Source organism: Ammospiza nelsoni, chromosome 7 (assembly GCF_027579445.1).
Source record: "Ammospiza nelsoni isolate bAmmNel1 chromosome 7, bAmmNel1.pri, whole genome shotgun sequence".
Lineage (NCBI taxonomy): Eukaryota > Metazoa > Chordata > Aves > Passeriformes > Passerellidae > Ammospiza > Ammospiza nelsoni.
In genome coordinates this window covers 8,073,552-8,145,640 of record NC_080639.1, presented here as the reverse complement: position 1 = coordinate 8,145,640, position 72,089 = coordinate 8,073,552, and the positions used below count along the sequence as shown (strand labels likewise).

Below are 72,089 nucleotides of genomic sequence, written 5' to 3'. Positions count from 1 at the left end.
GTAATGAAACTCTGAGGATCTGATTTTTTCCAAACATGAACATTAGCATAGACTTGTTAACATGCTGTTTTCAGGTTTATAGTAAAATATCAGTTGGGAAAATGCAGCCCCTGAGCTTAGAAAATGCTCAGGTATAAAATAAAAATACTCTATCTAGTGGTCAGCTATGTCATTTAAAACAGCTTTGTTCTATTGATGTCTGAAATTCTCTGTACAATTTAAATTTTGGGGGTGGTGAACAAATGCTGGCATTTTAAAACCTGTTTTACTGTGCCTCATCTTTTTGAATGTTAAATAAATCTTGCACAAGTGAAATAGCAGAGGCAGTGATAAGTTTTGACAACTGCTTAAGAAATAAGGGAACATCACAGTTTTGGTAACAGATGTGTGTCTTGTGTATATTGTGCTGCCAACATGGGAGATAATTTCATTTATTTTATTCAGGAGTTAATTTGAACCTGAAGGCAGAGGCCATGGAGATGGCAGGTGAGGATGAGTCTTTGAGGAAGGCTGAAATTAAAGAGTTGTCAGACCTGGCCTTTTTTTTCAGCAGATGCTGATGATTCTTCTGTGTTTATGACAAGTACTGGGCATCAGTGCTGTTTCTTGCAGTCTTTCATTCATGCATCCATAATAAGCCAAATAAATCTGCATGGGATTTTTTGGAAGTTGGGCAAGAATTCAGTAAAAAGTAAAGAAAGTCTTGGAAATGTGTTTTGTCAAAAATGTCTTGCAAATGTCTGGTTTAGCATCTCTGGGGAAACTGTGTCAGGTTAGAAAAATAGATATGTATGTTATTCAGAAACTGCTCCAAAATCAGGAGTGTAATGAAGGTAGACATCTCCAGTCAGTGTGGGCTACCAACATTTTGACACGTTCAGGTTCTATTTCTCTACAAAAAGCAATCAATGACTGCACCTGTTTGCTGTGTTGGGGTAGATTTACTGCAGATTTGTGCTACAGCATATGTTCAGTCTGGTAGCCATTTCCCTCTGATGGTTTGCAGTGTCTGTATTTATAAAATGCTGTTATTTTTCTGTTAAATACAGCAATTAGGGGACTTGTATTAGATGGCTGGAGAGACTGTGAGTGTGAACTGAGAATCAGGTAATACAGGATTTTTCCCTAGGTTCTTTTTTTATTGGCCTTTTGTATGTCTGGAGACAAATCACTCATTTCTGTGTCCCAGCTCTTTCATCTGTTAAAATGAAGCTAATGGTGGTGATTTCCTACATTAAACACTTTCATACCACTAATCCAAGCTGCCACTTAAGAGTTAAGTGTTACTTATTACTAAATTCCCCACTTCTACAGTGATCCCTGTGCAGAATTTAAGCCTTGAGCTCATGCTTCACTGACTTCCCAAATTGAAATAGACTGAAGCATATGTTTAACATCTGTCTTTAATTGGGGACCTATAGATGGAGAAGAAGCCACAAGCATTTCAAGGTCTCTGAGTTCTAAATTTGCTTCTTCCCAGTGCACAGCAAAACTCCTGGTTGCCCTTCCTCAGGGGAATATTACAAAGCCCAACTTTTCCAAGAGGAGCTGTGTTCACTGTCTGAAAGCTTTATTAGCAAAACCAGTTTGTGAATTTATTTAAATAGATTCAGTTATCTTGCTAGATTCCTTACTATGAAATAGGAAGACAGTCCTGGGCTGTTTATTCAATATATGTTTTTTGGTTTTTGGATTTTATTTTTTGAGATTGCATTCAAATTTTTCCCCTCAGTAATTCTATTTGTTAATTATTTCTTGGTTTTCAGCTACTGGTTGAGTTGATACTGGTTTGGCATGGAGGTCTTATTATATACATGGTAGTGGCAACAATTGGCTCTGGTCAGTCTCCTCTTATACTGTAACATTTCATACCAGATAATCACCTCCAGCATCAAATATAAAGTCCTGAATTACTCTGTTTATTATTACTGCAGTCTAAGATCCCATACAAGATTGCTTTTGCCCAGCTTAATTTACAAGGGATAATTTTAGCAGCTGCCATGACCAAAAAGCAGAAGTAGCAGAAAAATCAGTGTAACTTTATACACCTCTTCACAAAGCAGGAGAAAATATCCTTTATTCTTATGGAAGCAATCATTGTGGTTCTGATACAGAAAGCATTCTGTAACACATATTCAATGTTCCATAGGCTGTTGTGGTCTGTGAATTAAATATCTGTAAAAATTGTGCCCTTTTGGAAAGGACAAAGGAAGTCATATTAAATAAAATGCCAGAGCATTGATATTCCCTAGGCTCTAATGTATATTGAGGGATATTTTTTTGATTGTTTAAAGAGTATTCTGCCCTTCTAGCAGTGAAACTTTTAATGATCCATATCTGAATGGTTCTGCCAGATAGACAGAGGCCAAATCCTTCTGGCTGGGATTGACACTTTGATCCTGGGACAGCTGCATGTGCTTGGAAGAGACTCTGCCACTCACTATGAGCATGCACTAAACAGAGTTTGCAGGAGCCACTTGAACATGAGAGAGGAAAGTGATTTTCAGAGCTGTTTTGTCTCTCTTTACAGCCAAATTTATACATGTAATTAATTTCTTTGCTCCAGGTGCATTTTTTAAAGATTATTTTGAAAACTTTAACACATTTTAGTCATGGTCAGTGCTTTTAGTGATTTGGTGTTGGTACTAGGATATGTCCCACTATAGGCATCAAAATGAAGATGAAATACCTGCATAATGGGTCTTGAGCCAGATTTGCAATAGAAGGCTAAAAATCATCTGTAATTTGAATCCAAATTCAGCTAAATCTGTGGAGATTAGGAAGTGACTGGCATCTCTGCTTTGAGGAATGACTGACATGCTTCCTTTGTTTAGCAGCTTTTATAAAAGGAATTTACTGCTGCTTTTTAGTATTTTGAAAGCACTAATCTAATTGTTAAGTGGATAGAAATGTACAGCCCATCAGGCTGCTTACTTAGTAAATGAATTTTTTGCAGGGTTGCCATAAAGAAACGCAGTAAAATAAAGCTTGCTGAAATTGCTGCAATGAACAAAGAGATTAAATGCATTATCTTCAATGTGACAGCTACATTTTGTTCTCTGGGGAGTGTTTTGAAGCATTTATTCTCTGCCAGAAAAAAAGAAAAAAAAAAAACAAAAAAACCAACAACAAACCACCAAACCTTTTGGTGTGACACATTGAAGTTTCACATAAGAAATAATAGTGTAAAATTAGTAGACCTCACCATGAATAATTCAAGATTCCTAATTTTATCTGAAGCTTGTCTTTACAAATTAAGTTAATGGTAAACTTAATGGTAAATACTGATTTGAATGAAATAATAAACTTTTTTCTTCATGAAAAATTTAAATACTGAGACCAATTAGAGAAATTAGATGAGAGAGGACTAAAATTCCTAAACTAATAATTTTATTCATACTTCTAGCCAAACCATCCTGTAATTGACCCACATGGCTAATAGAAAGAGCAGAATGTAGTTTGAAAGCAGAAAAGAGTATCTGGTGACATGAAGCTGTCCCTGTGCCATGTGATTACTGAAACCACTCAATGGCCAGGCCTGGGCTGAAGCCAGGCTTTGTGCAGTCAAGCACAAGTTATGTTCTACAGGAAACTGAACTTTTAAAGTGCTGCTGCCACAGGAAATCTGATGAACAGTGAACAAAGGCAGATAATGAGGGTTCTCCAGGATGCCTTGTGTAGGCTGAGCTAGAACAGAGGCCAGACAGAGTTAAAGAATAAAGTAGGGATTTATTAAAAGGCCTCAATGGATCCACCTTGGGCATCACAAGAGCTCAGCCAGGGCTGCACCCAAGATGAACCAAAATGGTCACAAAATGAACAACTGGTCACGGGGTCTCTCACTTATATAAGTTCTGCTCCATTTGCATATTGGAGTTAATTGTCCAATTTCAGCTTTAGGTTATGCAGTCCCATCCTGCTTGTTTTTCTCTCTTCAGTCCATGCTGTTTGTGCTCTTGGGCCTGAGTCTTGGATCATTTGTCCTTGGTCCCCAGCTAGAGAAGGAATTGTTTTGTCTCCCTACTCTGTGAAGAGAGCTCACCATGCCCTAATATGGAGCTCAGAACTAAAGCAGCACTGAATCTGAAAAATATAAAAGCTAAAACCTAAGACATCATCTAAGAAAGACCAGCAACTCCTTTAAAATTCCTAAAGGCCTGTTTCTGGGCCCCTGTTTGGGAGAAATAAGTGCCTTTAAACATTTCAAGGAACTCCAGCTAGTTTTAGCCCCAGAACAAAGCAAATCCAAGTATGGACCACTCGGAGGGTGCTTATTTTGTTTAAATAATAGCCATTTTCTAGTTTATAACATACCACTATTTCATGTGTGAAGAAACAAAAAAGTAATCTAAAAGTGCAAAAATGTATTTTTCACTGAGAAAAGTTTTTGTAGTGGCTGCCTTCTCTTGCACCTTTTAGGAACTTTTTCAGGACATGCCCCTGTTGGCATCCAGGAACCTGCTGAGTAAAAGCTTGTCTTGCAGAAGGAAGGCCACAGGCAGCAAGCCCAGAGTCTCAGATGTGAGAAATTGAAGCTTTATGCTTGCTAATATAGCTGCTACCTCACTAGAAGACATGAAAAATTCTATTCAGAACACTAAAATAACCTCACTAAAGCCTTTTGCACAATTTCAGAAGCGTGTGAGGCCGTGGAGGCTTCTGTTTCATGCGAGGTCATTATTTTTATTCCATGTTCACCCTTTTTTCTTTTCTTTTCTGGGAGGAATACGCTATCTGCCTGGTTCTCTGATCTGAGTTAATTTAGTCAGCAGAGTTAAGCACAGAGCTGGGCTCCCAGGGAGGTGAAAGACATCACTTGACTGTCTCTGTCCCAAGCTGAGACTGGTATTTATTATGCTGGTAAGCACAAGGTGCATGTAGAATATTTCCATGCCCTTTGCTACTGATATCCCTCTCTCTAGGAAGGTGATGTGCAAGGCCCAAATATCTGCTTGTAGAGGATATAGTTCATGTCACATTTTAATCAAACATAGGCAATTTTTAATAAGGAAATAATCCACTGGACAGATCAGAGGATCACGACTGCCTTTAAGCCTGTTTTTAAATATGTAGAAGAAAAGTCTTAATTATTGGTGTTCATAAATATATATATACACACACAGTCATGGAAATGCACATACACAAATATGCAGATCTAACTGTGATGAATTAAAACTTAATACTAAAAGGAGAGAGAAATGCCAGTAAATACACTGTTACACTGTCTCTAAGTAGTCTGCATAGCAAACGTGAAAATAATTGAGGCCTGAGAAACCTGCTGGCAAGTAGCTGAATTATCTTTGGGATCCTCTATATTCTGAGCATGTATCTGTAGCTTTGTTTTTTATTTTCTGTGAGCCCTGTGCATTTTAGTGCCCAGAACAGCAGTAAATTGAGTGTCTGACAGCTCTTGAAATGCATGTTCTGCTGCTTTCACTTGAATACGCTCTGAAATCAATGAAAGAAAATGTACCATTTTTATACATGTTTAATATCTCTCTACAAGAGAAGGTCAAATGAAGTGGAACATTTCATTATCAGTGATCTGGTGTTTGTGGTAGCAGATGAGACCTGTGTGGATCAGGTGAGGCTGAGATGCTCTGGCAGTGGGTTGGAAGGTTTGTGCTTGCCGAGGGCACACAGAGCTGCCATATAAATAACACCAATAAATTAACCTGTGCACTTCACTTGCTGCTTGTAGATCCAATATGCTCCACTTAATTACTTTATGTTGAATTAGAAGTTTTAGTTTGAGGCAGCCTAAGTGTTACAGCCCTGTTTTGTGGGAAGTACATCACTACACACACAATGTGCTCTTAAGGCATCTTCCTCTGGATGGCAATAACATCTAAAACATCTGCTTCTTAATACAACACTGGTCAAAAATGCATCAAGTAATCTGAAATACAGACTATGCATGGAATTTAATTGACTTCAGCAGTATAAAAAATAGTGAAGCTAGCTAAAAGCTACTCTACAGTATTATACACAGGTTTTAGAGAGGAATGAAGCTTGTGCAACATATTTAATAATCTTTGTTTTACTCTTCCTGCAAGAAGAAAAGAAACTGCCACTAGCTTCACTTAGCAGCAAGGTCCCTGAATACATTGGTGATATAAAAAGGGAAAAGACAGGAATGTGTTTCACTTTACTGGATTATTTAGGACAAGCAGGTCTCATAAACAAAATTAACAGTTATTGGCAAAACACAGTGGATGTTACAAACTTTCTTGTCCTTTTCAGGTACTGAGTATCTCAGGGGAGAGAACTAAATCTAAACTTTGAGATACTTAGAGCTTCTGAAAGGAAACTATTTTCATTGCCAGTAACTACCACTTCTTTGGGTTTTAATCTGGATTTCAGACAGCTTGAATACCTTCAACTGTGGTTTCAGGGTTTGGATTCAAAGTCTATCAGAAAAAGCTTAAGATTCCTGCTAAGGAAACTGTGTTGAGCTGCAGTTTTTTCCTGGCTTGCTGATGTTGAGATCAGACCTTTCCTTAGATCTAACAAACCCTGTAGTTTAACAGATCAGGGACTGGAGAGATAGAAACTTTACCAACCGATTAAATTTTGCATATGGGAAGTTACAGTGCATTCCCTGGATAAACCAAGAGAAATAGTAATATTTTTTGCCCTATTTATAAGAGAGCCACATCCTCTTAGGAGGGGAAAGGCAGTTTCTCTGACAGACCCACTCAGCCAAAGTACTTGTTAAGATAAATTTCTTTTGTCTTCAGTGACTCCTGTGGAGACCTGAGGCCCCTTTTCTTCCCACACCAAGAAACCATTTTATGGTGCTGAATAGATGTCACATACAATCTAGGAGTAAATAGCCAAAAATCTACAAATCTTTGATGGAATCTTACAATTTGTAGCAAATATAATCTGAGTGGCGTATACTGCAAAAGGAATTATTTGATATTTGGTGTGAGGAGTGAATGGTGGGATCCACTTTGTTCTGCTGATACAAGGCCAGGACCTGTCTGTTACCTGAATGGTGCTGAGTGCTGCAGAGAGTGGAAAAGCTGCCAGGTTTAGCTAATAGACTATTTTTGTTTAACTGCTTTTTTCTGCCAGACTAATTCAGTACATACCAGCAGAAAGGTTTGCCTACTTCTCTTTCACCCCAACAGTGCTCATGGTGGTTGCTTGGAGCCCTGATTTAAGAAAGTGTTTGATCACAAGAGAGAGTTCTATTTAAACCAGCAGTGACCAATTTGTGTGTGTTTTCTGTCCCCTTTTTCCCTTTCTTAGACATCAGGTACCTATGTGTCACTACACAGGTCCCAAATTTTCCATCCAAATCCTGTTTTCCAGACTTGGTTTAGATATCATAGAAAAAGTTCAAGGTGTAGGACACACTGGGAAGCCTGCCATGGAGGTGTTGTTTTGCAGTTCAAAGATCAGTCTTTGATTTCATTTTGGGCAAGAAGAGGGATTTCAAATAAGTAAGGAAGTAAATATTCTCTGTGGAACTTCATGTCTGAGCTGAATTCTACTTTTAAAATAGCACAGAATGTGGACTGCCGTCCAGCTGATGCAAAGTTCTTTAAACTTCCACTCCTTCATATGGCTTTATTTCAAGTGCTCAAATAGCCTAGAGAAGATCCTCTGTATCTCTACACATAATGTACCTGTGGGGTTTGTGTGGGTGGATTTGATGCCTTTTTCAACCTTTCCCACACTTCCAAGAAAATATTAGTATGGGAGGTAATATAAAAGTGGATCTTCATTGAAGACCTCCAGGGACAGTTATGGAAAATGTCCACAAAAGCCTAACCCCCACAGGAGAGCATACAGTGTTATAAGGTTGGTAAATTAGCATAATTTACAAAAAAGCACCAATATGGAGCAAAAGTGGCAATGCAATACCCCCTTAATCCAAGCCTTGCCCCCTCAGATGGGTCTGTACTTTGTTGATGGAAATGTGCCTGAAGAGCTGGTTTTTGACCTTGTGTAGATTTTCATGTTTCTCCCGGCTGATTTATGTCCGGAGATATCTCAGGGATGCCACTTGTAAGTTTTCTGTGCTGTCTAGGTGGCCTGGAAAGGCCCAGGGATGGCCTTGAAGAGCCCGGCGCTTCAAAGGACGAGGAGAGACTTCTGATCTTGTCTCGGTCTCGGTGTTTATTAATTGTTTATCTAAAAGATTTTCTTTCAGCCCGACAGAGGTCTGCACAGCAGCCAGCCATGGGCACACTCCGCAAACCCCCGGGGCGGTCACTTATCTTTATACCCTAAGTTACGTGTACAATATTTATAATTTTTCCCCAATACCTTCTACCCTTATTAACCGGTGCACTTCTAGTAATAACCAATCCCAAAGTGCCACCATCACCACAGAAGATGGAGGCCAAGAAGAAGAAGAAGAAGGACAGGACACGCCCCAATTCCTCCATCTTACTTCTTTAGACCCCCCTGTACCAAAATCCTAAACCCTGTGTTTTACACTCTAACTAACTTATCCCTTCACCATTTACCCCAGTGAAATCCTCCCAGTCCTCATACAGGCATCGTCTCCTGTGTCGGATCAAAGTCCAGCCACCAGACACTTCTGGCAGCATTCCAGGACTCCCGAGCCCCCCAAGGGTGGTCTCGGCCTCTCTGCACCTCCATCCTGAGGTGCTGAGATCCCACAGCCTTGGTTTCTAATAACCAAGATAGGAAAGGGGCTCTAGAATGTGTTTTGTCTTTCTGTCTAGGTAAAGTGCATGGAAAAGAACTGGGAAAATGAGACGGAATACAACTATAGTCTACAGGGCTCCAAATATATGTGTGAAGAATACAGAGAATACATAAAAGAAAAAAAAAGACAAAAATCAAGCCAGTATCAAGCCTCCTTCCTTCAGTGTTGGTCCCTTGCATCCTCTGGCTTTGCTTCACAGGGTTTTGTCTCTGCTTGTGGTTGTGAGTGGGAGTATCAGGACTTCCCATAAACCTTGAAAATGCTGTTGGCTTTTAAACAAATCCAAGCCAAGGAACAGAAAATGTTATTACAGGAAGTGAAAGCATTTGGTCATCCCACTGGGATATGACACTAAACTGCTGCTGCAGTACTTAGGAAAAAAATTGAGTGTTGTGGCTCAATTGTTTTCATATTTTGTGTCTGAGTTTAAGGTTGCTGAAGATTGGAAGCTATTAAATTGTTTTCCCTAGTATTATATATTTTGTTAAAAGGATTTTATATTCTAAACCACTAGTTTTGTAGCAGTGGGTATTCATAGGTGGTTTTTACTGGTAGGTGATTTTCAGAAGATACCAATTTGAGTTATTATTATTGAGAAGATACCAAATTGAGTTATTATTATACCTCAAATGGCTTAGAATTTAGGATCTTCCAAGTATGATCCTGGAATTTTTTTTTCCCCCCAAGCCCCTGACCCTCACATTAGGACGAATAAGGCCTCATTTGAAACAAATTACTTTTAAAACCAAAGCTCTTTTCAGCCCCAGGAGATGTACATGATTAGAGAGTTACTAAGCACTTTAACGCAATCACTCAGGCTGTAAGAAAGAAATATATTAATGGAAGAAGATCAGCAACAATCAATAATTTGCTGGAAGACCTCAGAGAGGGAAAAGAAGCCCCTCTGGCTTTTAATTTTGGAATCAGCATTAAGATGTGCTGACTACTCATGATCCTCCTGAGATTTGCCTTTCACTATTAATAGCACAGAGGATGATATTGTTTCTAAAAGGTACATATGGTAAGGACGGAAGGAAAATGGCAGAGATTTAACTCTTGAAATGATTTGAAAGAGCCTCTGAACTGATGTTTTAAGTTCAGTTTCATAAATGAGACTGGTTAAGGTAAGGAGAACATGAGGCACATAGCTGCTTCTTTTGTGGCCATGGGCTTTGAGTGAAAAAACCAAAATAATGTGATGTTGGCTCCTCCCAATGCAATTATCTGTGTGATGTAATAATTATGTGTATCACAGAGTGTAATTCAGAGCTCTTTGAGAGTGCTTTTCAATACTTCCAAAGCATTGGAGATGATGTAGTAATAGAGAATTTGACCTGAATTTTTTCCATTTGGGATTTTTTTCCCATTTTCCCATTCCCCTTCCAGTGCAACATGAGGGTCTGTCCCATTTGTGCTGTGGTGCAGGGGATCTGTTCATGCACATACACCAAATTTTTCTGTGCAGACAAGAAATCACAAAAAACCATGTTTTAAAGGTGTCAATCAGCTGTATTTGGCCCCAGAAAACCATTCTGGAACAAAGAGCTTACAGAACCACTGCACTAAGTTCCTTCTTCCTAGTTTTAATATTTTATGTTTATACATGCATAGTGGATGCCTATGTGATAGGCAATAATTTAGTGTGTTACAATGCTGCGGTTGAAAAAATCCTCAAGTTTTACAGATAAAGAAGTGAGAAACAGAAATATTAAGGATTATTGAAATGGTTTGAAGTCTAAAATGTCAGAATTACTGAGTGTCATTTCAATATTTTAGTTGCATTATCCTTTCTATACGTGGGAAGTTCTATATTTCCCTTTTCTGGAAATCCTCTTCTAACACACTAAAAAAGAGTCACAGGCTCTTCATGATGCCAGAAGGAACAACAGTAAAACTGGGGGAGTTTGGTGTAATCTCCCTTTATTATTAATTTGTTTAAATATACAACCTGACCAAGTTTTATCTTCTTTGTAGTCCTTCTTTTGGATATGACTGTATGTTGCTTATTCCCATGGAGGGCATTCCTTGTTGGTGTGTCTGTATTGGAGTAAGAACTTCCCTGAGTGTAAAGAGATCTTTATTTTAATTTTTTGTTATCTCTGACCTGTTCCTTAGCTTTTAGCTGACTTGGCAGGATCTCTCTGTTCCTCTGGTGGGAAAAATGATTGCCAACCAAGTGGCAACTGAGGTATGCAGAACTCATCTAAATGTATTAAAATGCATAGGAGATCGTGCAAAATGAGTGCAAAATGTGTGTTCAGGATGATTTGGCTCAATGAGACAAAGCAGTCAGTTGTGACATGGAAAAAGGCTTCCCCCAGTTTGGTGTCTCTTTTCTGAATGTCCAAGAAGGATTTAGGTAAAAAGAACAGGTATTCAGCTGGCCTTTGGTTTGGAAAATTGTATAAAACTCACAATTTACTGATATTTGCTGCACAACCTCTGCCTAAATTAATAGATTAGAATAACATGTTGAAAAATCCCAAATCTAAGCAGACATTGTTTTGGCAATGCTCAAACCCTTCAAGGCAGTAGCTGAGTGGGCTGGAACTGCAGGATTGCAGAGCTCCAGGTCCTGTGAATACACTTGTATAACTCTGGAGCAAACACAAGTCTGTTGTTAGTATAAACAGAGATCCATTGATGAATGCCTTCAGTATCCCCTTTGGGCTAAGCCTACTTCCTCTAAGGCTTGAATAACAAACTTCCCCTGCATTCAACCCATGTTCTCAACTATGGCCTCAAATTTATTAATTTATTGAGGTATTTAGGTTTATTTTTAGAAAACAGAACATAACCAGTGTTGCATTCTTTGAGTCCTGCTGTTATTTTCTCTTTTAGAGGAATACTCAGTTCTATTTTTGACTTTGTCTAGGGCCCCCTGTGCTCCAGCTGTGGTTTTTTAACACCCAATACCACTTTGCATTACATTTGCTTACAAATCAGTGCATGTGCTGCTGCCCTACATTAAACCTAATGACCCTCTGTGTAACCAGAGAAAATCAAATCACTATGAGGACATCAAAGAAGCGCAAATTCCACTGGCTTGAGTATAATAAATTGAAACAGATGTGTCACAGAGGTTACTGAGTCGAGGTTGAACCGACTGAGCAAAAACCTGGGAGCTCCATAGTGAGCCTTGCAGCAATTTGATTCCTTAAGAAGTAGAAAGAAATCAATAGAAATTTACTCATCCATTTTCACAAAGGCCCTACTTCATTTTGGTTTTGACCTTCCTGGCCAAGTTCCTGTCACTGCTAGGTGGCATTTGTCTCAAAAAATAAATAAGAGTTGTTCTTGGCCTTCCATCTACAAAAGCTTGATGTGATTTTCATTCTGCTGTTCAGACAAACAGTCCACTTTCTAATTTAACGGATGCTTTAGCAGAAATGTTTTAGATATAATACAGTTAAAAGGCATTTATTTTCTTTTTTTTCCCATTGTGTGCATACATGTTCCCTCTCTTCCTCTAGTTTTTACAACATACCCACATAAAACCCTTTGTGCATTGCAATAAGAGACAAGACATCGTGGTCTCAGGATCTTACAAGTTCTAGCACTGCATTTGTTTTGGCTGGCAAGCATATGCCACAGTGCTCTTTGCGTGTTAACAAGGCAGAGAAGTGCTAATTAGAAAAAAATCCCTCTCTGCAGAGTGTGAGGGCCCTTTTGGCAGCAGCAGGAGTGGAGATCAGCTGAGCTGTGGTGCAAACTTAATGGTTCTTTCATAGCCTTTTGTGTGCTGGGGTGTTGGACCTAGAGAAGAGTGAGGAGCAAGTGGATGTGCTGTTGCACTCTGATTTCCAGCCCAGCTCTCCCCACTCCAAATCCAGGGCTGGTTTTTGTTGCTTTAAAATAGGATGTTCTTTATACAAAAAGATGTGTAATGGGGAGGTTACAGAATTTGCAACCATCTAAATACAGGCTCATTTTTAATGGATTTTTCTGGAGGTAATGAGGCCACCTTGAAAACTGCTGGATCTCCTTTCCTCCCTGGGGCTGAGAACACCAGCTTGTGAGTTGGCAGCCTGGTTCAGCCTCAGCAGCTCAGCACACCAGAGCTGAACTTTCCTGAATTCACACTCTCTTCTCCTAATCTTATAATTTACACCATCAAGTCTGGAATAATTTCTAGAAAATCCCTAAGAATTCAGCAATTAAAAGTGGGCTTTTCAGCTTCCATGCTCTTCTTAACCAGAGCTTTTATTTGCTTGCTATGATGTTTACAGTGTAAACATTGAAGCCTTTGTGTGTGCAAAGAAGGAGCTTTGAGCACAAACACCATAAACCAGCCAGGCAAATAGCACTTCAAGCCAGAGTAAAGGGTGAATTTCATGCTGCTGTTGCAATTATGTGCTTTCCAGGCTTCAGTACCTGAGGTAAATTTTCCATTCCAAATCCTGTTTTCAACCTCTCTGAAGAATGGCATTGCCCATTCCAGGAGAAGATGGTAGATTTAGGGACCAAGGAGAGGGTTTGGCCCCTTTGTTGATTTGGTTCTGTTTTGATTAGTTTTTCTTCCTCATTTAATGAAAAAGTAGGGAGGAATATTTTATCACTTTTTTACTGGGTTTTTTTGGGGGTGAAATTTGTACATTTTGAGATTAAGCTGTGACCTTCTGAACTTTATCTAGAATCTAAATGCAAAATCTAGAATTTAAAATGCATACTTTTTATTTCCTTTTGGAAAAAAACCCACCTAGATTTAATCTAAAATAGCTCAGGCTGATAATTCCACAATTGTTTTATGTGCTCAGGCTATGATCTTGTAATTCACTACCTGGAGTATTTGGTCAAAACCTTGTTTTTCTGAAATAAGAATGCCTGATTTTAAGTCTTAAAAAAGTGAAAATTTAAGATTAAGCTGCAAATATTTAATATGTGAAAAGTTAAATGGTGGCAAAAACTGAAAAACATGGATGTGGGGCTTTCCTGTGCAGTGTAGCTTCGCAGATCTGGAACTGTTGCTTTATGTTGTACTCTGACAGTATTATGCAAAATGCTTGCCAGTGCTTTGCTTTGTATGTTGGTAAATCTTAATTAATACTGAGATAGAAAATTCACAGAGCTCTTCTGAAATCTGTGATTTATTAACAGAGGCTGATGCTCATTCAGGCCTTTCGATGGTCTGTGTTTTGTGCTTCTCCCCAGCAGCAGCACATCAGTTTCTGGTGAAAAGTAACCGTCAGCAATAAATTAATCATCATCTTTATTTATGCATTTATTTATTAGGACAAAACAAACCAAACTGTGAGGCTGGAGGAGGAATTTATTGTATTGCATGAATTGTGCAGCGCCTCTTGAACATTACATTGTGCACAAGTTTCATGGGGTTGTGTTTAAGCTCTTGTGGTGACATGTCAAAGTGTCTTGACACTGGGGAGGTTACTGAACCACAATGGATTTTTGTCATTCCCTTTCTTTTAAGAAGCATTAAAAAGCTCTTGCTCCACTTAAATACCAGGCAAAGTGACCTCAACCTGAGGAGAGCTTTTGGAAAATGTAAAAAATGTGGCCCTGAAGTGGCTCTTCCACATGCAAAAGGAAATTGTTGATCAGTTGTGGTGTTTGAAAAATGATTGTATTTTATATAAGACAAAATTCGGTATCCATGGCAATCTTTCTAGAAAAAATAGATATTTTTTGATGGAGAAGCATAAAAATTGTTTTGATAGAATTTTAGTCTCTGAATTTTAAGCTGCTGTTTATGCTCATGCTGTGCTGTTTTTAGGTAATTTCACTTGGATGGTTTTTGTGCTGCAGACAAGTAACAAAACCTTTGAACTGCAGAGAGGAATATGAAGGGCTTGAAACAGGTACCAAATGAAATCTCCTAAAAATTTACTGAGAGTAGCAAATCCTGGTACCAGAGATCTGCAAACACTGGATTATTTCAGTAAGACTTTTCTTACAAATCAAAGTGGCCCTTATGAAAATTCATAAACAATGTGGGTTTGGGTGTTTATTTTGAAGCTGTACAATTGAAAATATCTATGGGGAGAAAAATAGTTTTAAAAAGGAAAAAAATAAACTCTATCTTTTGCTTTGTTTTCTTAATGCTTTGCAAATTTTAACAAAGTTAACCAGAAATAAAATTTTTGCCATGAAAATGAAGGTGAAACATTTTCTTTTTGTTCTACAATCAAGATGGAACAGATGTAGTTTTCCCTCAAAACTTTTCTAATGGATTTTTGAAAAAAGCATCTTACACTGACATAATCTGAGAGAAATTGCTAAATTTAATGTATGTACATACCTGCATCAAGAGATGGCATTTCTTACAAACTGGAATACAAATTCTAATTCTTACAAATTCCAAGTTCTAGAGAGCTTGGCAGCTGGCAGGAAAGGGAGAACTGGGAAGGGAGCTCTGAAAGTCATGGCTTGGAGTGTTGGAGTGAGTGAATGGGCTGCTGGACAAAGAGCTGGTGTCTGTCTTTGGAATTAGTTTGGCTAAAAAAAGTCTTCTTCAAACTGATGTGATTATTAAATGCTCTCATTGTAGCCTGCTGAAGTCTTTGAGAGAGCCTGGAGAGTCCATGCAAAAAGACTTGAGGGAATTATGGGACCTACAAAAAAACCCACTCATTTCATTTGAGATGGGGAAAGAGGAGAAATCTACAGGTGGAGCAGAGGTTTGTTGAAATATTAGTTTTTAAAACAACTTTATAATAAATGTTTTCTCACTTTGCCAATGAACCTCAAAACTGCTTAGCATAAGTTCAAAATTTCATTAGGCTGAGAAACTTCTGCACGATTCTGTACAGAATGAAAAAACACCCAGTAGATAGAATCCATTATGATCTGAAAAATCACCCAGTGGATAAAACCCTAATACCTGACAGCATTTTTCCCCACTGACTGCAATGGAGCATTTTTTTTTCCTGGATGTATTTGTTATCATGTACCAATGTAGGAGTAAGTAGTAGACCCAAGTAATAGAATTTTTTTCCTCAGACTTTGACAGATACTTAAGTATAACTCATCATTTCTAGTTATTAATTTCTCATGGCTTCTCTCTGATTTTATTTTTCTTTTTTCTTTTTTTTTTTTGTATTTCAAGCTTGCAGACACATTGTTTGAGTTACTTATGAGAGAGAAAGTTGTATCCTCAAAAGTCTATTTCTGAGCAGAAGCACCTCTTTGAGATGAGCTTAAGTGAGGTAGTTGTGATAGTCTTACAGATGTGGATTTTAGGTTTTAAAATGGAAGAGTCTCAAGCTTTTCCTCCTCTTTTAATAATTAGTAGTTAATCAGTGTTTTCAAGCTCACTCACCTTTTATCTGGTATCAGATGCTGATGAGATCTACTGTGATCATCATCATTTGTGCCCTTTAAAAAGGGCTGAAATCTTCTGTGATTTTGGTATCCTTGTTATACAGCACCAGGTAAAGATGAAGTTGAAAATCAATATAGTTAAACAAGACTGGGCATATTAAGATCTCTGGGTAACTTCTCTGATCTCTATGGATCTGAATGCATAATTGGCATTAATATTGATAGAAGTTATGGGCTTTAGCTCAAGGACATAAGACCCAACAGAAAATTAAATATTCATGAAAAGAGTGCTATAATTAGCATTCCAGGCAGTATGTTATTGAAAATTTGCCATAGTTTAATCCTTCCTTTGGAGGTAATGGCAATCTTTTCACAATATTATGAGCTGGATTCACTGGAAGATATGGGTTCAAAGTGGGAATTCCTAAAGAGACATCTGTCTTGAGTCTGTGGCTGCCATAATAATTAAATGTTTCATTTATCAATCCATCAGGTTCCCAGGACATGGATGAAGTGGGATTGATGTAAAGATTGTTTTGGCCTTAATCCACTTGTTTGGTTTTTATTAGGTTCAGTTGCCTGCAATTTAAGAACATGTTTTATGTTTTTTTGAGTATGTACTAGAGATTTCAGTGTTTTTAAAGCAAGTAGAGGGTACTAGATTGTCCATTTCTGATGCATAGCATAGATAAAATCCATGCCATTCACACATTTTAGACTGAGTGTTATTTTAGTAGGATTTATTGCAGTTAAAGCATATTTTTTACATTTTTGTAAGTTTTATCATTTTAAGGACAGTTTGTACTAGCTGAAACTTGTACAAATTATTTTCGGTCAACTCCTCTTTGTGAACAAGATCATGTCCCACTTGATCTTTTCCATTTTGATCAGTATCAACACATCAGCTTTGATCTGCTTCTTCCACGCTCCCTGGCACAGGGCACTGAGTATGGTATCCATGGAATTTCCTTGCTGCTGTGTTCAGAATCCATCTGCCTGATTTGGGTGAAATTAGATGTTTGGGAAATGCAGGTGAGGGCATTGAGAGGCCCTGCGCAAGGTGGTGAAGCAGCAGCATGGCATCTCCTCAGGATCCTGCTTGCTCTCCTTTGTCTGCCTGGCATTAATGGTGAGGGTGTCGTTTACATGTATTTAAACTTTGCCAACCTGTAAATTATGCAGCAGATGAAATGCCAGTTTTACAGGAATATCCTTAAAGATAATTATGCCATCACAGAACAAGAGAATAGTGGAAATGCAACACAAATCACCCAAATGCTGGAACAAAGTGATTTCTCTTTTGTGTAGGAGTGAACTTGGTTACACCTGTGGGTTTTCTTTCACTGTTGTTCTATTTTGTGAACTTTTAAGGAAAACCCAACAAATCACTCTGTAACTTGTGTAATTAAAAGCATGCAGATGGTTTTGCAGACCCAAGCCTTGTGGATGGATATTCAGTATTTTTTTGATACAGTTGTGTAGATAGGAACTACCTAATATAGAGAGAAGCAGTGTTTTTCAGAGCTTGGGTTTTGGTCTCCTATGAAAACTCATTGAAATCTGTAATACATACAGATTGTAAGATTTGTATGAGTAAAACATGAAAAGAAAGAAAAGGCTGTGGAAGCACCAGAAGGAAAACATGGTAGATGAGGCAAGGTTTAAAACACAGAGCAGCACAGTGACATGAAGGCTTGTGAGAAACTGAGATTGGGAAATAAAGGACAGAACAAAATAATGAACAGATAGAAGCTGTTAGGAATTGATGAAGGGAAGATAAAGAACACCACTGCAACCCTGGAACATCCAAATAAAGGGGCAGAAGACAGTAAATACATGAAAATGTGCAAAAATAGCCTCTCCTTTGTAAGAACAGCCCTGGAGATAGGAAATACTGAGAGCTGGTGTCTCCTCTGCTCCATGACAGGATAGGTATAACTGTAGGACAGATCACTGCAGTGTAGGTGTTTCTGTGCTTGCAAATGTGTGGGTGTGAAAAATAAGTGCAAATGATTTTATTCAACCTTTTAATGTAATTTATTATTAAGTCTTATGTTTTTTCTCTCTTGCAGAGGCCTTTGTCCATTCATCTTTGTTGTCAAAATAGGGCTATGATAATCTAAGCAAATATTACTATAGCCTCAACAGCTGGCCTGATTGATCTATAAATAATAACAAATTCCACTTTATTGCTGGGGAGTCAGTGCAGTTCAGACAGCCAAATGCATATGGGTTTAAGAATGATGGCTCTGTAATGTTTGTGATGCATTTTATGTAGTTATATCACAATTACAGTTAAAAGGTGTGGAAATGTAAAAAGCTTGATATTTCTCTGAAGGCCAGCAAAACAATTTTTTTCCCCTCCCCTTTCTGCTTTTGTTCAATTGTGTTTTGTTGAGCATCTCTAATTACAATGACTTTTAAAAGTGCACTTGCACAGCTAATCTTCTTGTAGCTTTTTCTCCTAGTTAGATGAGTAACCACAGAGCTGTTCCTGTGAAATATATCAAATGTGGAATTGGGCTTTGCTCCTTGATTATAGTTCTCCAGTTACATGATAATTACAGTTTATGATTACAGGTATCAAAATTAATTACAACATTTCAGCTGCACTGTTTTATACAATGATGCTGCTATTTACATGACACTGTACAAATGCTTGGAAATAGATTGGCAGAAAATACAAGAAAATTTCGCTTCTCATGGAGTCTTTGCTTAGGATTCAGTCAGCATTTGAAGGGTGAAGGATGACTGAGTAAACAAGAATAAGAGTGTGGAGCACCAAATATGATTCATTGACCAGAGCAGTGACATACTGAGTTTTGCTGTATGTACAGAGCAGTGGTTTTGACAGTGGCATTGCTAAAGGAAGAATTGGGAAAAAGGAAGAAGTTATTTCAGAACCTACAGATCTTTAGAGTTTGAGCTAAAATGGCAGAGAAGCAGGGCTGGCTTTGGTTACCTGGACATTTGTCACTTTTCCCTCTTCAGCAGCTCTTTTGCTGGGACCACAAACACACTCCATGTAAATACAGCAGATGAGTGTGTGTATTGTTTATCTGCTGACTATCTTTATTCACTATCAGTTCTTTAATGTTTAACTGAGGTGAATACTCTTATATCTGGGAGGCCAGGTTGGACAAGGCTTGGATAACCAGGTCTAGTGGATGGTGTCCCTGCCCATGTCCCTGCCCAGGTCTCTTCCAATCTAAATAATTTTGTGACTCTAAGAGCATATAATCCCTATATTTAGCATTTTATTTATGTTTCATGATTTGATTGACTTTTTTGCCTTTATGTAATATTGTCTTATTTGCATGTGGTTTTTTTATGTCAGCCCTCATTAAAATAAATGAGGGTACTTTTGCTCGTTTGAATGGCAGTTAGTGTCAAAACAAAATTTGTTAGAATCTATTCTGCCTTGTAATGAAACTTGCAATGCTATATTAGCTGCATAACCAAGAACATTATGAAAATTAACTGCTGCACCTGCTCAGTACTTAATATTCATTCTTGCAGAAAAATACCTGGCTCATTTCAAATATTTTCCCCACAATACCCAAAGACCTATCCTGAGGATGCTTGGTAGAATGAAATCTAGTCATTTTAATTTAGTGTCTCTCTTTAATTTTAGGGAGCAGACACAACCTCAAATTAGGCTACAGTCATATTTTGTGAGGTTCCAGTATGCAAAGCCATTTAATGAATTTCAGTGTTTTTCTGGTACTTGGGTGTACTAAATTTCAGGCTGCTGAGATCTGAACCCATTCAGCCAGTGACTCTGAAAATCTGTTTATAAAGCAAGCATCAGCTCAGCCTTGCATATCATACTGCTGCTATGAAAAAACCCCAAAACAGTAGCATTTTGAGGTTAATGAATCTTTTATTTAAATGAGATGTCACTAAGCAGATATTAAGTATATCAGAGTCTTGACAAGTTTTTATGTACTTTAATCCCAAGCCATGGTTACTTGCAGAATGTTGAAGATTACATAGCATTTCTAAATACACCTGATCCCCAGAGGCACTGAAGCTCGTGACACTTTATCAGCAATCTTATTAAATCTGCAGAACTCCTGTCTGGCTTTGCTTTGCCACACTGTGCAAGCAGGCAGCAGTCTGGAAGGGCAGGGATATGTCTACAACAGAGTCCATGAGGAATAATGAAGAAATGAAGGAATGTGTGATGAAACTGAGATGCTTTTGAGCTGTACCTTGTAGGGGGATAAAAAATAAGAAAATAAAGATCGTGTAGAAAGTAATCTCACCCCTAAGGAGTTGCAGCTGGGCCAATTATCAAAGATAAGGAACAGGCCTGACTTTAACAGGCCAGGGATGAGAAGAAGATGCTATAAAAGAGTGGGGTGGTGGGTTGAGAAGGGAGCTGGGGTCAGTTGGCTGCTTTGTGAAGAAGAGTCAGTGCTCTGAGAGAAATGCGAAGAAGGTGTGAAACTTTTGTGATAAGGAGACAGCAGAATGGAAACCCTGCAATAAGATGACAACAGTAGCTGCCTGTTGTCCTGAGGTCACACTGTGCCCAAAGTGGTATAACAAGCCCTGGACTGTGTCCCTGCAGCTGCCTGGTGTGTTTGAGACCAGCAGAGTGACAGGGGTCTGAGCTCAGCAGCTCCAGTGCAGTTTGGGGACAGCCCAAGGTGAGCAGTGTCACAAACCCATTCAGCTGCCAGGCACAGGGTGCTGCCTCCTGATAGAGCACATCTCCTCAGGAGGGTTTCTACAGATTCTGGAGCAAACAGTTCTCTTTTAAATGATACCTTGGGAGCTCCATGTGCACTGGCTTTGAGTTTACTATGCAGTTTCCCCTTGACTGCATTTTTTGTAATGGCAACTTACTATTTTATTGTGAATTGCCATCCTTATCTGGCATTGTTGCTGCTCTTTTGTCATGGATTTGTGAGTGCTGTGCCCTAGGAAGGATGGTTTCTTTTCATTCTTCCACATGAAAAACAGTTGTTTATCTACCTGCTACCCTTAAGAATGCTACTTCCCCGCTTCATTTTTCAAAGCATTATTCAGTTTCTTCTGGCTGGTGTTTTTTTGTAAACTCTGTAGAAGCATCTTCCATCTCTGCCACCTCCCCTGCAGTTTGCCCAGTGATTACTCCTCCTTGCTGCTGTCACTTGGGACAGTTTCTATTTACAATTTTGATCAATGGGTACATGCATTTTCTGCTGCAGCCTTTAGCTTCCAGTCAGCATGTGCAGCCAGCCCAGTTCTCCTTGCCCCAAGGTTTGGGTAGGTGGCTCTGCAGCAGCCTTGGACCCTTCCTGTGTTAGCCAGGCAGCTCTATGGGCATTAATTTAGTGTTAACTCATGTCTCCCAACACTACAGCTGAAGCTTGTAGCAGTAGCAATAATATAAATTAAAATAAAGAAATCAATACCAAGGAACCCATCTCTTCACATCTAAATTGCACTTAGGAAATCTTCACTGATTCTGCTCAGAATATACTGAGATTTCATTCATTTTGTTCTCCTCATTTAAAAGTCTAAGGGTTTTTTTCTTATTTCCAATATTAGACCTTAGCCAATATTGGGCTTTTTTTGCAAAGCCATATTATTCTGCATTTTATGTACCCTAATAGCAGCTGAATTTGGAACCTGCAGGGGGCTGCTCTAACACCATGCACTTCAAAAAATTAACCTCCTTGAAACAGAGAAAAAAGTACTGAGCTTGAAAATGAGGAGTCAGGCTGTGATTTGAGAGTGTGTGACAGTGCTCAAGGTATTTTTGATAGAGCTGGTGGAGACTTTTTTCATGTGTGGCAAAGGCCTTAATTATTCCTATCAGAACATGAAAGGAATATTGGCCTCAGTTATCACCTGTAGCATATTGCATTTTGAGAAGCTGGAGGATGAATATATGCCAGAGAATGTCTGAACTTCCAGCAGTGTCATTCCCTAATTGAATAACTGGAATAAATAACTTAGGGAAAGAAAGAGAGAACCACCTTCCTGCATGTTTTCTCAGTTCTGTGTGAAGGTTTGAATTAGTTTTAGGGGCTGAAAACCACACTTTTTTCCATAACTGGAAAATATTTTCACTAAATATCGTGTTTTAAAAGAAAACTATTTTTTGTGGTGTGTAGAATTTCTGTAGAGCTTCCTTTCTCACTTCCCTGTTTTTTTTTTTAATTTTTAAATATTTGTTCTTCCAGGAAATTTGTGAAGTGACTAGGATGTATTTTTTTTTTCCTGTAAGGATCATCAATTTATTAAACCTAGGAAAACTTATTTTAAAATATATGTTGCTTTATGTGACACACACATGAGTGCATGCACAAATGCTGCATAAAATGTCAGATAAAGTGTTTCATCCTACGGATGTTATTTGATTCAATTATAAAGCATTTTTTTAATTACACAATAATCACTGAAAAAGAAAATAGTTGAGGAGTACAGTGAAGTAATTCTCATGATAACTTGGTTTTCTGTAAAACTCTCCTCAGTTCCAGTTCATCTGTTCATACAAAGGGAAGTGTGTTTTGGTGGTCCAAACAAAAGTTGCCCCCTGTTTTGTCAATAAAGAAAGCATGGCACAAAGCTAAGCCTGGCTTAGGAGTGGACCCTGGACCATCTGCTGAGCCATAACTAGATTAGCAAAAATAGTCCTCACAACTGGAGGGTTGTTGTAAGACATGTCCTTTGCATAGAATTAGAATTGCTCAAATTGTATTATGCACATGAAGAATGATTACAGGCGAGCCCCAAGACTAAAAAAGATTAATTATGGGCCTATTATTAGAAGCTTCTTTTGCATAATCCTATTAGTTTGTTCATACGTTGATTTTTCCCCATATGTGTGGGAGTGTATTTACTATGTTTATATCGTGGAGTACACTGCTGTTTATTTGGGGGTTTTTATGTTGGTTTATTTTAGCTTTATTTGCCCACATAATTTCAGTCCCTTCTCCCTCTCCCAAGATGGATTTACTTTAGGTATTGCACAGAACAGTTAGTTATGAGGAGCCACACAGAGCATTAGGCCTCTTCCTCTGCTTCAGACTCTCTCTGTTGGCACATCAGGGTTATTAAAAATCAAACAAGTGTAAAAGGCTGACTTTGGTACTGTAAGATTTATCACTTAAGGTAAATGAACAGTTGTCACAATGTTGTAAATGTGACAGGCTCCAAGTCCTGCCTTCAAGTGGAAAACAATTTAGGTGGCTGCCACAGTCCATTTCTTAGAAAGTATGCAGAGAGTTTCCCTTTAAAAAAAATTAATTGCATTGAACATTGAATTTTAAGCATTTGGCTTTCTTGAGGCAGGGCTATGAATCTGTTGGGTTTTCTCTGTCCCTGCTGTGGCTGCAATCCCCTGGCTGTCACACTGGAGGTACATTTAGTGCAGAGCTCTGCTTGAAGATGCCACAGCTCGTGGCACCTTAATGTACCAGAGACAGATCCTTGTTTGCAAGGAATACTAATGGGGGAAAAATCAGAGACTATTTATTTGATAGATGCAGAGCAGTTATGATCTGGACTGCTCATAAACTTTTCAGTATGGAAGTCATCTTTTGTGGATGCTTAGACCCAGGGTTATCGGGGTGTAGGGGAATAATCCAATATTCCAGCAGTTGGATTTTCTTAGCTTTTGATGGCACTTTGAACCTTAGTCTGGAAAATGTTTTTGGAAGTAAAAACTGAATTATATATTTTGGAAGGAAGGACATAGACTCCTGACTGGCTGTCACAGGTAGGGAGTGCTCAATGAGGTCACTGAAAAGAAAGGGAAATGCACAGGCTGGGGGTGATGGAGGAGTTGCTGCCTCTGTTGTACTTCCCATTAAAAGCCAAACCTGTAGGCACACACTTTGGGGTGATTGGGAGTGGGGCCGTGGTGTGGGCACAGTTTGGGGTGATTGGGGCTCACCCCCAGTGGGCACAGCTGTGCAGGACAGGTGAATGCTGTTGAAGGGAACGAGCCATGGAGTGCCCAGGGGCACTGACCAACCACCAAAGGGAACAGAGGGCACACAGGTGCAGGGCAGCAACAGCAGGGGATAAAAGGCTGGGCTGAAGGACAGAAGGGCAGATGCTTGCAGCTCTCTGAAGAGGTGAGGTGTTACTCTGCGTGGGTTGGAACTTTCTGAAATTGTGTGGTGGTACTCTGTGTATCGTGGCTGTCTCGACTGTGACATGTGCTGTGACAAAAACCAAGTGTGGAGCAGCAGCCCTGAAGACCTATCTGAGCAACACCTGTTCCACACTTGATATCTTGAGCCTTCCAAAACTCAATCTGAATGTTAATCCCTTTTGCTTGAAAGTGTCATTTCTGCTTTTGGTTCTCCCCTTGAGAATACCCAGCCTATAGAAGAACTATTTTGTTCTGATGCTTTTTCTTTTCTTGGGGATGAAAACCATAATATAGAAGCAGAAAGTAGGAATGTGAAACACCTTTCCCCACTCTCTTTATCCCCTTTTTTACACACACACTGTTGTCTTCCCTGCTTTGACTTAACAGAATGTGCCTGGTCACAAATTCTGTTAAGGAGCAGAAGGAGGGAAGGAGCAAAAGATAAAGCAGGATTAACCACAATGTAATATATCTGTGTCCAAAAGGTTGAGCAGTTGTCACAGGTTTATGTCAAGCAGAATAAATCCATAAGTATCTAGCTTCTGAAATGCCAATGTTTTTAGGTAGAAAAGTAATAACTGGGTGGTTTGGGGGGCAGTTTGCTTTGCACACTCAAAAAACAAAAGAAAACCCAACTTTTCTTAACATAATCTAAAAAATATTTGCAGAACTCACCTGGCTGTCTCAAACCAAGATCTTTCTCTTCTGTTGCCAGTGAATAGGGAGTGTTGGCTCACATAAACAGGAGAGCAACATCTATTCCTAGACCTCAGCCCTGAAATCAAGCAATTTCCAGTGTAACCTCTCTCCTGCCATCTTATCAGTCCTAACACACCTGAATCACTGAAAGGTTTTACAGCTTTCACCTCTTTCCAACCACAATTATGGGTCTGTGCTTTACTGGTTAGCTATGTACTGTAGGTATAGGTAGGTACTGGCATATGACACTGTCCTTAAAGCAGAATATACATTTGTCAATGTATTATAGAAAGGAGGAGATAGAAAATGAAAAGTAAAAGGAATTGTACTTTCTCTTAAAAAAAAATAGTTTTTCTAAAGAAAAAGCTTTGGGTTTTGTGGGGTTTTTTTGCTGTTGGGTATTGCTGGGTTTTTGCTTCATTTTGGTTTGTTGATTTTGTGGGTCTGTTTGGTTTTGTTGTTGTTTGTTTTAGTTTTAGGTTGGTTTTTTTTTTTTTTCATTTTTTGGTGAGGAAGGTGTTTGTTTTTTGTTTTAGAAAGTAAACCAGAGGATTACAGTCATAGAGGAACTGTGCCCTGCCTGATTTTGGTGATGCAACAGGAGCCGGTGAAGAGAACATCTCTTTAGATAGCTGGTCTTCGAATACTACCTACAGGACAAATTCTATTGAAGAGGTTAAATTTTCCCAGACAGCTGGAGCTTGTGGTAAGTAATCTTTTGTCATTTCCATCTTGATCTTTGCTGCCTGAAAAAGGAATATTTCATCTGAGTGACCAAGTGCAGAATGAAAGGATGCTGTGTGAAACACCATCCTGGCCTTCAGCTTCTTCATCCTCTGTTTTTATCTCTCTGTAGTCTTTTTTTATGGTTGACTCTGGGGTTGATTCCTTATTTTTAATTTCCCCCTTTTGTCTTGGAAACAAAGAACCATCTTGGGCTCTGCCTGGGACACTTCAGGACGACAGAGATGAGTTGTCCCCAGAGCTCCTTGTGGACCAGCAGGGGCAGTTCAGTTTTGGCAGTCAGGTGCATGAGATTTTTCTTGGAGTTCAAACAGAAGGTTCTGTCAATGTGCTGTTTTTCTTAATTTCTATATTCTGGTTGGGGTTTTTTGTTTGTTTTTTTTTGCTTGGGATCTGGATGTATGAAAGCTAAAACTGCTGTTTTAGGCAGTCCTTTACATTGGATTCTCACCTCAATGCATAAAACCCCCTTATAAGATTTTGATGAGCATTGAGCATATCCATAAAAGAAGAAACTGATTCCTATCTTAATTTCCCTTGTTCACTGTCCTGAAGGAATCATTAGTGCTTGTGCTGAAGTGTGTCTGGCTGAAGCTTCTTGAGTTGAGGCTTGTCAAGGGGTTTTCTCTTCTCCCAGCATTGCTGTATTATTTTATCATAGTGGATGCCTTGATTACTTTCCTGTCTGCATTGAGAATGATCTGCCTTCAGTTTGCTGCTCTTTCTCATTAAAGCAAAGAAATTGCTTTTGTCTGCTGGCTTTTAAACATATGCACACACCTGAATGTATTACCTGCTGTATCTGGAAATTTCATTTTAAGGCTCAAAGCCAAGCCAAATTAACATTAATGTCAGGGGAGGGAAGATGTGGAGCAGCAGCAGGAGCTTTAGAACACTGTAGTTCTCTACCCCATTGCAACAGAACACCTGTGGCTTCACTGCTGCCCCAGATAAGTGATTTATAACACCTCTTGCCAGTCCAGAGCTTAGTGATTTTATCCTTAAGTGATCTCAGCTTGGACTTTTAAAATAAGACAAAACTAAAGGGTAGTTGGCCTTGCCAGATGAGAACCTTGGTTAAGGAGGGAGGTGTGTGCAGAACAAAACTCCTGGATTCCTGCACACCTGTGCCAAATGTTCTGATCAATAAGTATGGGATTATTGAACAATACAACATACTCTTTGCCTCTTATTTTTTTTAAATAAAAGCATGGCTGCAAAAATCAATGTTACTAGAAGCGCTGGGCTGCACCTTTTAATAGGATGGAATAGAGATATCTGCAAAACAGTTTTGTGCTTGCCTAATCCTGGTGGGACTGGAGAGCTCCCAGGCATAATTTAGGGTTTCTGGGAATCTGTTTTAATTTAATTTAATAAATTGACTGTGTTGTTAACTTCTTCAACAGGACTAGACTATTTAGAGTATTGCATGGTGCACGTGCCCAAGTCTAATGCACCCTTAAAACTTGGGACTCTGCTTGGAAGGGGTTTTTTTGCTTTGATAAAAACTCTTGATAGTACAAATAATCATCACTTTTCAAATTACACATTTTAAAATTTGGTGTGTTGTACTTTACCTTTGCATTCTCTTTCATGACTACAGAACTCAAGCTGAAATGAGAGGGTTTTTTTTTCTAATGAGTTTTTTTCAATAACTAAAGTGAAGGTAATGTGTTAGGTAATAATAATTTAGATTCCCCAAGAGGAGAATTTATTCGGGCAGTCTGAAGGCAAAGCTTCTCACCAAAGAGGAGCTGACTCTTCAAACTGAGTGTGTCAGGAAGCAATCTGTGAGCATGTGGAGCATTTTCCCTGTGGAAGCCCCACCACAGCTGTAAATACAACTTTTGGAACAGTTTTACACAGCCATGTTAAAGGTGCACCTCACATCTGCATGACACAAAATAATGGGATATTAGGAGAGGTGCTCAGTTTTTTAGCAACTGCCATCACTACAAAATTCCTGGCATCCACAGGGATGTAGTGATGCTATTTGTTCAGTTCCAAAGTAAGAGAAGCAATGCAAGCCTTATTTAGCTGAATTACCTCATTGTTATTATTATTGTAATAATTGGAGGTAATTCTAGAGATAGTCTTTTTAAAAATACCAGAGAGAACTTACTTGGTACTTTATTTGTAGCCTTTCTCCCTTCTTCTCTCCTTACCTCTCTCCTTCAGGGGATGGTTGGATTTCTTTTTTTAATTTTGGCAGGAGGGTGGATGCTGGTGTTTGCTGTGTCCTTTGGAATTTTTATAGGTGCTCAACACCATGGGAACATTCAGTATGAGTAGCAATAAGTTGTTATAGACCTTCTAAAAGTCTCATTTTCTGTTTGCCATGAAGTTTCTTGGGTCCTATGCTGCAATCAGTGCTGTACAGAGAGACTCTGTCATGTCCATGCCATAGAGATTCCTTTACACACTGCCTTGTTCACTTGGCTCTGCTCTTATGGGTCTCTTCCACAGCACAGGGAAAGCAAATGAGAAGAAGGTGAAAATAATTTAATACATTTATATGTAATTGAGTAACCTCACAATTTAGCAGCAAAATTTGTAGATAGTGAAATATCACTTTTGTCACACAGAATTAGATTTTAAGCCAATAATATCTAAAGGAAGTAATTTTTTCTTTCTTACAGGTGGCATGATTGACATTATGGTAAAGGATGAGTGAGTAGATTTGTGTGCTAGAGGTACCAAAATTATCTTGATTTTTTTAATAGAAAGCTTCATGCTCAAAAAAATTGGCTTGGCAGTATTTGTGAAGACTCGGCTTACTTTGAAAGTCCAGCTGTAGAAATGTATCAGCTTATAGGGCCTTTGGAGATCTTCCAATATACCCATCAAATAAACCTTTTATTCCTCTTAAACCAGCTGTTAGGAAGCAGGGAGAAACACGATGTTTTATGATGCTGATTGAAGCAGTAATCTGGTGACTGTTTTATTCAACATATAAAGATGTGCTGATGAAACAGTGATAAGCAGTGAAATTACTGCCTCAGGTTGACAAACCTGCAATCAGTTCTATTTTTTTCCACCCCTTTAGAGGCTGCTAGTTCTTAATCTCCTTGAACAACTGTATTTTAGTCTAACCAGATGTTTAATCATTTTGGTTTAATCATTGCTAGATATTCAGTGACAAGAGATTTTACAGTTTAAAAGCCTGACCTTGAATTCTTAAAAATCACTGATTTTGATACAAACTTGGTGTGTAAGTTTTGGCAACTCAGATGTTAATTATGATTGCTTTAGCATCTGCAAACCACTCTGAAGTCTTTAAAAGTAACTTGATTGCATTTCACACAAGTACAGTAATCTGTCCAAGTGTATGAAATTGCAGGCTCATGGCCACAGATGTTTCAATTTAGTACAGTATGGCAGAACAGTTTTGAGGCCCTCCTTTATGTAGATTCCACTTTAATTTTTTTTTTTTGAGAACTTATCAGTAAAACCTGTCCAATAATTGATTTTCTGTAACAGTATTTATGCTTTGATGTAGCTCCTGTTTTCAAAATAACATCAATATAACAATCTTCTGTTGTATTTTCTTTTAAAAGTCACATATAAAAAAACCTAATGTCTCTCTTCAATCTAATTAACTTTCATGCTGGTGTTTTTTTATACATGTGGTTTGTACACAAATAATAGTTTGGAGAATTCTGTATGTTCAGATCAGGATCTTGATGCTTTTCAGCTTGCCTTTTGAAAAAGCAACAGGACACTGCGAAGAAATTCATTCACAGCTGAAATTCATTGTTCTTTCCAGCCAGGTGAAGCCTTTTAAGTGGCCTAGGCAGCTCAATGAAAGAACTTCCTCCCAAACCCACCAAGAAAGAGCATTCCACAAGTTTCCAGATTTCCCAGTTTCTTTCCAGAAATGCCATCAATCCAGATGCATAAAAACTGGCTTTTTAAAATAAAAATAGGTACATCAGCTGCAAACATTCTAATTAAATATGTTTAAAGGCTTTAATTTTTAATTCTTTAATGAAATGTGAAGAAGATCATGTTCCCAGGCATCTGGAACCCAGACCACAGACCAGCTGCTGAGTCAGGCTTGGACTTCCACCAGTGGAGGTGTCTCTGTGGTGGGAACTTTTCTGAGGCTATGAATTAATCACTTGCAATTTACCAGATAATCAGTAATTTTGCTAACCTCTGAAGCGGCTGTCTGAACATGTGGGAGGTACTTTCAGTGACTGATGCAGCCTTTTGTTGTGGGTAATTGATTATTGCGCTCTTCTGTGCAGCAGCAATGTAACAGGTCTGGTTTAAAGAAAGAATCAGTTTTTCTAGGCCAGCTGGCAGCATTCAGACATGGAGGCAACTTTCTGCATAGGCTGCTGTCCTGAGGATTCTCTCTGTGCTGTTGTGCAATGTACAGCATCCCAGAGATAATTCACTGCAGCCCAGGGCAGGGTGTGAGTGCAGGACAGCTGCTGCTCCTGCCACTGGTCACTGAAGGGCTGATTATCTACACAGATTTAAAGGGGACACTTGTGAGGGGAATTGATTTCCAGGAGATAAGATCAATGCCAGTTCTTTAATAACATCCTGTTGAATGCCTTACAGAATGATTTATTTTTTTTTTAAATACCTGTGAGTTTGGCCCTGAAATGGTTTAGTACAGGCAAAAACACCTCTAGTGTTTGGCTCTATTATTCTTAGAGGTCAAAAGTTTTGAAAGATAATAATAAGGTTGTGCAATGTAATAGAACCTAATTTCCAGATTTCCCAAGACTTGAAGGATTGTTTGCAGCAGAGCAAGCAATGCAGCTCCTGTTTTCAAGGATGCCAGGCAAGCACTTTATTGTCACACACTCCAGGCTGTGCTGGATCTCCATATGGAGATTATCCCTGCAGGAGGTGTTTTCATAGGAAATGTTGCTCATATTTCTGGCAAACCATTTAAATTGAAGTCCTTCTTAATGCAGACTCTCTGGAAAGTTTTATAAGGAGGGAAAGGTGACTGAGGCTGACAGAAACTCTTTTAATATATGTATTTGGGAGATTAACTTGCCTAATTACTTTTAGAAATAAAACCAGCACTTCTTAATCAAGTTTCTGTTGATATGTAGATCCTAAAATCTTGGTAAATAATTTTAGGCTGCAAAGATAACAACTGCATGCAGACATTGCAAATGAAATAAAATGACAGTAAGGGTTAAAACAATGTCAGTTCTTATTTATTGTTCTGTTTTCAAAAGGATGAAAACTATGAGGGATTAAATACTATCTACCTTGGAATCAACAGGATTTTTTTTCCATTATAACCTTAAGAAAGAGGTGCCAAGATGTAGGGGTGCCAGTGAGGCACTTCTCCCTCTCCCCTCCAGTCCTGGCAAAGCCAAGTGGATAAAAATCTCTGAGTGTGGTGCCCATGGATGGGCACTTCTTGGAATTAGTTATAGAGGAGTACTTATAAAATTATAGGCTGTAACATTTCATAGCTGTGGAATGCAGTGGTTTGGCTGTTGCAGTGCAGATACTGACCCTGAAAGTATAGTTCACCAATTCCTTTTAATTAGGCCATCAATGAATCAATAAACTGCTCCAATCCTGACAACTGAGCAGTTTCCCCCTGTGGCACTGAGGAGTTTTTTGTTAAGGTAATTAATGCGCACATAATAATTTTTCTGGTTTCCAAAAAGTGAAAAACTACTTCACACAAATGTTTATCCTTTAGCTTTTAAAGCTTGGCAATCAGTTTGAAAAGAAACCAGCAAGTTTTGAGTGTTGTCTCCTCTAATGCTGCATCCTGTGAGCTTCAGGAGCCCAAGGACAGCCTTCAGTCAGGCTTTGCACATGTGGGACCCCGTGTGAATAAGAAAAAATAGGAAAAGTCAGTCACTTGAACAGAGCATTCAATATGGTCATTTGTTCAGAGGGATCCCAGAGCCTGTTCCTTCAGCTGTATAAAAGTGTGCAGTGTGTGGTAAATTGCTGTGAGCAGTGATGGTCACACCAGGAATTAATGGTAACAAAAATAAATGAATTTAAATTCCAAATTTTATGGGTCACTAAAATTTCCCTTCATATCAGGGAAAAGTTACCTAGCAGTCATAAATTCTAGACATTTTCAAAAGAGGTGAGAATAAGCATACAACAAAATACACATACAAAAAAGAGCAGCTGCTTTCTTTTTCTTGCACTTCTATTAAAGGTAAAAGAACTTGCAGAAAAAAAAGATTAAGAACTTCTCAATAAGCAAAATATTGGGGGAGGAAAAAGCATAAAACATAAATTCTGTTTAGGAGAAATCGGTTCTGGTCCTGTTAAACTGTGAGCAATGAAGGGTGGCCAGAAATATCCCCACCTCTGTTCTGGACCCTCGCCTTAGAGAATATTCTACAGCTCCTACAAAAACTTAAACTCCTGGTGGAAAGCCAGTGATCAGAACAGGTTTTTTTCAAGGATGAAAAATCACCAACTAAATGATCTGTCATGGACAGTAGTGGGTCTGGCTGGTAAAGATCTAATCCTGCCTGGATCCTGCACACATCCCTTGTGATTAGAACTAAACTCGCATTCATATAGTGCAAACATAAAGTAAAGCATTTTCTTCTCAAAAGACTCTGAAGGACCACAGGGCACTGGCAAGCTGATGGTTGCACAGTTTATTTTTCTTCGTAGGAATTCAGATACACAGAGTACTTTTGGTAATGTTAAGATTAGCTTGAAAAGCTGTTTCAGTAATTCTCTTCTCATGTGCCTACAGACTTAATTATTACTGAACAGTTGGTATTGATGTGGCCTTATGCCAGTATTTTTTAAAATTCTGAGTATTATTGTGGTGTTTAATGTATACCTTTTCACAGATGCAATCTGAAGTGTTTATACAAGCTTAGGAATAGTCATCACAAACCATTTTGGTGCCAGCACTTGCTCTGAGAAGATTTCTGCCACAGCAGAACTACATTTAATTTGGTTTAGGAGATTGATTTGAATAAGAATTAAAAATGCATGAAAAATTTTTTGGGGAGAAAAGATACTTTTTTCATTAATACAATATGGGTTTTTTGCTTATATCTCAATTAAAAATTAGCAACTGTGTCATCAGTGGCCAGGCCTGGAGCCCCAAGCTGCTCCAGTTTGGAGGTGTAGATTGTGCACAATTCCTCTCTGCTCCCAATTCAACCCCTTCTAACTATAAAGACACAAGAAAATAAAAATAAATAAGGTAAGAGAGGAATCCATTGTAAATGAATTGGTGAATATTTAGCAGGTCATATTTACATGTGATACTTAGAGGGGAATTATTCTTTTGAAAATTGGTTAATGGATTTTCTCCAGTGGCTTTCTGCTTAGCATTCCTTAAAGAAGACTTCCTTAATCTCATCTCATGAAATAGTTTTTTCTTGTTGGTTTCTAAAGCTGACATTTTGGCTTATGCCTCAAATTGCATTAAGCATAAGGGTATCTGAATATGAAGAACAGAATTCAAGCATAGGCAATTTTAATTATCTTTAATCTTTACCATTAGAATCCTACAAATCAATGAGTAGGCTCTGCATTCAGTAGCATATATTGGGATCATTTTTTTCTAAGGCAGAAATGTTATCTTCCATTTAAAATAACAAAACTAAGTAAATGTTTATTGTATTTTTAACTTAATCTTAGAAAAAATCAGATGAGTCTAGAATCCCATGAGTTTTTTATGAATTACTGCACATTACCAATGTTCATATGTACAAAATCCTTTCAGAATCTTTAAATTAAATTTTCTTGAGATTTTGTTGGCTTTACTGTTGCAGTACTTAAAAAAAAATCTGTCTCTCTAAATGAATTTACTCTTTCTGATAATCCAGTTGATGAGGCAAATGTATAAAAATCCCGCTAATGTAGGCTGAGACATGTCCCAAAGTAGCTTGCTGCTCTAGTCAGAAAATCATAGAGCACTTAATAATCCTTCAGCCTTCTTGAGAAATGTATAACGATATTAGGGTTGCTCAGAGAGATTTTATTTAATCCTTTCAGAATATTGCATTAGCTTGGGAGGCTGTATTTACTCTTGTGTGTTTCCAGTTAGCAAAGGATAAGGCTGGAAAGAGGAATTTAAGATAAATTGACTACTAATAGGAAACAGTGCTGAAACTCAGAATCTGGGTGCGTTAAAGAACTCCTGGCTTTGACTTCCAGCGACTAAATTCTTCTTGGAGACGTAATTTTGAGTATTTTAGTTTCACACTTCAGCACAGCACTTGGTTTCCTCCCCTCCCAGGTGAAGTGCCCCCAGGAAGCAGTAGCAGTTTCTCACCCTGTTGTCATCTTATCACAGGGGATCCATACTGTTGTTTTCTTATCACAAAAGTTCCACACCTTCTTGGTGTTTCTCATGGGCAGCTCTCAGAGCACTGACTCTTTCTTCCTCTCAAAGCAGCCACTGACCCCAGTTCCCTTCTCAGCCAGCCACCCCACTCTTTTATAGCATCTTCTTCTCAGCTGTGGCCTGTTAAATTCAGGCCTGTTCCTAATCTTTGATAATTGGCCCAACTTCAACTCCTTAGGGGTAAGATGACTTTCTACACTATCTTTATTTTCTTATATTCTCTCCCCCTACAACTCCCCCTTTTTCCTTTAATTATGGAGTTGCAGCATTTCTAGAAGGTCATATTCAAATAAATTAACATTATGGCATCACCCTGTGAGTATGCCTTTATTTTCTGCCTCTCAGTGCTGAAGGGGAGCACTGCAAACCTTCCCAAGGAGCAGGGAAACCCTGAGCAACCCCATCATTCAGCAGCTCCATGAGATGCTTCCCAAAACTCAAACTTCTGAAAATCTTTTCATGTCAAGTGCAGAAGAAGGGATTCCAGATGTCCTTGTCCATGACAAGTCACAGCTCTATTAATTACCAAAGGACAGCCTTGCCCTTAATGGGTTATAGTGTGACTAATTAAGATAAGTGTGATAAAATGTGTGGGTTGGCTGGTCAGGGGAGAACCTGGAGGAAAAAAACCTTGAGGAAAGCTCCTGAGGAAGGAGATGCAGAAGGACTGGGCAGAAACAGGAGAAGCACAGCCTGTACTGTGTGACAATAAAGTGCTTGCCTGTCTTCTCACACTGGCCTGCTTTTGCTGCAGGCATCCTTGCAAGCAGGAGCTGCATTGCTTGCTCTGCTGCAAACAATGCCTCAAGTCTTAGGAAGTCTGGAAATTAGGTTCTATTACATTACACAACCTTATTATTATCTTTCAAAACTGCTGTGAAGTCAGTCTGGAGCATGCAGCTGGAGCAGCCTGCATGGAGAGTCTGCACACTAAAACCTGCAGTCATAGGGTAGAGGGAAATACCTGCAGTCAGTCTGCCAGGGAAACCAAGAGCAGGAGCTGGCTGCAGCCAGAGCCAGTGAATAGCTGGGTGGATATTTTTGAATAGTCTGAATAGTCAGGATAACTGAATTGCAAAGAGGAATAAACCAGGACCCCTTTCATACATGTGATAAACAAGAAGTCTGTGTCTCAGCTCATTTTCACGAGAGGGCTGCTGCTACATTTTGATGTTGCAAAAATGAGTCTCATATCCCCAAAAAGCAGCTTATGAAGAAGTATCAGAGTGAATTATCATTTTTGGGTGACCTTAACGCCATCTACAAATGGTACTTTTGTCAAGGTTGGATGAAGCCTCTGTTACTCTCACACAGGTAGAAAGCAACCCTGAGCAGGCAGTGGGACACTGTGCATAAGAATTTATTCTGCTGTACATCAAAAGCCAGTGGTGTGAGGTTTATTCCAGTGTATTGTGCTTTGGGAAGCTGGGAACAGTTGGATCCTGAAGAGCTGCAGCTCTTGAGAAGCTCAAACTGGCCTCCCTCTGCCCCAAAGAAGTAAAGTTGGTATTTTTAAGTGTTGCTAGGAGCAACGAAGAGTTCATTCTAACTTTATACACATGCACATTGTGTGTTTTCAGTTGTAATGATTTTTTTTTTTTTTTTTTGGATATGTGGTTTTTTGGTTCAGATTTTTTTATTCCCCTGATGACTGAGTGAATGATAGGTTTATACAGTTGCTTAGCTGAGAATAGCTGGTATTTGGTACTGGATTTGGGGAGGTATTATAAGTACTTGTCACACATTTATAACTTTTCTAGGCATCATCTTCCTGCTGGCAATAGGAACAGAATTAGATATTCCCTTGTTCTGGTCCAGGACAGGTGGTTTTTTTCTGATTTTGTCAGGAGACTGTAAACATGGCTCAGGACAGATTAATCCCATTTAACAGCATTTCTATCAACTACTTGTCAGACATGGTTTCTTTTCTTGTGACTTTGGTGATGAACTTTGCCAGGATATGGTTGGGCAGAGCAGCTGTGTTGTGTTCTTGACTTTATCCTGTTACTTCCTCAAGCAGTGACTCATAGGCAGTGATATGCCAACAACACACATTTTGCTTGTCTATGTAATTTAAGCATTCTAAAATGCTTAAATGCCTTATTCCTTCCTGCTTTGTGTCCTGCAGTGAAAAATGCACGAGTAAATAGAGAAATGAATTAATTATTGACAGAATAAATGTGAAGACAAATCTGCTAGGTGAAGTTCAGCACCAGAATGAGAGCCTGGAAAATAATAAACATCTCTTGTTCACATGTTGTTAAGATGAAATCTTGTCTTGAATAGGAATTAGTGCTTATGGAGGTGGGGGGAGGGAATAGAAATAATGAGGAGCTTTTTCTGAATGGACTTTCTAAAGCAGCATAGAGTCTGTTAACCTCTCAGGGTTAAATATCTATTGGAGGTGCTGGGAGGAAAATGATTGCTTTGCAGAGAGCCCTCAGTTCATGGAGCTTATTGACTGCACTTGGATCAGGGCACTGCTTGGAGGATTCATTTTCTTTCTGGAGTTTCTGCTCCTGCTGCCTCATCCCACCACCATTATTTATATGACATTAACAAAAAGTCATACACACAGGGGTTGTCACTTTGGGGTTCTTCCATGGGTTTCCTTGAAAAATGACTTGTCCATTAATTAGCAATGGTCCTTATTTATATGTTTCTCCTAGTACTGCACTTCCTTTTTTTTTTAACAGAACACTGAATATTGAAAGCCAAGCAAACATTCTTTGCTACAAATGTTGGGGAAATGAGCAGTGGCAGGGAAAGACCAGATGAGATTGGATACATCCTCCTGGTTTTAGACTCCTAATAAAAAGGAAAGCTCTTGAGAAAATTTAATTTATTGTAAAGATCTGAGAAGTCTTTACCCATAGTAATATTTTGCTTGTGTTCTTTGAGGAAAGAACATGTATTGTAATGAAAATGTGAAAAAAATATCTTTGAATGCAATTCTTACTACTTATTACTCATGTTAAGTGTCTTTCAGGATGTATTGAATCAGTAGGTTTTGTTTGCTTTTCTTTTGTAACCAGAGCATTATATCCACTTAAAATCTGTTTAGGAAACCTCCTGGGACAGGATTTCTCTGAACCAAACTGATAATGGAAATTGATGAAGGAAGAAGACTACAGTGTTGATCTGAGCTATAGCCTTTAAAACAATCACAGGAAGTTTCAAGCACAAATGGGTTTTCTAATCATGTTTTCTTTAGGATTGCATCATATACAGAGGGAAATAGCACATTATTGAAGTGTATTGCATGTCTAACTCAAACCAACAGCGCCATTTACCTTGTGTCATTAAGTCTTACACAAATAGACAGTAGTCTCCCACAAGGGGAATATTTACTTCTGCTTGAAATATGAAGTAATAAGTCTAATAGAAGTAGGAAGGTGTAATGTATTGTAAAGCTATTTTGTGTAGCAACAGTATTTCCAATAAGCCTGCTTTTTGTTCAGCAGCTCTGCAGTAAATAATTTACAATGATAATGGATATTGCAAAGTTCATGTTGGACAGAGGGGGAAAACTTTATGCTATGGGTCATAATTAGCAGCAGACTTGATTCATGATAGTTTTTCCTTTAAGGTATGTGAATTCAAAATAGATGGTAGGGGCTCTGAAAGATTAATTGGATTCTTAGCAGCATACATGCTTTTGATGTAGGGATGAATAAAGGAGAGTTTGGTAGAATTTGTCCCTTGGAGACTAAAGGGCAGGGGGTTGTTTACACTTTTTAACAGAAGATTTGAAGTTAAGAAAACAGCTGTAGCAGATTTTCTGCAGTGGGAAATGTGAGTTTCTGTGTGGTGCCTACTTGGAAGGAATCAAGTTTGAGATTAGTATTTTGTACCCTAAAAACAGACATAAGGTTTTTATTGTTTAAGGGCTGATTTAATTTTATATCCATTAAAACATTTTTAAGAATGGACAAACTGGGGGTTCAGTTAATCACAAATAATTTGATTTGTCCTCAATCTAATTGGTTATTATTGTAGTGAGCCTCTCTGGAACAAAATTTTATTTCAAAATCCTCTTTATCCTGGAAGTTAAATATTGAGAATTGCATAGAAAATGAAGTTATGGTTTTAACAATACATGAAAATATTAAAATAGCTGAAAATATCTGCTGCTTCATAGTGTTTATTGGAAATGTGTTAGTTAAGGAATCCCATGGCAGTATCTATAAATATTACATATGACACCACTGAGTCATAGTTTATGACACCTCTAGGTCATGGTTTTCCACTGATTAATCTGCATAGCTGAGATTTTGTTGTCCTCAAGGGCATCCAGCTGGCTGCCAAAATAACTAAAAGAAGTGGTATCAAACCACAGGTAATTTCTGCCTTCTGGTCTTTAATTGGGGAATTCTTCTGCTTCCTTAGTCCAAGCTGGTGTATATTTCATTACCTAGCATTACATTTTATTAAAAAAAAATTACTTTCATATCTATATCTTTTATTACTTTATAATCAAGAATTTCCATTGCCATATATTTGAGCTAAAAAGTATTAACTAATCCCTTTCCAGATGTTTTAAAAGTGATACTCAGATTTTTAGGAATTTTAAAAATACTACTTTTTAAAATATTTATTACAGCACTTATTACTGGGTGGGCAAAAGACTGTATCAGCTCCATCAGGTTCATTGACTCAGATTATTTTACCTTCAAGAGTTGAGTAATACCTCTTTGCAGAGCTTAATTCTCTTGTCTTGAAAAGGTCTTGCTCCTCTGGCTCTTTTCTACCTTTGCACTTGTATTCCATTTTATTGTTATTTTTAACATGGGACATTTTAATTTAATTTGAGCTCTGTTCAGATTGTTTTTCATCTCCATTTCTAGTTGTGCATGTTTTTCTTCTTTTACTACTTATAGCATTCAAGCCTCTTCATAGTTTCATTAATTACTATGGCAATTTTGATTTCTCTTTCCATTGCTATGGCAGTAGTAGTACATCCATCCTAATAAGAATATTAATCACATCTCTGGCTATGTCACTTCTGGTTTTTTACAATGCTCTGATATCATCATCATCTTAAAACTGACTTTTAATGCAGAAAAAAATGTTTATCTCTCCCTCTCTGTTGTCAGCACCTGTCCAAAAGCAGTTCAGATTTTTTTGTAGGCAGAGTACAGCACTATTCCATCTCTTTAGGCAATAACCTGAGTGTACTGATACCTGTAGTAAATAATGGCTCACCTCACCAGATGTCATGAAGGAATGAATGAAATTAGATTCAGGAGGGTTCTGGCCTTCCATATCTGTTGTTGTTTCAAAGATTCTAGCAGTAAAGGGCATCTCTCCTTTGCGAGAGTTCCTAAACTGTTTGCTTAATGGAGCAAAGCATTTTGTAGTGTTTCAGTGGTTTGTGGTATTGTTGTGGTGCTGGTTCTTTAGTTGTTTCCTTTGTTTGTTTGTTTAACAAGATTGTTTTGCTGAGCTCTAAGCTCAGCAGAGACACCTTGGGGGAAAATCCTGTTCTCCATATTTGGGAAGGAGCCATGAGGGTTCCAAACTCAAATCTAGTAAACAGGTTTTTCAGCTCTTCAGAAGAACCAGAAACCAAGCCACATGTGAATGTTCTTTCAGTCCTTGTTCCACTGCATAGACTGGCTACTCCCACCTGAAACCAGTGGAAAAGCACACATTTAATTTACATGTAAAGAATTTAAAGCCAGCTGGAGTTTATGGAACTTCAAAGAGAGACATGTACCTTTATAAAAGAGGAGGTGCTTAACTGTGAATTAATTTATAAAATATAATTCAGTGTGTTGATTGCCATGTGGATGCCTCTCTCTTTATGGCTGGAGTCAGTGAAAGGGATATTTGCTGCTTCTTGTCCCTGTGGACCTCTTGTTTTCCTGAGGATGAGCTGGGGAAGTGAAGAGGGGAGTGCTCAGGCACAGGGTGTTGTGTGTCTCCCAGTCCATCTGCTGCTATAAGGACCTTGGTTCTGGACAGATGCATCATGGAAATAGACTAAAAACAGGGACTTTGTTGTTGCTGGTCGTTGGTGAACCTGCCAAAGTTAGAAATGGCTGTGTTGAAAGATAATGAGGAATCCATGAGGAACTAACACAAAGGAAAACTGTGGGGGCTTCCAGAATAGTGCCACTTGCTGGCGCATTTGAAGTTCTCACTCTGAAAGCAGCACATTTCTTTATCAGAAATGGACTCTTTCATGGATATTTGTAGACATTTGTTTGAGGGAAAGGTTAGGGTGAGGGTTTCAAGTGTTTTATTTCTCTAAAACTTCGGTGTCATTCATTTAAACTGAAACCTCAAAAAGGAGACGTCAAATTTTTTCAGAAACTGAGGAATAACAATGACTGAGAAGTTTCACTTTTAATTTACTCTGGCTTGGCTGACAATCTCTCCTTCTTTAACCTTATTAGCTGGAAGAGAGGAAACAGCTATCCAAGAAATAGCAGAGAGAAATTGATGGCACTTTAACTCCCCGCTAATACCTTTGTGAATGAAGAGCTCTTTTGAAGACAGACTGCAGTAATCAGATGGCAGATCCTCTGATAGTCAGGCTCTTTTAATGACTTGGATCCTGAGGGGTCATGGCTTCACAGCTGGAGAAAAAGTATCATTTCTGGAGGGACATGAGTTCTCCTGCCTCAGAAGTCATCTTCAATTCCTGGATGACTGCTCTGTAATTGAGCTATAAGAGCAGTCGTGTTGGTTCAATAGAGCCGTTTTTATAGAGAGCACAGTGCCATTAATCCCTCAGAGGTACAAATATTCTGCTATCAGAGTGTTGTTACATGGCACCGTCTCCCCAGGTCAAGGGTAGGGAACCAATTACAGGAGGAAAAGATGAGAAGTGTAAGGAGGTGGCAAACAGCTCAGTGAGCTGCAGTCTCGGTGTAGCAGAGTTATGCAAATATTGCCTTTGCCAGGTCCAGATTACAATGGGAGTTAACAGCCTAAGGCTATACCCTAGCAGTGCCTCTCCCCATCTTCCTGAGGTGTTCATGATGCACTTGTTTAGAGTAAAATTTTCTTTTCATCTTCAGTTATGATTTAGCAGACTGTTACTTCATGCCAAACACTTCTGTGGAGGTTTGAACTTTATCATTTCATCCCACCATTTTCTTTGACATTCTGTCTCACAAGCTTTGCTATTATTAATACTGCCAACAGGAGAGACTTCTCTGCAGGTAAGCTCAGCAGAAAGTTCTCCTGGATAACTGAGGAACAATTGAAGTGAGCTTTGTTCGGGTTTTCTGTCATAACTAGGAAGGACCCAGGCTCTTAAGATTAGCTGCCTAAAAGTGTATTTCTAAGGTTCCTACCAGTACTTCCTACTTTCTTCCTTCTTCTGGGTGTCTGTTCAGTATTTCTGTAGCAGACTCCTTTCCAAACAGTGGAAAAAGGTGCTTTGGTCATGTTCAAACTCTGCTGACAATAGGAGAATTTGCCTGCTGAAGGGTGCAAATGTTGGGTGAGCATATGACTGCAAAGGCAAGGCTTTGATTGCAGTGTGCAGTCTCTGCAATCTGTGACACCCTCCTGTTCCTGGTGGGTGTGTCTGGCTCTTGGAGAGTATTCAGGCTTTTGGATGTCTCAGCAGAATGTGAAGCACATGTGGCTGCAGCTGTTCTTGCAGCCCCTGCAAAGGAGGATTGCACAGGCCACAGGGAAACTGAGACAACATCCATAAAAGATCTCCCCCTATCTATATGACTTGAAAAGGAAATATTTTTTTAACAGATTGCAATCTGTTTTCTATTCCTCAATAAAACTGATTCAAACCAATGAGACGTACCACTGCAGAAAATTAAAGCAATAGTAGGAGGAACTGGCCTTAAATGATGTTGAAAACACTGTGAGTGTTTTCAGAGCTGGATGTAATACACTCCAGAGTGTACAGTTTCCCTTTATGAAACATGCATGACTCCTATTAGCTGCTGTTTATTGTGCCTCTGGTTAGTGCTCAAGTGGTAACTGAATAATTTAAAATCACAGATGTGAGTCATTAACTCTCCTGTCTTCTACAGTTTTATCAGAAACTGACCTCTCCAAGTCTGGCTGCAAAACAGGCACAGGCAAACAATGGGGAAGCTTTCACTGGTGCTTCTGGGTGATCTGTAACCAACTTGACTTTAAAATACAATTCTTACAGGGCTTCTAGAACCTTTTATCAAGAGCTTAGTCACAGCACAACATACATGAGAGATTGTCTTATGTCATTGTCAGTCTTAATGTCTGGCTATCCCTGGTTTTGGGGGAAATAAGGCCTGAATTCTCTTGTTACACACTGATACCACAGTTACAGCACCAGAAATTTGGCACAGAATTTCTTCTCCACTTTCTAAATAACTTTGATTCCTACCTTTATTGTTTTTATTTATGCTTTAGAGGCTTAAATTATGGCATTTGACTGCCAGCTGTAAAAGTCTGACAGGATGGATGTGGAAGTTAAATGCAACCATAATATCTAAATTTCCAAAGATCATTATTGCATGATCTTATGGGGAATACTTAACTCTGTTATTCAGTAATGACAGTGATTTTACAAAACCAAGAGGCAAAGGACAGATTAGATTTTTCTGTATGACTTCTTAAAAATAGAATTTCTGAGTAGGTTTAAGCTCAACAGCACGGTGCTTTGTTCCTGCCCACAATTAGAAAAGTGACTGGGTGTGAAATGTCAGAACAGGCTGTAAAAAATATTGATTGGTGGTTTATATTCCAAGGAGGGATTAATGGGCAAAAAGACTTGCCGTCCTCTTGTTTTTTTCAAAACTGGGTCTAAAGAAGGGAATTGTTTTGAGATTATGTGGACTGTAGAATGATGCCTTTGATAATTTATGTTCCTGTAGTTGGTTTACTTTATAAATATGTACACATGAAATCCAACATAAACATAGTGCCATGTGTGTATAATATACATGCCTATCTATAAAAAAACTGCATTTAACCAGCAGATCTTTTTGGATGTTATTTATGACTCTTTTAAAAGGTTGTGATCTGTTAACCTTTACAGGGTTTGTTCATAAAACTGTTTAGTTGCAGAACAGAACTAAAAGATTATTAGCATTTGTGTTGCTCATTTTCTGGATGTTTTAACTCATTGCCCTGGCTGTCAGTGTGTCCTGACCTGGCCACAGAGCCCAGCCTCATCAGCAGGACACTCAAAATGTGAGACTGACCTTGAAAAGTGACTTTCTGTTCCATGTTCTTAGTTATTTAAGTTGTGAAAACCCCATGTGAGTGCCAGAGGACAAGTCCTACTTTGTTGGCTGTGTATTCATGATTCTTGGAATATGAGTAATTACCTGGTGACCCCTGCACTGAGGGAAAAGTGAGTGTGCTATTTCCAGAGCCTGGGCTCCCCTGGGGTGTGCAGAGTGTGCAAAGTCATCTTGATGTGCATGGCCCAGACACTCAGGTAGGTCTGAAAGGCCCCGAGGCAAGAGCAGCTGTAGGGTACCACAACATCTGCAGCTTTTAGTAGCTGCAGCTCCGGACTGAAATTGATTTCTTTTCTCATTTTCAGTTCATACCTTCCCTTCCTGGAAAGCAAGTACTTGACTAACTCCCTGTGTGTGCAGCTCCCCTCAGGCAGTGGTTTTCTGCCATCCTTTATAGATTTGGAAAACTGGGAAGTGGAAGGAACAGCAAATTATTTGTTCAAATTTCCAGAAGTAATTAGACAATACTTGAATTACTGCCTGCTTGGATAGTTATTTAGATAGATATAAGCCCCATAAGAACCCAAAACTAGGAAGCAGAAAAATAGTAAATTGGCCTGCATGTTACCCCTTTTTGCGCCCAATTTGCAGGAGTACAAATCTGCATTTTGAAGGCAAGTCCCAAGAAGTTTGGCTATGCTATCAAGTGCAGTATAGCCCCTAAAGTTTGACAACTCAAATCTGTTCTCACCATTTTTTGGTAAAAAAAAATATTACTTAGAGAATAATTTTTACATATTTACACATGTACATATTTACTTAGAGAATCATTTTTATCTTCCCCTTTCCTTTGAGAATATTAGAGCATCTTGTGATGGGGCAAGAGAAATTTAATCTATCAGCACCCAAAGAATTCAGGGAGCAATAACCTGAAAGAACTGTAGAAGTTGAGAAATTTCAGGGGCTCAGAGGTGTTACAGCTCCTTCCCATAGAGGAAAACCAAAGAAGCAGGAAGAATTTGGCATGAGGAGGGAGTCCAGATGATATGGAAGTGCAGGGTGTCTGTCTCTGACACAAAGGATGATTGCAGCAGTAAATTGAGGGTAAATTCTGATTGAGCAGTAAACTCTGATCATGATCAGAAGCTGCTGGATGTGATTCCATCTTACTGAATGTGCATGGCATGAGAAAACTGAACTGAGAAGTGCAAGAGTAAAAAATAGCTATTGGTGAGCAGGACAGGAAAACAGAGCAGCAAATGATCACAGACAGGAAGGCTTTGGAGCCTTCTGCAAGTTATGACCTTCTTCATGTGAAAGATACTTTTACTGGGTAGCTGAGGTCATTTCCTGGTGCTTTGGAATTGCCAAATGTACCAGTAATGGAAGACTCTTTCATGGGTTTTTTGGTTGGTTGGTTTGGCTTTTTTTTTTTTTTTTTTTTTTTTTTTTTTTTTTTTTCCTGGGGGGGGTTATGGAATCCCTATTGTTGTAAATGCAAACTCCTGAATCCTGCAGAATTTTTTTTTTTTAAGACAGATATCCCCCCCCTCCTCAAAAAAAAAAAAAAAAATCAAAAAATAAAACCCCAGGTATTTTCTCCCCTGCCTCTAAGCAGTCTAAATGACCCAAAGATAGCAAGTGATACTTACTTATACATAGCAAAGTGATGCTTTTTCAGCTGGAACTCATGAACTGAGGAGGAAAATCACCCCAGTCATCTATCTAAAATTGATGTGAATCAAAAACATGTTCTTGCTAGGATGGCTGTCACAAACAATGCTTGGAGAAAAGATAGCTGTACATTGCCAGAACTGGAAAGCATTCAAATTAGATAAAAAATTTATTGCATTTTCTAGGGAAATTTTTATTTTGCATACTAGCTAAAAGCTTAACTTGAAGTAGAATTTTGTATATGAGTGGACAGAAAATACCTCTAAATACTTAGAAGAAAATGTGGTCTCCACAATCAGGGGTTTCACAGAGCCTGAGTGTAATATTAACTTAATGGTGATGACACTTGGTATATTGTAGAGTTCCATTTTATTTCCTCTCCATTGCTTTTCAATGGCTCAGTATGCTTTTATCATCACAATGCAGGGCTTCGTTGCACCTCACTGCCCTCCCCAACAGTTTGCTATTACTTGCAACAGTAACTTAAAAACAAAAAAAAAAAAAGCAGATTCTTTTAAGCATCTATTGATAAACATTAACAATGAGATAAAATTAACTCCTAAGAGAAGGGGGTTTCTAAACGAGGCAGTGTATTCTTTACCTTTTTAATATATGGAAACAGGAATACGAAAATAGAATAAATGAAACAATCAGCTTAGAGAAATTCACACTTCCCTTTGCATGCAGCTTCAGACAGCAGCATTGAGTACTTCTGTCTCTTAATTCCCTTTGCTTAAAGACCAGTTGTTTTCCTAAAAATGTCACCAGAGCAAACCCATGGTAGCCATATGAAAGATGCTTCAGAAAACTCAAATACAGGAGCTGCACCTTTCAAACAACCTAAAAGATGTAATTGAGAAAGCTCAATATAATCTAAATTTCTTAACAAAATGTTGCAGAGAGGCTTGGGCAACCTTGGTTGCTGCCTTCTGGATCTAAGAAGTCCAATCAATTTTCTAGTTAAGGAAAGCTCTGGATCATGTGTCTTTGTTTCTTTGTCACAAGTGCTGTCACTCAGTGGAAATACTGCAAATATTTAGCATTTTCCAGAAGTGAAGACCTCTATAATTCTATAGACAGGTAGTTTTATATAATGCACCATGCTGGTTTTAGAAAGTGCAAGGAAGGATTGTTTCCCTTATTCTACGAGACATTCCAACACAGAACATTTTACTGAGACGTTTGTGGGGTTTGTGTTAGTTAAGCATACACCTTACTAAACCATAAAACATGTATTAAAACCACAATGCAAATAATAGTTCTCCTTTTCTTAGAGGTGCTTGGGTAGATGTAGCCCTAGGAAGATGGGAAATGATGCCTTGTGCAGGCTGACCTGAAAGAGAGGCTGGACACAGTTAAAGAATAAAGTAGGGATTTATTAAAAGGCTTCAATGGATGCACCTTGGGCAGCACAAGAGCTCCTTATTTATTCCAAGATGAACCAAAATGGCCACAAAATGGACAATTGGTCACGGGGTCTCTCACTTTTATATCTTCTGCTCCATTTGCATATTGGAGTTAATTGTCCAATTACAGCTTTAGGTTAGGAAGCCCCCTCCTCCTTGTTTTTCTCTCTTCAGCCCATGTTGTTTGTCCTCTTAGGCCTGAGATTTGGATCGTTTGTCCTTGGTCCCCAGCTAGAGAAGGAATTATTTGTCTCCATACTCTGTGAATAGAGCTCACCATCCCCTCATATGAAGCTCAGAACTGCACACTAAAGCAGCACAGAATCTGAACAACATAAAAGCTAAAACCTGAGGCATCAGTTGATTGCCCACAAAGGATCAAATTGATTTTATTGGCTTGAAAAAGAACTAGGTGGGAAGTAACTGGTTTTGAGATGAACTGGAGTTTTCCAAAAGACTTAATGTTAAACCAGGTACCCTGTAAGAGAGGAATCATACTATTTACTTTTAATGTGAGAAAATGTCAAAGAGTGAGGAAGAAATATGTCAGGAAAAAGTTCCCTTCCATTTTGATTTTCAGCTAATATCTCTAAAGGCTTCCAGCCTGACTTGTCCAATCCATTTCATAAAGGGATGACAGGAGATGGAGGTTTACCAGCACTTCAAGTGTCAGTAAAACCTCAAATGGATTGTTGTTGTTTTGGCTGATGGCACACAGATTTAACAGACAGGAAGTTCTTTGGGCTTTAGTGCTTTTAGGTGAGACAAGGAATTGAAGAATGTGATTTCCTTGTCTGTCTCTTTCTTTTTGGGTCAATAATAATGAACTTCCTTTGAACACCATTGCATGCTTGGTAGGTTTGTCATCATCTTGAGTAGATCCAGGATTTTTTTCTTCCAAGTGTATAGCCTGCCTTGCCCTCTAAAAGCTGGGATATAAACCAGTTGTATGAAACTCTTAAAATGCAGGTTGGGGGTTTAATTTATGGCTGAAATTCCATCCATAGCTTTGAATGCCATAAATAGTTACCCTTTTTATTGACTGGGCTCCAAATCAAATGGGAAGTTTTCTGATAGAGTTCATGGAGAAAAATGTGGCTGCCTTTGTTATGGCTTTGAGAACATACATAATACAAACCCATAACTTTTCACTCCATCACTCAGCTGAGAAAACCTAATGTTTTGCAGAGACTGAAAATATATTAACTTTCTTGCAGCTGTCATCATGTATACTTCTGGGCTTTGTCTTTAATCTGTGGAATAATCTGTTCTTCCTTGCAGACTGTGGAACTGTCTTTCCTTGAAATGAGACTGAAATCTTAATGATGCTTGGTAGTAAAATTCACCTCACAGCATCAGTTAAAAAAAAATTGTTCTATGCTGATTTTTGAAATTTAAAAATTAATTTCTGAGACAAGCAACAAGTAACCAGTGCTAATAAACTTACTGAGGGGGCGGGGGGAAATCAGTGAGGGAAGGTGGAAAATTTAAATACTGCAGTAATTACTCATACTTTAATTTAGATTCACTTACTCCAGAAAGGTCAAATAACTATTTTAACTTCTTCTGTCAGTAAATTGCTTCAAAAATTATAACCTGGGAAATGCATTGGGTAAGGCCATGCCCAGAGTAGAGAGAACCATTTTACTTGAAATCTTTTCTAGTTTAGCTGGCTCCCTATGCTAGATTTTTTGTTCCTACAATAAAGTAAATATAGATTTTTTGAAGTAGAGTTGACCTGTTCCACATAATGAAGACATCTGATGGAAATATTATGATTTTATGAGAACAATGGGATAATTTTCAGTTGTTGCAAGTTTTCCAAAATTATACAAAACTGTAAATTCTCTTTGATACATTTTAAAGTATACTTACCCAAAAGAAAGAAAACAAACCAGACTGTTGTGAGAAGGAATCTAATAACTTTTAGAAGAAACAAGATAAGACATAAACCACATAGCTGTCTTTGCTACCTCCAGAAAGAATTCAAGATTAAAAGTAGTGATTAAGATCCTACAATCTATTTTTAAATATATGCAGGCAATAACCATTTTGTGATTTGGCACACCCATTAATATGAAGTCAAACTCTCCCTAGGATTATTCAGAGCTATTACGCTGTTCTCTAGAGATTTTAGACTATATTTTTTAAAAGGTAAACTATACAAAGTAGGCATTACTCAAATAATTAAAATAACAACCCAAGCCCTATTTTTCCTCTTAATTTAATTACCTCACCCAGACCTCCATAATTAACAGAGACAAGAACTCATGTCAGTAAAATACAAATGTACTGAAAGACTGAAGTGGTGCTTCTTACTTCTAGACTATACTTTTAACATCTGTCTAAGAATCACATGAGATGATCACTGGAGAAATGGGTATTTTTAACTTGTGGTTAATTTTTTTTTTATTTTTTAGCCCTTTCCTATTGTTTCAAACTTATTTTCATCCAGAAGTAGAAAATGGAGAATCTTTAGATTTATTTATTTCTTTAGGAAAGTTTGAAAGCAATACTGGGGGAGGTATTTGGATGCCACAGAGGTTGCCCACTTGCTGTGCCATGTTGCCTGGTGATGTTTGTTCTCCATTAAGGAAAAAAGGGGGAAAAAACTCACCACAGGGCAAAACTTATAGGAAAGACCAAAACAATTGTGCCTAACCAGTTCTTGTGATGATGGATTTAGTATGAGAGCAATACTTCCTCCCCTTCCTAGCTTGTTACAATCAGGAGGCAGACAGGAATTTATGCCAGTGTTTTTGTTTTCCAAGGTAAGGGGTGGCTGCACTACCTAATCCTTTCCTGTGTGTATGTATGGATGTGTACATATAGATGGGAATGTATATTTGTCTGCAGGCAGTGACAGGAATGTAAAGCAGTTATTTTAGCATGGCCAACAGAGACACAATGTGTGTCCCAAGCTGCTCAGTTGAACATAGTAATATAGATCATTCACCTAACCAGTATTTTGTACTTTGGAGGTCATAAACTTGGACTTAGTGATGGGGGAGGTATAAATAAAGACATGCAAACTATTTTTGTTTGCCTCATTATACTGCGACGCCTTTCCTCTGTGTTCTTATGTTTTTTCTTTGCTTGTTTTTATTTATTCCTAGTTATACTTCAGTGGCCTACTAAATGTGTTCTTTTCAAGAATATTTATCTTTCCTTGCTGCTTAATTCATCTAAATATTTAGACATTGCTATATTCTCAGTCAGTAGGCACTTGGCTAATCTATACAAATTCATCTCATTTATAAATTATTCCTCCTAGCTCACCACCAGCTTACACGCAACAGAATGCAAAGCAAAAGTGCTTCAAACCTTATAAATCAGCAAACCAAGAACAACAACTCTTCTTATTAAAGTGTAGCAGCTTAAGCCAAAGGGATAGAAACTTTAATTTTTCATGAGGAATCCTGAGAGAATTTGGCAAAGCAAAACAACAAGTGACCGTTCCTGCACTGGTCAGCCCTTTGAAGTGCTGGAGGTCATTGTTTCTTGTTGGCCACTTTCCATTTCTGTCTGAGACCTCACCAGTACCTTGGACCTGGTGCACACAGAGGGTGACTGGCAGAATTTGAAGCAGAAGATGCCCCTGTGCCCACAGAAGAGCAGATGAAGTGCCCAGACCCTTGGGTAGCAGCAAATGTATGGTAGGGAGAGGCACCAAATACCCCTTGGTTCTTTGCATTATATTAGAGAGTAGGTGGTACTTTTCTGCCTGAGGGCAACCTGGTAGCTTTCCAATTATTGAGAGCCTTCCAATTTAAACAAAAAAAAAAAAAAAAAACAAAAAAAAACCCACAAACCTTGCAACATGAACACAATTACAGAATTGAAAATCTTTTCAGCATATTTTATTTTCATGCTTAGGTTTTTTGATCCTTTTGATCCTTTAGCAGCAACAGCAAAGTGTAATTGTGAGACATGTTTGAGCTTTATGAAGGGTTTTCTTTACTGAAAAGTTTTAGCATATACACATGGGTTTTAAGAGTTTGGAGGTTTCTTCTCATTAAACAGACTTCCTGGAGGGGAAAATAGGTGAATAAATAGAAGAAATCCCTGATTTTTGCCTGCAAATATCCACTGCAGGAGACGATAAATAGCACTATGATTCATGCTTTGTTATTTAGTGATTATCAAGCTTACTTCTTGAGATTATCCCTTGTTAGAGTATTTGGGCTTGGTTTGTCTCAATATCAGTTGAACTGTGCTGTAAGTAAAGAAAACTTAAGGCTCTTCTTGATATTTAAGAACAGTGGAGTAAAGTCAATGGTGTGGAAATAATATTGGTGGGCAAAATCCCTGAAATCAATAGGAATACTCCAAAAAGCATTTGTGGCTTTGGCTCAAAGCTGTCTCTGTGAGTTTTGGATGAAATTTGCATGCACATCGATTTGCTCATGCAGATGTCTGCTCTGTATTCAGAGTCAACAATTGCACACATCAGCCACTGTTTTCACTTGCAAATAGTTACTGTGCATATGGATTTTATAGGAGCCTTATGGAAACAGGCCCTGTAATAACAGCCAACAGCATCTCCTGTTTCAGTGGTGTTATTCTGCAACGATCATTGCTGCCCCAGAAGCCTGAGAGCTGTCACATTTTATTTCTGAAATTGCAGGTTTGTGTATTATTCAACAGTAATACACATCACAAACAGTGGTTCAGTGATGAACAGGGTGTATGAGCTTTAAAGCCTAATATCTGCCTGGGTTTATTAATGCTTAAGTTTAGTCATCTGAAAAACATGAGGTGGAACCTCAGATGTGACCCAGGCTCTCAAGTCAGCCAAACACACCAGGTATCAGCAGCAGGACTTGATGGCCACTGCTGTGAGACAGGGCTCAGCCCATCTAGGGGGTCATAATTCCCTTTAGGAGCAGCCTCTCTTTATCAGTTACAGGAGTCAAGGGACATCAACTGCACCTTTTGTCTGGGGATGAACCTAATTTTATTTATTATTATTTATTTATTATTTATTATTAATTATTTATTATTAATTTCCTCTGATAGGCCTCTTTGTATAAAATGTTTTGCTAAGAGCACCAGATATTTCTATAGGAGCCTGAACCTTTCCTCTGCTAGAATGTGGGAAGTAGAAGGGGCTAGACCAAGTAAGGAGGAACAAAAATGAAACTTTACTCTGGTGTGACCTTTTGTTTTCCTTCACTGCAATTTAGGAAGCTGAGCCTTGCAAAAATGATAGTCAGGGTTTTTTTTTTGGCATTGCCACTTGGAAGACAAATTTTGCCATGGTGGTAGTGGGAGTCCTACACCACTGGCAGATCATTACAAACACAGGGGAATCCTCCTGAACCTCTCTCCCTTCAGGTCCCCCCAGTCCTTCTGGGAATTTGGTGTTTGTGACAGCCAGCTCAGGTTGCCCTTGCTGCCCCTGAGGGGCTGACACTCAGCTGCGCTGAGGAGGGCAGGAACTGTTTCCATGCAGGTTGGATCTGGTGGCACCAGTGAGCAGGCCTGGCTTGCAGCACGAGGTGGGAGCCAAGCCACAGCAGCACCCCAGTCATTTACAAACACATTGAGCTTGGGTTCAAACCCATAAACATGAAATAAGCTGTGTTTTTTCTGAATCAGCTCACAGCTGCAGTGGCTGGCTCTGCCCGAGCAGCAGGCAGCCATCACATTTGTCTTTGTCTGTGCAATGCCTTCTATCCCTGGATCAGAGCAAAGAGGGGCTTTATCTGTCATTGACTCCCTCTGCTAGCTGGGAGCACCGAGGCTGGGCTGCGTTTGTCACCCAGGCTGGCAGGGAGCACGTGGATAGAGGTGTTCTGCCTTGGTGCAGGCAGACGTGCTGCTGACAGGGCTGGACACAAGTCTAAGGGCTGCTCTGACTCTTCATCCTCTCTGCACAGGGCATATAATGACACAACTGGAGCAATTTGGTTTTATTATGTAGAATAGAGGAGGTTATTCAATTTCATAATATTTGGATTGGCTGGCTGTGTCTATTTAACATCCTGGGGACAGACTGGAAATCCTTTTGTTGATCAGGTCTAGCCTTAAACTTGCAGAAAGGTGGTAGTTGCTCTGTAGTACAGAAGCAGTTGGAGGAGCTTCTTGGTTCCTTTTCCACACAGTGCTCTGGAATGACATGGTCTGTCCCAAAAAGCCCTTGAGGTTTCCTGCTGGGAGTTCATTCAATGAATGCAGTTGGCCCCACATGGAAAGCAGCTCAATTCTCCTGTGAAATGGAGGCAGATAAGACAGAGAAGGAGATAACTTCAAACAACATTGTAACTGCCACAAGACAGGTGCCAGTGCAGCACAGGAGATGCTCATGAGGGAAAGAAAAGCTTTTGGCTTGCAGGTTCTGCCTCCACTCCATAAAGGCTGCAGGGCAGGGCACAGCAGAAATGCCCTGATCCCTGCAGTTTGTGCTGGGAATGGGGAGCATAGGGTGTAGCCATGATATTTTCTCAAAAATCCTTTCCTTTCTCAGGATTTTTCCTCCTGAGAAGCTGGGGAGCCTCAGGAACAAAATATAAACAGTAGTTATCTGCTGCTGTGGAATGCAACAGGTGCATCTGTGATTGGTCTCATGGTTGTTTCTGATCAATGGCCAATCACAGGGAGCTGACTCAGACTCTGTCCAAGCCACAAGACTTTATTATCATTCTTTCTTTTGATATTCTTAGCTAGCCTTTTGATTAAATCCTTTCTTCAATTCTTTTAGTATAGTTTGAATATAAAATATATCATAAAATAATAAATCAGCTTTCTGAAACATGGAGTCAGATCCTCATCTCTTCCCTCAACCTGAGACCCCTGTGAACACTGTCACAACAGGGCTGGTGGCCACTGTGGCTCAAAGGCCACCTGGTCTGTGCTGTTAATGGAGCAAGTGATGGGCAAGTGAGGGCATCTCTGCTGCCCTCCATTGTTTTTTTGGAATGGGTCTCATCCTTACTTTCAGTTTAGAAAATATCTGGAAGGTGTTGGTAGAAAGGTGTTGGGTTTTTCCTTCCAATTATCTACCTGTAATTTCATGTAAAATTGTGATATGGGTAAAAAAAACCACCAAGGAAACTGGATGCAGAAATTGCTGCAAGCAGCAGTGTTGCCTGAGAGTGACCAGGTATCACTGAGGGTGATCATGCATCCTGACAGAGTGAGCAGGTATCCTGGTGGTGTTACTGAGTTTAAGAAGTGCTGTGTTATTCTTTGGTCTTTCTTTGGGAAATTTTTATATTTCAGCTTTATTTTTTTGCAATAGCAATTTCAAGAAAACCATAAGTGCTGAGGTCAGATAACTGCCTTTAATTCCAAAGACACTCAAACTCAGATGAAATTTCCAGTCAGATTGGACACTCAGTTCAGATAATTAGACTGTCCCTTTATCGGTGCCTTCTGTCTCTAATATTTTTCATTCCCTAATGCACCAACAATTGAGTGTGAAATACCTGCCACAATAATCTTAGTCTGAAAATACCTTACAGGATATTCTCATCTCTTTGAAGTACATATTGCTAATGGAAGCACTAAGGGGTAAAATATTTAAAAGAATGGGAAAACTCCTCAGCAGTTTCATTGTACCATTAATTCAAAATTACCAGTAGTTTGATGGATACAGGGATAAGGATATCCTGGATCTCCGATATATAGTCCTATCTAAAACTAAGGATGGTACTGGACTGTTCTAGACTGCTCTTAATTAAATTCTGAAGCCTTCATAATAGAAATTTGAGCAAACTCATTTTCCCATAGAAAATACTGTGATCATATCAGCAAACACCATGGGATGTTAGTGGATGGGAAGCCAACAGCATAAGGGAAAGATCATTTTTCCTCCACACCCTGTACATTATCTGTCCTTTTAGTGGAACTGAACAGAACATTTCTAGCTATGAAAACTGCAAAACGAACCTTGGAAATACTTAATTGTGTTAGTGGTTCTTCTTGAAGTAGGAAATCACACGAAGGAGTGTCAGAAAGATAATTACCACAAAAAAGAAGCTCTTTCTACATCTGTGTTTTGTTCAGTAGTGTTTGAGTGAGGTTTCTTTCCCTCCCATTGTGTAATCTTTCTATGGTCTGAATAAAAGAAGAAATTAAATTGTAAGTGTTAAGGTTATGTTGAAAGCCTTGTAATGTGAAAATTTCTATCACAAAACAAATGTGATATAAAAGCTCCGAGCATCTTTATGCCCCTTGCATCTGCATTGTACTTGCAGACATTTACCTTATTTGTCCTTCAAAAGCATCCAAGAATTAAGCTCAAATCCTGCTTTGTCTCTCTCCCTCTTTTTTTTTTTTCCATTGAACAGTGATATTTTGCAGTGTTTCATATATTCTGAATAGAAGCTATCATTCAAGTTCTGAAAATCTAGAGGTAAATATCTTCCCTTTATTCCTTCCATTCCATATCTTGGATATCTTCATTATTTCCAGAAAGCCATTTTACCTCAGCATGTTATTAATTGCAGTGCCATCTGTAGGGGGATTATTTCAAGAGTTTTTTTCTACTAAGTTTGACAATATCTATGAATTTTAAGTATTATTTGCCAGGATTAATTTGAACAGTGCACCGGGTTGCCATATGTGTTCAGTTTGTTTCCAGTATAAAATGCTACTTATTTGGAGGTGAAGTTTTTGGATTGGTTTCATTGTCTCAAGTAGTAGATGATGACAATATTATAGGAGTGTGTCTATATAATGACATTAAATTGCAAGTCTTTACCTTCTTCTGATTTCATGAAATAGTGCAGTATCTTTTTCTAGTGCTTTTACTTGATACTTGGCAAAAGAATTAATCTTAAACCATTGTTTTTCTCATATATTTGCTGATTTTTGTACAACTACAAGCTTTTTAAAAGTCTTTTTTACTACAAATGTAGTAGAAAAATGTTGGAACTGTCTGTGCTTTCAACAGTGATCTTTTCGTGTAACTGCAGTGTGAGTTGTCAGCCACTTTTGTCCAAAACCCAGCAAGAGATAGAAATTAGATTCTGTTATATCAAAAATAATTTTACCTACACCTGTAGTGATTTTTGACAGCTCAAGTTGGTATCTAAATCTTAGACATTTTGGTTCAGTTTTTAAAAATCTTCAAAACACAAGGGCACTCAAGATGTAAAATTGTATTTCTTAAGCTTTTAGAGACTGTTTTCCTTTGGCGTCCAGTCTGTTTCCAACTCAGTAAAACTTATGGGTGTGGTGGTGTTTAATAGTATGTAATAAGGTAGGAAAATAATATAGAAATATAGGAATAAAATATAATAATAGGAATATATATAATTTTTGGAGTCTTTGCCATACATATTGTCAGGTGGCCACTCACGACAGTGCTCTTGACTTTTGAAGTTAGTGATTTATCCTTAAAAATGGTGAGAAACAGAAGGTGTAGGAGACACAGATTAGGTTAGAAGCTGAAATATTCATAAATAAGGCAGAGTATCATGCAAAAAGTTTAGACAATTTGCCTTGAGCTGGATGCATATTCAGTGTGGCTGAATAAATTTGTGTGATGCCAAAAAGAGACTCTGGAAATAATTAAGGGATAATTTGTCCAAGGTGTGCCTTTTTGTGTCCAGCCAAGGTCATTGGCTTCTTGGGACTTAAAAGTATGAACGCATGGAGCAAAAATGGTAACAACCCATGGCCCAAGGAATTTACAATTTAAATCTCTCCACAGGAATGGAGTGCACTGGCTGTTCTGTAACAGGGTGGGAAGGTGAAGCAGTGAAGTGAAGCAAAGCAGTGGCTCAGAGAACCATGTATTTTAATAGCTCTTCTCAACATGTGAATATCAAAATTACAAAGGTTTCCTCTCAAGGTAAAGCTGTAAAATGTTCATTTGAAGTCTCTCTGCTCAGGCTTTGTCCCCCTTATGGGTTTTGCATAGCACTCAGAGGCAGAAGTAAATTAGAGTAAGGGATGTAAAAAGGAGAACTGGAGTTCAATACTTATTAAAATATTCATTAATGTGTGAGAAAATCCTCCCTCTTTTAAATTTTCAACTGATGCTAAAACAGAAGTCAGGGCTGTCTCTGTCTAAACAAGGAACTAAATGCCTTTCAACAGGTACAATAACAAAAATAAGATTAACATAATTATGCAAGGAAGTGTACTTTGGATTCTGCTATCACAAGATGTGCTGCATAAATTCATGTCTCAGGGGACAAGAACTTCTGCAGTTTATCATTTGGAATTTACAGAAGAGGAAAAAAAAAAAAAGAGAGGCCTGGGAGTATTTTTGGTTTACTATGGCTTTGACCTACACATGTGCCACTGCTAAGAGAAAATCAGTGCCTTTTTCATGGTGTTTTCTGGCATAATCCAAAAATATCCTTTAAAAGCCATTTATCTGCTTTCATTTATAACAGTTCCCTTGAAACTATATCCATCCCTTTATTGGACTGGATAACAAAAGAACTGCTAGGAAGGAAAAGACATATTCTCTGTTAAAGACATATTCAAATAGCTTTGCTAGGCTTGTTTAGATTAACAAAATAAAAGTCAAGTGTCGCCATGGTATTTTCTGAAAAATCCTCTTTGACCAAGATCTTCTCCTGGGAAGCTGAGAAGCCTCAGAAAAGAATAAAAATAATAAATATGTGATTGCTTGGAAATGTGGTCTGGAGATTGTTTACCAAAGGGTCCATGTTTAATTGGTTCCATGTGAATTGTTTTTAATAAATGACCACTCACCATCAGCTGTGTTGGACTCTGAATCAGTCATGAGCTTTCATTACCATTCTTTTTTAGCCTTCTGATGTTTCCTTTCACATTATTCAGTAAAACTAAAATATATAATAAAAATTAAACAGAATGGCATAGAATAGAATAGAATAGATTGGAATAAAATAGAATAATTAATTAGCCTTCTGAGAAGATGGAGTCAAATTCAAATAGAATAGAATAATTATTCAGCATTCTGAAAAGATGGAGTAAAATTCAGATGAATAGAATAGAATAGAATAGAATAGAATAGAATAGAATAGAATAGAATAGAATAGAATAGAATAGAATAGAATAGAATAGAATAATTATTCAGCATTCTGAAAAGATGGAGAAAAATTCAGATGAATGGAATGGAATGGAATGGAATAGAATAGAATAGAATAGAATAGAATAGAATAGAATAGAATAGAATAGAATAGAATAGAATAGAATAGAATAGAATAGAATAGAATAGAATAGAATAGAATAATTATTCTGCTTTCTGAAAATCTGGAGTAAAATTCAGATGAATAGAATAGAATAGAATAGAATAGAATAGAATAGAATAGAATAGAATAGAATAGAATAGAATAGAATAGAATAGAATAATTATTCAGCATTCTGAAAATCTGGAGTAAAATTCAGAAGAATAGAATAGAATAGAATAGAATAGAATAGAATAGAATAGAATAGAATAGAATAGAATAGAATAGAATAGAATAGAATAGAATAGAATAGAATAGAATAATTATTCAGCATTCTGAAAATCTGGAGTAAAATTCAGATGAATAGAATAGAATGGAATAGAATGGAATAGAATAGAATAGAATAGAATAGAATAGAATAGAATAGAATAGAATAGAATAGAATAATTATTCAGCATTCTGAAAATCTGGAGTAAAATTCAGAAGAATAGAATAGAATAGAATAGAATAGAAAATAGAATAATTATTCTGCTTTCTGAAAATCTGGAGTAAAATTCAGATGAATATAATAGAATAGAATAGAATAGAATAATTATTCAGCATTCTGAAAATCTGGAGTAAAATTCAGATGAATAGAATAGAATAGAATAGAATAGAATAGAATAGAATAGAATAGAATAGAATAGAATAGAATAGAATAGAATAGAATAATTATTCAGCATTCTGAAAAGATGGAGAAAAATTCAGATGAATGGAATGGAATGGAATAGAATAGAATAGAATAGAATAGAATAGAATAGAATAGAATAGAATAGAATAGAATAGAATAGAATAGAATAGAATAGAATAGAATAGAATAATTATTCTGCTTTCTGAAAATCTGGAGTAAAATTCAGATGAATAGAATAGAATAGAATAGAATAGAATAGAATAGAATAGAATAGAATAGAATAGAATAGAATAGAATAGAATAGAATAGAATAGAATAATTATTCAGCATTCTGAAAATCTGGAGTAAAATTCAGAAGAATAGAATAGAATAGAATAGAATAGAATAGAATAGAATAGAATAGAATAGAATAGAATAGAATAGAATAGAATAGAATAGAATAGAATAGAATAATTATTCAGCATTCTGAAAATCTGGAGTAAAATTCAGATGAATAGAATAGAATGGAATAGAATGGAATAGAATAGAATAGAATAGAATAGAATAGAATATAATAGAATAGAATAGAATAGAATAGAATAGAATAATTATTCAGCATTCTGAAAATCTGGAGTAAAATTCAGAAGAATAGAATAGAATAGAATAGAATAGAATAGAAAATAGAATAATTATTCTGCTTTCTGAAAATCTGGAGTAAAATTCAGATGAATATAATAGAATAGAATAGAATAGAATAATTATTCAGCATTCTGAAAATCTGGAGTAAAATTCAGATGAATAGAATAGAATAGAATAGAATAGAATAGAATAGAATAGAATAGAATAGAATAGAATAGAATAGAATAGAATAGAATAGAATAGAATAGAATAGAATAGAATAATTATTCAGCATTCTGAAAATCTGGAGTAAAATTCAGAAGACTAGAATAGAATAGAATAGAATAGAATAGAATAGAATAGAATAGAATAGAATAGAATAATTATTCAGCATTCTGAAAATCTGGAGTAAAATTCAGAAGAATAGAATAGAATAGAATAGAATAGAATAGAATAGAATAGAATAGAATAGAATAGAATAGAATAGAATAGAATAATTATTCAGCATTCTGAAAATCTGGAGTAAAATTCAGAAGAATAGAATAGAATAGAATAGAATAGAATAGAATAGAATAGAATAGAATAGAATAGAATAGAATAGAATAGAATAGAATAGAATAGAATAGAATAATTATTCAGCATTCTGAAAATCTGGAGTAAAATTCAGATGAATAGAATGGAATAGAATAGAATAGAATAGAATAGAATAGAATAGAATAGAATAGAATAGAATAGAATAGAATAGAATAGAATAGAATAGAATAGAATAATTATTCAGCATTCTGAAAATCTGGAGTAAAATTAAGATGAATAGAATAGAATAGAATAGAATAGAATAGAATAGAATAGAATAGAATAGAATAGAATAGAATAGAATAGAATAGAATAGAATAGAATAATTATTCAGCATTCTGAAAATCTGGAGTAAAATTCAGATGAATAGAATAGAATAGAATAGAATAGAATAGAATAGAATAGAATAGAATAGAATAGAATAGAATAGAATAGAATAGAATAGAATAGAATAGAATAATTATTCAGCATTCTGAAAATCTGGAGTAAAATTCAGAAGAATAGAATAGAATAGAATAGAATAGAATAGAATAGAATAGAATAGAATAGAATAGAATAGAATAGAATAGAATAGAATAGAATAGAATAGAATAGAATAGAATAATTATTCAGCATTCTGAAAATCTGGAGTAAAATTCAGATGAATAGAATAGAATAGAATAGAATAGAATAGAATAGAATAGAATAGAATAGAATAGAATAGAATAGAATAGAATAGAATAGAATAATTATTCAGCATTCTGAAAAGATGGAGAAAAATTCAGATGAATGGAATGGAATGGAATGGAATGGAATGGGATAGGATAGAATAGAATAGAATAGAATAGAATAGAATAGAATAGAATAGAATAGAATAGAATAGAATAGAATAGAATAGAATAGAATAGAATAGAATAGAATAGAATAGAATAATCACCCTTCATGAGAAGCTGGAGTCAAATTCTCAGGAGCTTCCTGGGCATGGCTTTGTGGCATCTTTGGGCTCTAATCATTTCCCACACCGTGTGTGAGGCACACAGCCCTCCCTGGGTGCAGGCACAGGGGACACAGCAAATATTTCTGCTGGCCTGGACTCACATTTTTCTGCCCCTCTTTCCTTTGCCTTCAGCAGAGCCCATAGCCTGGGGCAGAGCAGTTTCTCTTCAGGCTGTGGCTGCATTTGAAAATGCTGTGCCAAGTCCCATTTGGGTGAAGTGAAAGAATTAAAGATGACCTGAAGTTGCCCATAATTACTTGTGGGTTTTTTTGGCTCTGGAGATTCTATATGAAGAAGCAAAGCACAAACAGACTGTTTGTACAAACCCAGCTGTTTCTCCCAAATCATCCTTGGTGTTAATCCCTATCTTCGACAGGCATTTATACCAGTTCAACTCAAATTATATGTGTTTAGCAAATGGCTTGTGTTTGAGTGAAATGTGAAGACAAAAAGAACACTGAGACTCACTTGTTTATTCAAAATACTTCGGGTATATATTTTTCAGGAGAGTCCAGCAGGTCTGTCTGTAATGGATTGACCTTCCTTTGACAGCAATGGTGCAGCTTCCCAGCTGCAAAACCCTGAAAGGAGCTGCTACAAGGAGAAAGCAGAAGCAGCTGGCTGGCCTGTGGAAGCACATGGAGGAAGTCATGATAATGTCCTTCCTGGAATGAGGAGTGAAGTGGCCCTGGTGGCTGTAGGTACATTTGCCAAGTCAAACATCATCTACCTACCCCACACTGACAACACACAACAGAGACTGTTTTCAGGCAATTTTATTTCCACAGAACCATTAGACAGCAGACCCTGATTCATCACAGGCAACAGAAATACCACAATTAAACAATTATCTGGTGATTTAAAAATTAAGCTGTTTAAATGTGAAGGCATTATACCAACGAGCTGCATTTAATCACACATGGAACCAGGCTCCCCCCAAGCCCTGAGTCCCTGTTAGCAGCGCTCACTGCAGCGTGGGCTTTGCTTTGTGACAGGGTCACACTTCTCTCACCCTTCCATTCAGAAAATGACTGTGCTTGCCCGTGAATTGTTGTAATCAGCACCACTTAGAAATGAGATGATGTGCTTAAATGGCGCAGAAAAAATGATCAGCCCCCAAAGCTGAACTTTAGACTTATTTTCCACAAACGCCTTTGAATAATCAAGCAGTGACCATGCAGAGCACACTGTGCTGATGAAGCCTCAACAGGCTTGGCTCTTCCCTGTCACACAGGGATAACTTCTCTCATATCATATTCCAAGCCAGAGGGCGTGGAATTTAAATGCTGAACCTGGAACAAAAATGCAGTCACTCAGAATTGGAACTGGGAAATTCAGAACAAAAACTTGTGTTCTTCTAGGTATAAACACCACAGGTCTGGTTACCTGCACTAGGCTAACATCTTATTAGCATTGCTCTTAAAAATAGTATATATTTTTTAAAAGGCTCTTAAAATATTATATATTTTTAATACAGGCTCTTGAAAATATTATTTTTTTTTAGAACCGTAATGATCAAACATTGTACAATTATATCTATAGAAATGTAATGACTGTTACTATTAATCACCATCAGATTTTATAGAAATGCAATGGTCTCTGTGTGTTGCTATTCATTATTAATTACTGCAACATTTAATAAAAGTGTAATAATTTTTGTTTGTTGCTACAATACAGTCTTAATTATTATGGTACTGTCATAGTTGTTACATTTTATAGGAATGTAATTGAATTTGTTACTATTAATTACTGTTACATTTTATGGAATTGCAATGGTTTTTGTTTGTTACTATTAATTAGTAATAACTACTTACATATTTCTTAGGAAAAAAATCACTATTTTAATACCACAGTGGTTATATTTTATGTAAAGGCAATTACTGTTGTTTTTTATTAATCATGTTAAATTGCTAGTATTAGAATGATCTTATTGGTAATAATCTCCTATGATTTTGATGTGTGCTCATTTTGAGGCCTTAGGCAGTGCCCTCCCATCAGTGTCCCCTGGTAAATCCAGTGCTGCCTCCCCAGGGTCACCTCTGCAAAGGTGACTTTGCTCTCAAAGTCCTTTCCAGCAGTGGAAGATGCGAGTTTGGGGTTGGTCTCCTCTCCCAGAGAGGATTTTTTTCTTAATGTATGAGCCCTGGCCTTAAAATATTTCTTGCTCTATTGTGCTCAATTTTACTAAGAAACCAAAACAAAAACTTTCAGGTTTGCCAGAAAAGTGAAGTTTTTATAACCTGCTACTCACCAGAATTTTCTAGTAGCTGCCTTATGTCTTCTCTCACACTGATTTGTTTTAATCATTAAATAGAAGTGATATTTTCTTTGGAGCTGGGGATATTTTTCTTCTCTCTGTGAGACAGGTTTGTGAAGAGAGTTAATATCTTTTATTAAAGAAACTGATAAAGTTAGAACAAAAAGAAGAATTGACCTTTCAGGCATACAAGCTAGCAGCAGTAACATTTATATCGCACGTGCTTTTGTGAAGAAGGCCTAAAAGTGAGAGGGAGCCTCTGGAAAGTACTATAAACATGGATAAGAATGCCTAATTCAAATAACATTTCTCATACCTAGGCTGCCACTCAAGAGTCTCCTTAGACTATGGATCCTTTTGCAGGAAAGAAAACTGATTAGCACTTCACAATAGTTAGAAATTCACTGCAAGATATAATATTACAGCGGTATTTAGTACAAAATTAACTTTTTTATTATTACTTTTATTATTTTATCTAAAAATGCCCTTGTTACTTGTCCCTAATGCTTTCATGCTCACAAATATCAACTAGAGAACCAGACCAGTGTGTTCTATCTGAGTGTAATCTCTCTCTTCCTGGGCTCTCCTGTTTCAAAGCCCTGTGCATTTTGGGCTCTTTGATCCATTCACAGAGTGAGAAAATGGAAGCATCAAAGATCTTTTCTCATCTGAGAAGGTGAGAGGATGAAAAGGAGGAATGGCTGAGCAATAACAACTCCTGAAAAAGTGTGATAAAGCTGTAAATGATTTGAAAATTTTAAGGTTGACTTGGTGTAATAAAACTTAGAGCATCACTTGCTGTGGGTGACACCATCCTATTAATAATGCCTTGCTAGGAACTGCCTCATTATCATCAATATTGGTCAGGGATGTCAGCAGTCCTAACCCCAGGTGTGGATTTGTCCCCACCTCAGCACAGAGAGGGTGTTGTGTGAAGGACTGCATTGCTTTAGCAAAGGAGCCTTGGCTCTTTGTTGCCATGGAAAGAAAGGCAAAACACTATTGAAAAGAAATGGTTTGAATAAAGTATACAAATGGCAAAAGAAAAATGGAAAAAAATACCCATGCTGTATGTATATTTACCTTAAAGACAGAGAATTATGAATAAAGTGACAGAGCAGGAGAAATACACAGTTTATAAGACAGCCCTTCACATTTCTCTTGTGCTGTGTTTGCTTTCAGTCTCAGCCACCTTCTCTTCCAAGCCAGCTCCTTACCTTAGCTAGAACTGTATTGTGCACTATATATTCAGCTTTGTTTTTGTCTGAAAATCACTTTAAACTGAACATTAGAACAGAAGAGGCTTTTTTTCCTACCCCCTACATCCATTACATTTGTTCCAGCCCACATTAGCACAAACCATTAAAAAATAAATGGCTAAAGAGGCACAGAACAGACCCACCAGGGTATAAGGCTGTGTCTTAGACTCTATTCAGGGGACAAAACCTGTGCTAGCCCTCAGCTATTTTCTTATTAATCCCCTTTTTGTGTTCACCATTTAATTCCAGGTAATCCCAGGCAGAGCTTTCATCCTGGGGCTTTGCTTTCTTTCTGTGTGCAGAGGGGCTTGGCTGGGTTACATGAAATCATGTGGCCAGAGGAGAAATTGCTGATTTCTTTCTATGCACACCTGCCTTGAGTTACAAGTAATAAAAGCAATTACAAGTTATGAACACAGAGAATTCCTAGCATAAATCAGGCACTTTTACGACTACCACGCTCAGCTGTCCAAAAGATAAGGGGTTTAGGATATGGCACTATCAAACATGCTTTGCTTTATGAAACAGTCAAATGTTCTCATTTTTTACTTACATGGAGTTTGCAGTACAAGGTGCTCTAATATGGGAGCAACATCAGGATTACTCATCCTCTTCCTTCCTATTTTAAAGTCTTCATGGAGCTGATATTATTTGTAGATTACAATGTAAAGCAGAGGCATTAAATCTTTCAGAATGAGGTCCACGTGCTGACATTTATGAGGACACACCTGAAGAGGGGTCCAGCTTTCCCCTGAGCTGCCCTCCCTCCCTCTGTGAGCTCTGCTGCATTTCCTGCTCTTCCCTGCTGCTTTTCAAGCACAAGCCTCCTCCCAGAACACCATTACCCACACCATACCTAATGCTGCTTCCAGGAAATCAGCTCCACAGGGAATGTCAGTAAGAGATATCCTAATGTGTTCTTTCTGTGGTGGTTTCTTCTCCAAGATGGGTCAGATTTCAGCTCAATTCCCAGGGCATGAAAAATGCTTTCTGGAGTTTGGATGTGTGGTAACTTGACCTTCAGAAGGTTTCTCTTCCCGCATTAATAGCATTACTTGTGTGCTGCCACAGCCACAAGTGTTTTGTTTTTCCTAAATGTACATTAGGCATTGCCAGTTTGTTAGAAAGAGAAGAGAAACAAGACAGCAATGGCCCCACTTAAGGGATGAGGATGCTAAAGTTCACCAAAGTCAAAAGAAACACCCTTATTAACCTTGGCAGGATGCAGATCACACCCAGACTGATAATTGGACCATATAAGGTCCCACTAGAAATATTTTCTAAAGATAATGATTGAAATCAGATTTTTCATGCCCTAATCTGTTCGTACAAGCCCTCTGCCAAAACTCACCTGAGCTCCGACCATCCTCTATGGCTTCCCAATTTCGTGAGTTAGGAAATGACTGACTCAACAAAAGGGGCCCCTGCCCAGGGCCATTCAGAGTTAGAAGAAAACAGTAACATGGCATGAAAAGCAGGCAGTGTAACAAGAGCTGAATAACCTGTAGAATTTAGATGCACGGTTATAAAATAATTTGAATTTTTTTGGATTGTTAAAGAATTTTGACACTCCAGTCACGGTCATCAGAAACTTTTAAGCTTATTTAGGCCTTTCTTCTTTCTGCTAAATAGCGTGAGAGTGATAACAACGCACAACTGCTCCTGGGCTATGGTCACAGATCAGCAGGAAAAAAAAAACAAGGAAAAAAAAAGTAAGTCATTCTATACTGGAATAATTCAAAAATGATTCAATAACACTTAAAAGGTAAGTGGCACATGCTTATTTTTGTCTTAGGAAGACACTATGGATGAAAATGATAACCATTTTAACTGCAATAATGCTGAGAACAGGAGTAACACCCACAGAGATAAATGGCTGCAGCAATCTCCCCCAATTACAGGCCAGCTGCTCTGTTCAGCACAGCTCCACAGAAGATTAAAACCACAGGATGCAAGGTAGAAGCAAGAAATTTTACATCTCTAAAGTGCATCACTGACCAGTGACACCAGCCTGAGTTTTGAAGCAGTACTTGGCAAATCTGAGTCTCCTGCAGCACAGATGGATTGGGGATTTAATGCTTTGTTCCAAAGGGGAATGTATGAGCCCTTTTAGGAGGGCTGACAGTTTATCTTTGTTTAGAAATATATCTATAAATCACAAAAAACATGAGAGAAGTTCAAACTGAACACAGCCATAGAACAATTCCTAAGCACAAAAGCTTTTTCTTTACCACCATGTCATTTGCTGACCAAGCTCCCACCATCCACAGGAGCTGGCTTTGCCTTTTAGAATTCCCACCAGGACAGCAGTACTTACAGAGCCACTTGTTAATCTGAAGGACACTGGGTAGCTCCAGTCATGATATTGTTCCATTGGTGGCATTTTAGAGTTGGTTACAGGCACTGAATTGTTCCAACCTGCAAACCACAAGCACAGACCATCCAGTCAGCCAGGTAATTCACATCTCCTGAATGACCAGGGAAAAGGAACGTCAGTATTAGTGATTTCTACACTGAGTAACAGGGGCAGCAAAGAAAAAATCCCCTTGGCTGGGTTAAAGCTGGGGGGTTTGTGTGAACACCTTCCTTCAGCTCTCCACATGTGCCTCCCCTGCAGCCCAGCAGGGCCATGGGGTGGGAAGGAGGGCAGGAATGCTTTTAGAGGAAACCCATTGGGAGGATGAGGAGCAGGAAAATCCTCCTCACTGTAAATCAATCCCACATCCACAGCCTCTCCTGGGAACAGCAGTGAAAATGACTTAAGAAAAATGAAATAGTACATTATGCCTGTCTATTAATTTCAGTTTAAAACAGCTGTGTTACATTTTAGCAACAGCTCCAGTTTCTAAGATAGCAATGTCATCCATTAACACTCCTCTGGTACATGTTTGTACACTTCAAGAATCTCATTTTGATGCCTCAGGTTTTAGCTTTTATATTTTTCACATTCTGTGCTGCTTTAGTGTGTAGTTCTGAGCTTCATATTAGGGGATGGTGAGCTCTCTTCACAGAGCAGGGAGACAGAACAATTCCTTTCCTAGCTTGGAACCAAGGAAAAATGATCCAACTCTCAGGTCCAAGAGCACAAACAACAGCAGAATGAACAGAGGAAAACAAGCAGGATGGGACTTCACAACCTAAAGCTGTAGTTGGACAATTAACTCCAATATGCAAATGGAGCAGAACTTATATAAGTGAGAGACCCCGTGACCAGTTGTTCATTTTGTGACTATTTTGGTTCATCTTGGGTGTAGCCCTGGCTGAGCTCTTGTGCTGCCCAAGGTGCATCCACTGAGGCCTTTTAATAAATCCCTACTTTATTCTTTAACTCTGCCCAGCCTCTGCTCTAGGTCAGCCTGCACAAGGCATCCATTCAACTTCAGTCCTTGCTGAAAGGAATGTGCTTCAGTTAGGATGGACTTTTACTAGACTTCATATAATCACTATATTTATAACATACACTATTTTTCTACTTTTGTTTTGGTAGGAAAAAAAGAAAATCTATCTTCACTATCACCTCTAAGATGCACTCAATTCCCTGAGAAAAAATGTCTGTCGGATTATGGATCTCTGAAGGCAGCAGTGAATTTTGACACACACGGATACTTTCCTGCCATCAGCTATTGACACTGACCAGCTCACAGTGTTTGTCCCAGGGCAACTTGTGCACTCACAGGAATTTCTAAGGCTGTGGAAATTCAGCTGAACATATATCTCCAAAATGCAAATTCTCTGCTACATGAGATTCTCAAAAGTAACTGTGACAATTCAAGCCAGCAAGTGAGTTTTAACCCTGAATTTCTTTCTTTACTAAGTGGTTGGATATAAGCACTCCAACCACAGCAATGCACCAGGTTTGATTTCAGCAGTTTTTCACAGGGATGAACAATGTTGTATAAACAAGTTCTCAAATGTTGGAGCACAGAGAGAGCCATGGACACAATACCCCACAAACTGGAGACATTCGTGCCAAGGTTCACAGCTCCTGGGTCCCTGCTAGTGAATCAGCAAAGGCAGAGCCCAGCAAATAAATAAACCCAAAGCAAAGTGCTTTTCCAACTCCCTTTCAAAATAATTTTGCCTGGCTGCAGCTCTCTCTCCATGCTAGACTTCCACCACAGATCAGTGCTTTGTCATTTTGTCACCATTTGAAGCACTGTCATTTTAAATTATATGACAGTCACAAGGAAAGTACCTGATGTGTCCAAATGATGAACCACCATCTCCTGCCAAAAACAATAAAGTGGCAACACTTATTTTCTGCTGGGTAAACCTCTTCATTTCTGTATTACACAAGACTTCTCTCAAAGCTGAAAAATGGCACATTAGCAGCCCCAGAACATTTGCAATCTCCAGATCCTCCCCTTTCTGTGCTCAGCCAGGTTTAAAAATCTGATGGGAGTGGAAGTGCTGAAAGTTTTAATGTCAATATTTTTTCCAGCACTGCTTCCAAGTCATTCATGGCTATTTAGCACATACCTCACAGAACTGTGCAGGGCACCATCTGCAAGCGTGGTACAGATTATAGAGACTGCAAACAAACAGGTGTTTGTCTCATCATCCCACTGACCATTTGAGAGATGCCTGGAACAGCAGCAGCCCATCATCTGTGGCAGAAAATAACACAACACTGCAAGCAGGCTCGGTCCAGGGACTCTTCAAAGTGAGGAATGAGGAGCATCTGCTCCAACAGTGGGCAAAATGCACGATTTTATCCCAGAGCATAAGATCTTAAAAGCATGCTATTGGGTCAGGCTGAAGCAAACACACAAAACCACTGAAATATTCAAGTGCTCATTAGCATAAATGCAAACTGGAGTGAAACACTTCAAAGGCTGATAGTGCCAGGAGGTTTTACAGGCATTACTACAAGATTTTGTTTCATCCAAGCTTTTCTTTTATCATTATTATCTGAACATGCAACATGTCCTTGAGTTATTTCTTTAAAAAAAGGTGTTAAAATGCTTTTGCTTACATGCACTTATAAATCCTTCTACACCAGAGAAGCAGAGCTGTGTTCCATGTGCTGCAGGAGGTTATTTGTGCCAAATTCCTCTGCAGCTTGTGTGGCTGCACATGAGTGTAGTGTATCCTGTGCCAGCATCCACTCTGAACCTGGAAAATACAAATACAAACTGCCCCTGGGACTTGCTGCTCTTAGCCCATGTTGGCTCCTGGCCCCTTGTCACAGGACAGGGTTGGGTCTTTACTGGGGACCATGACCATGAGCTCCCTTCTGTCCTAGGAGATGCAAGCTCAGATTTTTGCGTGGGTAATTTTGGGAATGGCCCTTCCAGCTAGGACTGCTGAGCACAAGAAATTGTTATCTTCCACTTTTCTGTTCAATCAAGCGTCTGTGAATTAGTTCAGCTACCAGAGATCATTTCACATAAAATTCTGAACAAAAAAAAATATATAAAAAACAAACAACTTTGCAAAATTGTGGGCATTTGTCCATCATACCACACAGTTTGGTTCCAAAAATATCCAAGGAGATCTGCTCTGAAAGAATTTGCACAAGACAACTAAGAAAGCTCCTTCTAGGAAGGGAACCAGGATAGCCATAGTATGAACTGGTTTAAGGATTTTTTTAATGCAATTTTAACAGTTATCAGCAATTTACTTTTGCCTCAAACAGAACGTTAAAAAGGCTTTCCCTCTAAGAGGTTTCCATATATGTAAAGAATGACCTAAATGTAAGCATATTCATGACTTTCTAAAGTTTGAATGAATTACCAAGCTTTATCTTTACATTTTTCATTTTGAAGCTATAAAAAGATATTCTGTAGTTTTTCACACTCTCTCTGTGCCTGAAGATGTCTGCACAGAAGATCTCTCTGCATAGAAGCCAAATTTGAGAGATCTGGGATGAGCTTTAGACAGTTCTTCAATACTGAGATTCTTCTGCATTCACACACAAATAGTGTGACACTTCAAATGCCACCAGAACTGACTGGAACAGAGCAGGAAGAAACAAGAAATTCAAATGCAATAACTTTGGGTTTTTAATTTTTTTTTTTTTTCACTTAGAGATCATATCAAGCTTAGTACAAATTTCAGATACTATAAGAAACACTTCTAGCCCAGAAACCCAAGCTTATGTGTTCATTTTCACTTTTTAAAAGGTGAATAATCCTCAGTGAAATATATCAAATAGTAATAAAGAATTTAAAAAAAGAATTTAACCCTCTATTGCACGTATTTTCACTTTCAATATCCTCCTGCATTGTTTCCAGAAGTTAGATATGATAAGATAGAGGTACATTAAACTTACCTTTTGTCTCTTTGGACTGCTCTGCTCATTTCATCACTTTTGAAAGATTATAGATTTCAGCAGGGTATGTCATTAGAATTTGTCCATAAATCAGAATGTGTCATGCTCTTCCCTGAAAAATTAAAGGACCTTTCAGCATTCCCCCTTTTAGCTAACAAAAAACTATTCACATAACAGCAATCAAATCCCCTCTCAGCTGTCATCTTGATAAATTAAACAACTTGACTTACTTCAGCTTATCAGTAAAAAGAGCTTTCTTTGAAAATGTCCATGTGTTTTTTTTCCCTGTTCTTGGATTTTTTATTTCCAAAGCAGGGATATCAAAGCAAGTCTGAGCATGTCAGTAGCACAGTATTAAGACACACATTGATTTTTGATTTTGCCATCCCTGTTAGATAGCAGAGAGGATGAATACTGCAACAGGTCTGGAAGCAAAATTCTCAGGCTGATGAATATTAAGCAACACAAAAGCTTGTACAGTATTACAAATTCAAAGTTCACTCAAATTTACAGATTTTATTGTCCTTTACCTACCTTTCTTACTTATCACCTTTCTCTATCTGTGCATGAACCACTTGGTCTGGTTTACCAGAGAATTTATGAGAGTTACTGTTGAGAGGAAATAATAAAAGCCAAAAATGATGAGTATAGTAAAATACAAGTTTGAAATTGCAATTCAAGTCATGTTTGCCAGATAGTCCATTAACATTTGCTAAGCTGACAAGGTCCTGCTGCTTTTACAAAGCACTAGGATTGATTTAAAACTCTGCTGACCGAGCTGGTATTCACTGCTCACTCAAACCCACTCTGGAGATATAACTGGCATGTCAGATTTAGTATCCTCAGATAAAAAAACAGAGAGCAAATGGTTTTATTGTTGGTATAACCATCACACCACTGACATTTTTCATTACAACATTACAGATTTAGCTGAGGAGAAGTAGTGACGGAGGAGAATAAGAACTGAATTCTTTCTTCCAGCTGAGCACCCTTGCCTTTCAAGTGTTAAAAAAATATATTTCTGCTTAAAAATATATAAAATTAATGGGGAAAGGTCCCCAGTTTTGGTATTTAGAATCCTTTGGAACCAGAATGCATCGATATTAAAAGGCTTGGGGTTGGACAGTCACTGCTGGAGGGTCAGCACAGCAGCACAAAATGTTCCTCCATCCCCTTTTTAAGCTGCAGGGCAAATCCTCTCTTGCTGTAAGTTATCTCCAGGTGTTTACCAGCCATTAACCTCAGAGTGGCTGTAATTCCTCAGCCTGTAATTAGCAGTGGTGACTAAACCTGATGCAGGCACCATCCTGTCAGATGTCTGGGATTACAGATGCAAGGCACCTCTCCCCCTCTCCAGTCATGACAATTCATTAGTTCTGCTGTTTGGGAGCAGCTGTGCCATTTGTGAGGTAATTTATTCAGATTTCCTCAGAATTACTGCTGAAACATGGGAAGATGAGCGATTTGATGAGGCTGTGTATTTACTGTCAGAGAGCACAGGTTGGATCTGTGGTCAGAACTGATGGGAGATTATGTTTCAGGAGGAAAAACACCCTTTTTAAGGCAAAAAGTTTAATAAAGTCCATGAGGCAAAGGACAAAATGCTTCAGCATGTCAGTCATGTCTCACAGTGTTATCCACAAAACACCCCTAAAACTGTACATGTGAAGTTCATTAAAATTTTCCCTTTCTGTCACAGCTTATTGAAGCATTCTTCTAAAAAGCCTCTGATTTAGTCAAAGCTGATCAAAGTATGAGAACACACAAAATGCTCAGCTTGATTAGTCAGCAGGGCGGGACAAGTAAAATTCAACAGACTTAATTGCCAAGCTAAAATGGAGGGGATTTAGAATTTAGGGATTGAAGTTATGCTCAGAGAAGTAACATCAATGTGTGTTTTCTGAAAAGACCTGGAACAAACCCACAACACTTGGGAACTCAGTGTAAAACTTGTGTCTCTTCTCTAGCCCCAGTGATAACACCCACCCCTGCACATGGCAAAGCTTGGGGAGGAACTTTCATTTTACTTCCCATCAATACTACACCAGCAGAGCAGCCACACCAAGCTGGACCCAAGGCCAGTCTGTAACTTCAATAAAACATCTCACTTTTGTTTCACTGCAATAATATTTGCCATATTTCTTTCATATATACATTGATATAACCACGGCCCCCACGACTGACTGGAACTGAGGATGCTCAGCTGCTTCTGGTGCCAAATTTTCCTGTGGATTTGACTTAGCCTTTCACCCAGCTTTAGCATTCAAATATATCCACACGTTGAGTACACTGATATGTTTCCA

At 38.2% G+C, this 72,089-nt stretch overlaps 1 long non-coding RNA gene across 1 annotated transcript; it reads left to right on the top strand.

The window, feature by feature from the left end:
- The first annotated feature begins 15,192 nt into the window (after positions 1 to 15,192).
- Positions 15,193 to 61,668, top strand: LOC132075613 (uncharacterized). Its single transcript, XR_009418790.1, has 4 exons — positions 15,193 to 15,324; positions 25,301 to 25,470; positions 55,728 to 55,868; positions 60,502 to 61,668. It is a non-coding gene; the product is annotated as an uncharacterized LOC132075613 (long non-coding RNA).
- Positions 61,669 to 72,089: the final 10,421 nt, after the last annotated feature.